Here is a 72,089-nt window from a genome sequence, read left to right on the forward strand (position 1 = left end):
CAAATCCTGATTGTTTGTTAATACCAGGTCTAAGATTGCATTGTACCTAGTTGGTTCCTCAATTAGTTGGACTAGGTAGTTATCATTTAGTGTGTTTAAAAACATACTGCCCCTAGCAGTATCACATGAATCGTTTTTCCAGTTTATCTCTGGATAGTTAAAATCTCCCATCACTACTATGTCTCCTACTCCTGCTGCTTTTTCAATTTGCTTTAGTAACAATTCATCATCAGATGCGTTGATACCAGGCGGCCTATAGCATACACCCAATACTAACTTTTTTGTTCCTTTTTCCCCGCATGCAATTTCTACCCATAGTGTCTCAACAGTGTCTACAGTACCCTCCTGAGTATCTTCCCATATATTAGGTTTTAAAAACGGCTTTACGTACAGACACACCCCTCCACCCTTTTTATTTAGTCTGTCTCTCCTAAACAGTGTATAGCCCTCTAGATTGACTGTCCAGTCATGAGATTCATCCCACCAAGTTTCAGTAATGCCTATAATATCATACTGTTTGCTTGCTGCAAGTATTTCTAGTTCACCCTTTTTACCAGTAATGCTTCTGGCGTTTACATACATACAACTAAGATAAGTATTTTCCCTTGCATTAGGGACATCTTTCACCTTATGTGGCAAGGATGACCTGTAATCGTCATTGGTTAGTGCTTTGGTAAAATCCCTTTTAGTACCCATGTTAATAACCTTACTGCCTGCTCTTACCCTCCCCCCAACTTCTCCCCCATTTTGTTTACTACCGCCATCCCCACTATTCTCACTGCATGACCCGTAGTTTTTAGCTAAACCCTCCCCCCAGGCTCCTAGTTTAAAATCTCCTCCAACCTTCTAACCATCCTTCCCCCCAGCACCGCTGCCCCCTCCTCAGTCAGGTGCAATCCGTCACGACAAAAGAGATGGCGTCTGACTGAGAAGTCCGCCCAGTGTTCCAGGAACACAAACCCCTCTTTCCTGCACCAATCCCTAAGCCACGCATTTACCTCCCTAATCTCCCTCTGCCTCCCTGGACTAGCGCGTGGCACGGGTAATAATTCCGAGAATATTACCTTAGATGTCCTTGCCTTCAGTTTCTTTCCTAAGTCCCTATAATCTTTCTTAAGGACATCCCACCTTCCGCTAACTTTGTCATTGGTGCCAACGTGCACCAAGACCGCCGGGTCTTTGCCAGCCCCTCCCAACAATCTATCTACCCGGTCCGCGATGTGCCGTACCCGAGCACCCGGGAGACAACAGACTGTACGGCGATCACGGTCCCGGTAGCAGATTGCCCTATCTGCCTTCCTGATGATAGAATCCCCTACCACCACCATTTGGCTAGGTACCTCTCTATCTTTTATCCCAACCGCGCCAGAGGGACCGCACCTCTGGATGCTAGAGGGAGCAGTCTCCTCCGGCACCGTCATTTCTTCGCTATCATCCTCCGATTCCTCGTCCAATCGGGCAAATTTGTTCGGGTTTGATAGTTCGGAGATGTCGTGCCTCCCCCTCTTATTCTTCCTTCTAACTGTGACCCAACTGGCTACCTGATCATCATCCTCTTCTACCAGTGACCCCTCCCGCAACTCCTCCACCGTTCTGTCTAAACTACGCTCGAGATTGTAAATCTCCCTCAGTCGCGTAACCGTTTGCTCTAGATCAGTTACCTGGGCTTCCAGGGCAACAGTTCGCACACACCTCGTGCAGATGTATTCACACTGGGCCGGTAGCTCCAGGTGTGCATACATCTTGCACGACATGCACTGAGTGAGGTCCTCAATCACAGCCCCTCCCATATTGTTTGCAAGGTCTAACTCCCTGTTACACTCAAAGAAAAAGCAGCAAAAATAAAAAATAGAAGACAAGCAATATCACTTATACAATAATTAAGCTGGTTTATACTTGTCTATCTTTGTGCGGTTCTTGGTCCTTCACTTTTATGCAGCCGTAGTGCTCTCACCTGCAGCACCTATACTCCACTTAGCAGTTGCAGTTGTACCAGCTCACTGCTCCTCCTTTTCACTCGGCTTCCAGCTCCTGCTAAGAAAAAAAATAAAAAATGCCCCTCACACCCGCACAATCACAGCCCCTCTGCTACTCCAAGTAAGAGACCCTCTCACTCACTCACAAGGTCAGCCCCTTGCAGTCTCACCAGAAGTTTAATGGTACTGTAAATGTGTGTTCCTGATTGTGTATTAAAAAACTCACCTTTATCTGTATTCTAACTCACCTTTATACTGTTTCCAACTCACTTAGAAATCCCAGCAGCACTTTGAAGAGACCAGCCCCACAGAGCAGGCTCAAAGAGTCTGGTCACTGCTTATATAGGCTCACCCAGCTGTTTCAATCAGCCCCTCACCCTCCTAATTACTCACACCTGAGTTAACCCCTCAGGCTATCACCTCACACTTTTTTTTTTTTTCCTCCAAAAGAAAAACAACACAAAAAAAAAACCCAGTACAGATGTATTAAAACAAAAAGAAACAGTATAGATACAATCAATCAATCAATCAATCAATCAGAATCAGATTACTTTCTCTCACAAAATTAATATCTCTGTATGGATAGACAGAGATTAATCAGAGTTCACCTTTATACTGTTTCCAACTCACTTAGAAATCCCAGCAGCACTTTGAAGAGACCAGCCCCACAGAGCAGGCTCAAAGAGTCTGGTCACTGCTTATATAGGCTCATCCAGCTGTTTCAATCAGCCCCTCACCCTCCTGATTACTCCTGATTACTCACACCTGAGTTAACCCCTCAGGCTATCACCTCACACTTTTTTTTTTTTTTTCCCTCCAAAAGAAAAACAACACAAAAAAAAACCCAGTACAGATGTATTAAAACAAAAAGAAACAGTATAGATACAATCAATCAATCAATCAATCAGAATCAGATTACTTTCTCTCACAAAATTAATATCTCTGTATGGATAGACAGAGATTAATCAGAGTTCACCTTTATACTGTTTCCAACTCACTTAGAAATCCCAGCAGCACTTTGAAGAGACCAGCCCCACAGAGCAGGCTCAAAGAGTCTGGTCACTGCTTATATAGGCTCACCCAGCTGTTTCAATCAGCCCCTCACCCTCCTGATTACTCCTGATTACTCACACCTGAGTTAACCCCTCAGGCTATCACCTCACACTTTTTTTTTTTTTCCCCTCCAAAAGAAAAACAACACAAAAAAAAACCCAGTACAGATGTATTAAAACAAAAAGAAACAGTATAGATACAATCAATCAATCAATCAGAATCAGATTACTTTCTCTCACAAAATTAATATCTCTGTATGGATAGACAGAGATTAATCAGAGTTCACCTTTATACTGTTTCCAACTCACTTAGAAATCCCAGCAGCACTTTGAAGAGACCAGCCCCACAGTGCTGCAAATATCTGTGCTCAGTGTGCTGCAAATATCTGTGCTCAGTGTGCTGCAAGTGCAAATATCTACGTTGCCTGAAAAACGCTCCATATCTGACTGTGCTCAGTGTGCTGCAAATATCTGTGCTCAGTGTGCTAATTGCTTTATTGTGGGGACTGGGGACCATCAGTATTATATAGTAGGAGGACAGTGCAGAGTTTTGCTGACCAGTGACCAGTGACCACCAGTATTATACGTTCTCTGCCTGAAAAACGCTCCATATCTGGCTGTGCTCAGTGTGCTGCAAATATCTGTGCTCAGTGTGCTAATTGCTTTATTGTGGGGACTGGGGACCAGCAGTATTATATAGTAGGAGGACAGTGCAGAGTTTTGCTGACCAGTGACCAGTGACCACCAGTATTATACGTTCTCTGCCTGAAAAACGCTCCATATCTGTGCTGCATTGTAGTATATAGTAGGAGGACAGTGCAGAATTTTGCTGACCACCAGTATAACTATATATATAGCAGTACGGTACAGTAGGCCACTGCTCTACCAACCTCTGCGTCGTCAAGTATACTATCCATCCATACCTGTGGTGCATTTCTGTTTTGCACAGTTTGCTGACCACCAGAATATACTATATAGCAGTACGGTACAGTAGGCCACTGCTCTACATACCTCTGTGTCGTCAAGTATACTATCCATCCATACCTGTGGTGCATTTCAGTTTTGCACAGTTTGCTGACCACCAGTATATACTATATAGCAATACGGTACAGTAGGCCACTGCTCTACCTACCTCTGTGTCGTCAAGTATACTATCCATCCATACCTGTGGTGCATTTCAGTTTTGCACAGTTTGCTGACCACCAGTATATACTATATAGCAGTACGGTACAGTAGGCCACTGCTCTACCAACCTCTGTGTCGTCAAGTATACTATCCATCCATACCTGTGGTGCATTTCAGTTTTGCACAGTTTGCTGACCACCAGTATATACTATATAGCAGTACGGTACAGTAGGCCACTGCTCTACCTACCTCTGTCTCGTCAAGTATACTATCCATCCATACCTGTGGTGCATTTCAGTTTTGCACAGTTTGCTGACCACCAGTATATACTATATAGCAGTACGGTATAGTAGGCCACTGCTCTACCTACCTCTGTGTCGTCAAGTATACTATCCATCCATACCTGTGGTGCATTTCAGTTTTGCACAGTTTGCTGACCACCAGTATATAATATATAGCAGTACAGTACAGTAGGCCACTGCTCTACCTACCTCTGTGTCGTCAAGTATACTATTCATCCATACCTGTGGTGCATTTCAGTTTTGCACAGTTTGCTGACCACCAGTATATACTATATAGCAGTACGGTACAGTAGGCCACTGCTCTTCCTACCTCTGTGTCATCAAGTATACTATCCATCCATACCTATGGTGCATTTCAGTTTTGCACAGTTTGCTGACCACCAGTATATAATATAAAGCAGTACGGTACAGTAGGCCACTGCTCTACCTACCTCTGTGTCGTCAAGTATACTATCCATCCATACCTGTGGTGCATTTCAGTTTTGCACAGTTTGCTGACCACCAGTATATACTATATAGCAGTATGGTACAGTAGGCCACTGCTCTACCTACCTCTGTGTCCTCAAGTATACTATCCATCCATACCTGTGGTGCATTTCAGTTGTGCGCAGTATATATAGTAGTAGGCCATTGCTATTGATATATTACTGGCATATAATTCCATACATTAAAAAATGGAGAACAAAAATGTGGAGGGTAAAATAGGGAAAGATCAAGATCCACTTCCACCTCGTGCTGAAGTTGCTGCCACTAGTCATGGCCGAGACGGTGAAATGCCATCAACGTCGTCTGCCAAGGCCGATGCCCAATGTCATAGTAGAGAGCATGTAAAATCCAAAAAAATAAAGCTCAGTAAAATGACCCAAAAATCTAAATCAAAATCGTCTGAGGAGAAGTGTTAACTTGCCAATGTGCCATTTACGACACGGAGTGGCAAGGAACGGCTGAGGGCCAGGCCTATGTTCAAGGCTAGTGGTTCAGCTTCACATGAGGATGAAAGCACTCATCCTCCTGCTAGAAAACTTAAAAGAGTTAAGATGGCAAAAGCACAGCAAAGAACTGTGCGTTCTTCTAAATCACAAATCCCCAAGGAGAGTCCAATTGTGTCGGTTGCGATGCCTGCGCCTCTTTTTTCTTTCATTTTTCTCTGCATCATGTGCTGTTTGGGGACTATTTTTGGAAGTGCCATCCTGTCTGACACTGCAGTGCCACTCCTAGATGGGCCAGGTGTTTGTGTCGGCCACTTGGGTCGCTTAGCTTAGTCACACAGCTACCTCATTGCGCCTCTTTTTTTCTTTGCATCATGTGCTGTTTGGGGACTACTTTTTTGAAGTGCCATCCTGTCTGACACTGCAGTGCCACTCCTAGATGGGCCAGGTGTTTGTGTCGGCCACTTGGGTCGCTTAGCTTAGTCACACAGCTACCTCATTGCGCCTCTTTTTTTCTTTGCATCATGTGCTGTTTGGGGACTATTTTTTTGAAGTGCCATCTGTCTGACACTGCAGTGCCACTCCTAGATGGGCCAGGTGTTTGTGTCGGCCACTTGGGTCGCTTAGCTTAGTCACACAGCTTCCATCTTGCACCTCTTTTTTTCTTTGCATCATGTGCTGTTTGGGGACTATTTTTTTAATCTGCCATCCTGTCTGACACTGCAGTGCAACTTCTAGATGGGCCAGGTGTTTGTGTCGGCCACTTGGGTCGCTTAGCTTAGCCATCCAGCGACCTTGGTGCGCCTCTTTTTTTCTTTGCATCATGTGCTGTTTGGTGACTATTTTTTAAATCTGCCATCCTGTCTGACACTGCAGTGCCACTCCTAGATGGGCCAGGTGTTTGTGTCGGCCACTTGGGTCGCTTAGCTTAGTCACACAGCTACCTCATTGCGCCTCTTTTTTTCTTTGCATCATGTGCTGTTTGGGGACTATTTTTTTGAAGTGCCATCTGTCTGACACTGCAGTGCCACTCCTAGATGGGCCAGGTGTTTGTGTCGGCCACTTGGGTCGCTTAGCTTAGTCACACAGCTTCCAGCTTGCACCTCTTTTTTTCTTTGCATCATGTGCTGTTTGGGGACTATTTTTTTAATCTGCCATCCTGTCTGACACTGCAGTGCAACTCCTAGATGGGCCAGGTGTTTGTGTTGGCCACTTGGGTCGCTTAGCTTAGCCATCCAGCGACCTTGGTGCGCCTCTTTTTTTCTTTGCATCATGTGCTGTTTGGTGACTATTTTTTAAATCTGCCATCCTGTCTGACACTGCAGTGCCACTCCTAGATGGGCCAGGTGTTTGTGTCGGCCACTTGGGTCGCTTAGCTTAGTCACACAGCTACCTCATTGCGCCTCTTTTTTTCTTTGCATCATGTGCTGTTTGGGGACTACTTTTTTGAAGTGCCATCCTGTCTGACACTGCAGTGCCACTCCTAGATGGGCCAGGTGTTTGTGTCGGCCACTTGGGTCGCTTAGCTTAGTCACACAGCTACCTCATTGCGCCTCTTTTTTTCTTTGCATCATGTGCTGTTTGGGGACTATTTTTTTGAAGTGCCATCTGTCTGACACTGCAGTGCCACTCCTAGATGGGCCAGGTGTTTGTGTCGGCCACTTGGGTCGCTTAGCTTAGTCACACAGCTTCCATCTTGCACCTCTTTTTTTCTTTGCATCATGTGCTGTTTGGGGACTATTTTTTTAATCTGCCATCCTGTCTGACACTGCAGTGCAACTTCTAGATGGGCCAGGTGTTTGTGTCGGCCACTTGGGTCGCTTAGCTTAGCCATCCAGCGACCTTGGTGCGCCTCTTTTTTTCTTTGCATCATGTGCTGTTTGGTGACTATTTTTTAAATCTGCCATCCTGTCTGACACTGCAGTGCCACTCCTAGATGGGCCAGGTGTTTGTGTCGGCCACTTGGGTCGCTTAGCTTAGTCACACAGCTACCTCATTGCGCCTCTTTTTTTCTTTGCATCATGTGCTGTTTGGGGACTATTTTTTTGAAGTGCCATCTGTCTGACACTGCAGTGCCACTCCTAGATGGGCCAGGTGTTTGTGTCGGCCACTTGGGTCGCTTAGCTTAGTCACACAGCTTCCAGCTTGCACCTCTTTTTTTCTTTGCATCATGTGCTGTTTGGGGACTATTTTTTTAATCTGCCATCCTGTCTGACACTGCAGTGCAACTCCTAGATGGGCCAGGTGTTTGTGTCGGCCACTTGGGTCGCTTAGCTTATCCATCCAGCGACCTTGGTGCACCTCTTTTTTTCTTTGCATCATGTGCTGTTTGGGGACTATTTTTTAAATCTGCCATCCTGTCTGACACTGCAGTGCCACTCCTAGATGGGCCAGGTGTTTGTGTCGGCCACTTGGGTTGCTTAGCTTAGCCATCCAGCGACCTTGGTGCACCTCTTTTTTTCTTTGCATCATGTGCTGTTTGGGGACTATTTTTTAAATCTGCCATCCTGTCTGACACTGCAGTGCCACTCCTAGATGGGCCAGGTGTTTGTGTTGGCCACTTGGGTCGCTTAGCTTAGTCACCCAGCGACCTCGGTACAAATTTTAGGACTAAAAATAATATTGTGAGGTGTTCAGAATACTGAAAATGAGTGGAAATTATGGTTATTGAGGTTAATAATACTATGGGATCAAAATGACCCCCAAATTCTATGATTTAAGCTGTTTTTGAGGGTTTTTTGTAAAAAAACACCTGAATCCAAAACACACCCGAATCCGACAAAAAATTTCAGGGAGGTTTTGCCAAAACGCGTCCGAATCCAAAACACGGCCGCGGAAACGAATCCAAAACCCAAAAAATTTCCGGTGCACATCACTAGTTGCTGGGCAAGTAGTTTATCTTGAACCATCCTGAATAGGAGTCAACTAGTACCAGGTACTCCTTCCCCCTCCATTCGAATAGATCAGCCGCAAGAATGGACCACGGAAGATCAGGAATGTCATGGAGCAGCATGCGCTCCTGTGACAGGTGTGGATGCAAGGCATTGCAGGGTTCACAAAAGGAGACAGCACGGTCAATGTCACTGTACATGGAGGGCCAGAACGTAGTTTCATGAGCCCTACGCTTGGTAGCCTCCAGGCCGGGATAGCCCTGTTGCATCTGCTTGGTGTAGAACATCTGAAGGGCAGCCGGAATCACGAAGCGATGACCCCGCAGGATGACACTATCAGACACGGTGAGCTCATCTCTCATACAGGAGAAGGAGCGAAGGCAGTGCGGCAGTTCCTTGGAAGAGGATGGCCAGCCATTGAGAATTACAGCAGAAAGACGCTGGCAAAGATCATGCGCAAGTGTAGCAGCACGCAGCTCTTCCAGCCGCTTGGTAGGGAGCACCTCCACTGCCATGACCTCATAGTCATCCTCAGCAGCGTTCATATCAGTAGTCAAAAGGAAGGCTCGAGACAGAGCATCAACAAAGTACATTTCTTTGCCTCTCTTATATATGACATCCAGGTTGTATCACTGCAGCTTGAGCATCATGCCCTGAATACGGGAAGAAGCAGAGTGGATGGGCTTCTTCAGTATGGTGATGAGAGGCTGATGGTCGGTTTCCACCGAGACAGGATGGCCATAGATGAAATCATGGAAACGGTTGCAGGCGAACACCAGTGCCAACAGTTCTTTCTCAATTTCTGGATACCTGTTTTCAGTCTCAATGAGAGCCCTGGAAGCAAAAGCCATCGGTCTGCGGTGTTGGAGGCACATGGCCCCTAGACCACTCTGTGAAGCATCAACAGAGAGGACTACCGGATCATGCACGTTGAAATATTGCAGGACCGGTGGATTTGTCAGCATGGTCTTCAATCGATCAACAGCAGCCGTCTGTGCATCCAGCCAGCACCATTCCGAATCCTGATGGAGTAGTTGCTGCAAAGTTGCTGTGGTTTCACTGTATTGTGGAACTAATTTAGACAGGTAGTTGGTCATCCCCAGGAAGCACTGCAGTGCCTGTTGGTCAGCCGGAAGTGGCATTTGCTGGATGGCAGTGATTTTATTCAGATCCAGTTTGACGCATTGACTAGTGAGCATGTGGCCCACGTACGACACTTCTGTAACTCTAAACTTGCATTTGTCTGGGTTAAGCTTGAGGTCCAAAGCACGGGCTCATTCAAGTACCTTGTGCAGTCACTGGTCATGTTCTTCCTTGGTGCAGCCCCTCACCAGGATGTCATCGACGATAATTTCACAGGGAGTCATTCTGCGGATCTCTTTATTGATTTTGTCTTTCATTGTGATAGGGACCCTCCGGGGGGAACAGACAGTAGGTACAATGGAGTCATCCAGCCTCATATGGTGCACAACAGGAAGCTTTAAAGTCTTTTATCTCTGGGACGGTCATCTGTATTGCGTGTACCTCAGGCCCCAATTTGAGAAGGCCTAGCTTCATACTGTCAGGGAGGCCTAGCAGTGGTTTAACCTAGCAGTGGTATTTGATCCACAATGTGAAATAGCAAATCAGCACAGGTAAACTTTAGCTTTGTGGTACCCAGTGTGGTGATAATCAGGCCACCATAAGCTATCAAGTTGATCTTGTCTCGTGGGTTTATCTGTGCAGTTGGATCTATTTCACGTAGTTATTTGTAGGATATGACATTGCACTTCACTCCCGAGTCTGTTTGCCACCTTGTTCGTATGCTTTGTTCTCAGTTTGATAAATATTTCGCCCTTTTCATCCAAGTGGTCTACACTATCACAAACTGTCATGCGAACCAATTCACACCCTGGCTCCATTTCAACCTGGTTAATCCGCCGGGGTGAGCGGCTATAGAGCGACTCAGACTGTTGCTTTATTAAAGTTTGATCTTTGGAGCGGCAGCACCTTGGAAAATGATTCCATTTGCCACATGCATTACATCGTTTATCATATGTGGGGCAGCTATGTTTGTCAGGAGGGTGTTGTGCCACGCAGTTTCACACGTGGAGGATCGGCGCAGAACATCTGCCATGACACACACCTCAGCATCCTTTCTTAGTTCCCTTGTGCCCTTTTCAGACTGCTCATTTAACATACAGATATTTATGGCAGTTTCTAATGTGAGGCCCTTCTCCTGCAGCAGCTGTGCACGTACCTTGTCACTGCGTATGCCACATACGATTCTGTCATGGATGAGTTCCCCTGTGAGGATACCAAAATTGCACTTCTTTGCCAGCAGCTTTAGCGTGGAGACGTAGGACTGTATAGTGTCATCACCCTTTTAGTTTGTGCTGTTGAAAACATGCCTGTCCATAATAACATTCTTTACTGGCATGCAGATCTCTTCAAACTTTGCAAATAGGATGTCTGGATCCTCTCTGTCTTCTCTGTCAGCGTATACAAAAGCATCTGATTTGTCCACAGTATTGGTGCCTGCGAGGTTCAGCAGCGTGTATGCCTGGACTTTTTTTGACTTGTCTGAATGGCCTGCTATGGAGTATATGTGACATTCTCTTTTTAACCTCAGCCAGTTATCAGTAGTGATGTGCACCGGACATTTTTCGGGTTTTGTGTTTTGGTTTTGGATTCGGTTCCGCGGCCGTGTTTTGGATTCGGACGCGTTTTGGCAAAACCTCACCGAAAAATTTTTGTCGGATTCGGGTGTGTTTTGGATTCGGGTGTTTTTTACAAAAAACCCTAAAAAACAGCTTAAATTATAGAATTTGGGGATCATTTTGATCCCATAGTTTTATTAACCTCAATAACCATAATTTCCACTCATTTCCAGTCTATTCTGAACACCTCACACCTCACAATATTATTTTTAGTCCTAAAATTTGCACCGAGGTCGCTGGATGGCTAAGCTAAGCGACACAAGTGGCCGACACAAACACCTGGCCCATCTAGGAGTGGCACTGCAGTGTCAGGCAGGATGGCACTTCAAAAAAATTGTCCCCAAACAGCACATGATGCAAAGAAAAAAAGAGGCGCACCAAGGTCGCTGTGTGACTAAGCTAAGCGACACAAGTGGCCGACACAAACACCTGGCCCATCTAGGAGTGGCACTGCAGTGTCAGGCAGGATGGCACTTCAAAAAAATTGTCCCCAAACAGCACATAATGCAAAGAAAAAAAGAGGCGCACCAAGGTCGCTGTGTGACTAAGCTAAGCGACACAAGTGGCCGACACAAACACCTGGCCCATCTAGGAGTGGCACTGCAGTGTCAGGCAGGATGGCACTTCAAAAAAATTGTCCCCAAACAGCACATGATGCAAAGAAAAATGAAAGAAAAAAGAGGTGCAAGATGGAATTGTCCTTGGGCCCTCCCACCCACCCTTATGTTGTATAAACAGGACATGCACACTTTAACGAACCCATCATTTCAGCGACATGGTCTGCCACACGACTGTGACTGAAATGACTGGTTGGTTTGGGCCCCCACCAAAATAAGAAGCAATCAATCTCTCCTTGCACAAACTGGCTCTACAGAGGCAAGATGTCCACCTCATCATCATCCTCCGATTCCTCACCCCTTTCACTGTGTACATCCCCCTCCTCACAGATTATTAATTCGTCCCCACTGGAATCCACCATCTCAGGTCCCTGTGTACTTTGTGGAGGCAATTGCTGCTGGTGAATGTCTCCACGGAGGAATTGATTATAATTCATTTTGATGAACATCATCTTCTCCACATTTTCTGGAAGTAACCTCGTACGACGATTGCTGACAAGGTGAGCGGCTGCACTAAACACTCTTTCGGAGTACACACTGGAGGGAGGGCAATTTAGGTAGAATAAAGCCAGTTTGTGCAAGGGCCTCCAAATTGCCTCTTTTTCCTGCCAGTATACGTACGGACTGTCTGACGTGCCTACTTGGATGCGGTCACTCATATAATCCTCCACCATTCTTTCAATGGTGAGAGAATCATATGAAGTGACAGTAGACGACATGTCAGTAATCGTTGGCAGTTCCTTCAGTCCGGACCAGATGTCAGCACTCGCTCCAGACTGCCCTGCATCACCGCCAGCGGGTGGGCTCGGAATTCTTAGCCTTTTGCTCGCACCCCCAGTTGCGGGAGAATGTGAAGGAGGAGATGTTGACGGGTCACGTTCCGCTTGACTTGACAATTTTCTCACCAGCAGGTCTTTAAACCTCTGCAGACTTGTGTCTGCTGGAAAGAGAGATACAACGTAGGTTTTAAATCTAGGATCGAGCACGGTGGCCAAAATGTAGTGCTCTGATTTCAACAGATTGACCACCCGTGAATCCTGGTTAAGCGAATTAAGGGCTCCATCCACAAGTCCCACATGCCTAGCGGAATCGCTCTGTTTTAGCTCCTCCTTCAATGTCTCCAGCTTCTTCTGCAAAAGCCTGATGAGGGGAATGACCTGACTCAGGCTGGCAGTGTCTGAACTGACTTCACGTGTGGCAAGTTCAAAGGGTTGCAGAACCTTGCACAACGTTGAAATCATTCTCCACTGCGCTTGAGTCAGGTGCATTCCCCCTCCTTTGCCTATATCATGGGCAGATGTATAGGCTTGAATGGCCTTTTGCTGCTCCTCCATCCTCTATAGCATAAAGAGGGTTGAATTCCACCTCGTTACCACCTCTTGCTTCAGATGATGGCAGGGCAGGTTCAGAAATGTTTGGTGGTGCTCCAGTCTTCTGTACGCGGTTGCTGAATGCCGAAAGTGGCCCGCAATTCTTCGGGCCACCAACAGCATCTCTTGCACGCCCCTGTCGTTTTTGAAATAATTTTGCACCACCAAATTCAATGTATGTGCAAAACATGGGATGTGCTGGAATTTTCCCAGATGTAATGCACGCACAATATTGCTGGCGTTGTCCGATGTCACAAATCCCCAGGAGAGTCCAATTGGGGTAAGCCATTCTGCGATGATCTTCCTCAGTTGCCGTAAGAGGTTGTCAGCTGCGTGCCTATTCTGATAAGCGGTGATACAAAGCGTAGCCTGCCTAGGAACGAGTTGGCGTTTGCGAGATGCTGCTACTGGTGCCGCCGCTGCTGTTCTTGCTGCGGGAGGCAATACATCTACCCAGTGGGCTGTCACAGTCATATAGTCCTGAGTCTGCCCTGCTCCACTTGTCCACATGTCCGTGGTTAAGTGGACATTGGGTACAACTGCATTTTTTAGGACACTGGTGAGTCTTTTTCTGAGGTCTGTGTACATTTTCGGTATCGCCTGCCTAGAGAAATGGAACCTAGATGGTATTTGGTACCGGGGACACAGTACCTCAATCAAGTCTCTAGTTGGCTCTGAATTAACGGTGGATACCGGAACCACGTTTCTCACCACCCAGGCTGCTAAGGCCTGAGTTATCTGCTTTGCAGCAGGATGACTGCTGTGATATTTCATCTTCCTCGCAAAGGACTGTTGGACAGTCAATTGCTTACTGGAAGTAGTACAAGTGGTCTTCCGACTTCCCCTCTGGGATGACGATCGACTCCCAGCAGCTACAACAGCAGCACCAGCAGCAGTAGGTGTTACACTCAAGGATGCATCGGAGGAATCCCAGGCAGGAGAGGACTCGTCAGACTTGCCAGTGACATGGCCTGCAGGACTATTGGCTTTCCTGGGTAAGGAGGAAATTGACACTGAGGGAGTTGGTGGTGTGGTTTGCAGGAGCTTGGTTACAAGAGGAAGGGATTTAGTGGTCAGTGGACTGCTTCCGCTGTCACCCAAAGTTTTTGAACTTGTCACTGACTTATGATGAATGCGCTGCAGGTGACGTATAAGGGAGGATGTTCCGAGGTGGTTAACGTCCTTACCCCTACTTATTACAGCTTGACAAAGGCAACACACGGCTTGACACCTGTTGTCCGCATTTGTGTTTAAATAATTCCACACCGAAGAGCTGATTTTTTTTGTATTTTGACCAGGCATGTCAATGGCCATATTCATCCCACGGACAACAGGTGTCTCCCTGACTTAAACAAACCACCTCACCATCAGAATCCTCCTTGTCAATTTCCTCCCCAGCGCCAGCAACACCCATATCCTCATCCTGGTGTACTTCAACAGTGACATCTTCAATTTGACTATCAGGAACTGGACTGCAGGTGCTCCTTCCAGCACTTGCAGGGGGCGTGCAAATGGTGGAAGGCGCAAGCTCTTCCCGTCCAGTGTTGGGAAGGTCAGGCATCGCAACCGACACAATTGGACTCTCCTTGGGTATTTGTGATTTAGAAGAACGCACAGTTCTTTGCTGTGCTTTTGCCAGCTTAAGTCTTTTCATTTTTCTAGCGAGAGGATGAGTGCTTCCATCCTCATGTGAAGCTGAACCACTAGCCATGAACATAGGCCAGGGCCTCAGCCGTTCCTTGCCACTCCGTGTCGTAAATGGCATATTGGCAAGTTTACGCTTCTCCTCAGACGCTTTTAATTTAGATTTTTGGGTCATTTTACTGAACTTTTGTTTTTTGGATTTGACATGCTCTCTACTATGACATTGGGCATCGGCCTTGGCAAACGACGTTGATGGCATTTCATCGTCTCGGCCATGACTAGTGGCAGCAGCTTCAGCACGAGGTGGAAGTGGATCTTGATCTTTCCCTATTTTAACCTCCACATTTTTGTTCTCCATTTTTTAATGTGTGGAATTATATGCCAGTATCAAGAGCAATGGCCTACTACTATATATACTGCGCACAACTGAAATGCACCACAGGTATGGATGGATAGTATACTTAATGACGACACAGAGGTAGGTACAGCAGTGGCCTTCCGTACTGCTATATATAGTATACTGGTGGTCACTGTGTCAGCAAACTGCAAAACTAAAATGCACCACAGGTATAGAATGTAGATGGATAGTATACTTAATGACGACACAGAGGTAGGTAGAGCAGTGGCCTTCCGTACCGTACTGCTATATATACTGGTGGTCACTGTGTCAGCAAACTGCAAAACTAAAATGCACCACAGGTATAGAATGTAGATGGATAGTATACTTAATGACGACACAGAGGTAGGTACAGCAGTGGCCTTCCGTACCGTACTGCTATATATAGTATACTGGTGGTCACTGTGTCAGCAAACTGCAAAACTAAAATGCACCACAGGTATAGAATGTAGATGGATAGTATACTTAATGATGACACAGAGGTAGGTACAGCAGTGGCCTTCCGTACTGCTATATATAGTATACTGGTGGTCACTGTGTCAGCAAACTGCAAAACTAAAATGCACCACAGGTATAGAATGTAGATAAATAGTATACTTAATGACGACACAGAGGTAGGTACAGCAGTGGCCTTCCGTACTGCTATATATAGTATACTGGTGGTCACTGTGTCAGCAAACTGCAAAACTAAAATGCACCACAGGTATAGAATGTAGATGGATAGTATACTTAATGACGACACAGAGGCAGGTACAGCAGTGGCCTTCCGTACTGCTATATATAGTATACTGGTGGTCACTGTGTCAGCAAACTGCAAAACTAAAATGCACCACAGGTATAGAATGTAGATGGATAGTATACTTAATGATGACACAGAGGTAGGTACAGCAGTGGCCTTCCGTACTGCTATATATAGTATACTGGTGGTCACTGTGTCAGCAAACTGCAAAACTAAAATGCACCACAGGTATAGAATGTAGATGGATATTATACTTAATGACGACACAGAGGTAGGTACAGCAGTGGCCTACTGTACCGTAATGCTATATGTTATATACTGGTGGTCACTGGTCAGCAAAACTCTGCACTGTACTCCTCCTATATGATATTATACTGGTGGTCCCCAGTCCCCACAATAAAGCAGCACACTGAGCACAGATATGGAGTGTTTTTCAGGCAGACAACGTATACTGGTGGTCACTGTCAGCAAAACTCTGCACTGTACTCCTGCTATATAATACAGCTGTTCCCCAGTCCCCACAATTAAGCAGTGTGAGCACAGATATGTGCAGCACACTGAGCACAGATATGGAGCGTTTTTTTCAGGCAGAGAACGGATAACTGGTGGTCACTGATCAGCAAAACTCTGCACTGTACTCCTCCTATATTATACAGCTGCTCCCCAGCCCTCCCCACAATTAAGCAATAGTGCACAGCACAATCAAGTTCAACAATAACGGAGAGGACGCCAGCCACGTCCTCTCCCTAACATTTCCAATGCACGAGTGAAAATGGCGGCGACGCGCGGCTGCTTATATAGAATCCGAATCTCGCGAGAATCCAGCAGCGGCATGATGACGTTCGGGCGCGCTCGGGTTGCCCGAGCCATACGGGAGAATCCGAGTATGCCTCGGACCCGTGTAAAATGGGTGAAGTTCGGGGGGGTTCGGTTTCCGAGAAACCGAACCCGCTCATCACTAGTTATCAGCCACGTTTTCATCAAATATCAGCAGATCTATTCTCCTGAGACCTTGTGCCATGGCATCCCAGTTATGACACCATGTAGATGTGTAACAACAAAATCAGGATGACACTTGCAGCATCAGTGTAATACAGGTCTTTACTCAGCATGAGCCAGACACCAAGTGGAAGTAACAGGAGACAAACAGGAAGTGAGTCACCTCTGCATAACATCATCTCCCATGATGCACAGCATGCATTTACACCCCTTCTCTCCTGCCTGTGTTTTTTGTTACAGTGCCCCCCTCCTCCATCTTTCCCTCCCCTTTCTTAACCTGTTTTTACCCACAGCAAAACCAGTGCTTACAGCCTGCATTCTTCTCCCAACTCCTCTGTCAGGCAACATTGCATTCTCAATACAGCAGATGTGTGATGCTATAGGGAGCTGGTGGTAGTGGCATCAGAAGCCGGGTGTGGGGGTGCGGCCCGCACCCATGTGTCACTCACGGAAGGGGTGACACCAAAGTACTCTTCTGGAGTGACAGGAGCTGGGTGCTGCAATGTGATATTTCTCTGCAGCACTCGGCTCCTGTCACACATGATGAGCCGACACCCACATAGCCCAGTCTCCCGAAACAGCCAGCATCTCCAGTGATGCTGGACATGCCCCTGGAGTGAAGAAACAGAGATCTCCCCGTGGCCACAAACCCCTTTTGTTAGGCCACACCACCATACTTGCCTACTTTTGAAAAAGCATTTCAGGGAGATTGGGAAAGTAACAACTAAAAGTGCGGGCACGTACTGCTACAGCGGAGAGGCATGCTATGTAAATTACTTACATCCAAATGTAAATGAGTCCCAAACTTAGAAATATCTATTTGTTGGAGAAAAGACACTGATATTTTGCAGGATTTGTTTGTGTATTGTGTTTTACAAGAGGTTCCATATACTGTAAGTGGCCACAAGAAACCTTATTTAAAATGCATGAATGCATGTAGCCATATGGATCATTGTGCCTTATAACCAATGCAGGGAAATGGCCCTGATGATCCCATTTGAATGTATTTATCTCTGATTTCTTTTTTCCCCCCAAGAATGTAATAGCTACATAATGGGGGTAAGGTGTAATCAGGGAGATTGCTGGACTATTCAGGGAGTGAGGGAGATTGCTGCTATTTCAGGGAGTCTCCTGCAGAATGAGGGAGGGTAGGCAACTATGCACGCCACTTGTCGGGCAGCCTTGCCTCCGGTGCAGGGGGAGCAGTGCAGAGTTTTGTGTCATGATAGTATCATATGCCTGGAAGGCGGATCCACCACAGGGCACATTCATCCCTAGATTCTATCAAGTATGAAAACAAGATGGTGATTATAAACCTGAAAATCAACTGTCATCTGTTTTTAATCTATAATAAAGAAAAAGCTTTGGGGGAGATGAGTTATAAAGCAACGATTTAGTAAAATCGTTCTTATTTTGGATGATTTTCAACACATCAATCAATTTCCTGATGCAAAGCCATTATCCAATCTTATTCATGCAGAATACTATAAAACCATGAGAAATCAAATAAAAAATGCCCAAAATACAGACAGTTGAAATTCTACCTATCTTTCCTGACATATTTAAAAAAATAAAATATATATATACAGGGCAGCAACTGGGGGGGCTAGGGAGGCATATGACCCAGGCACTAGATTTATAGAAGCACTGGGAACTCTACCGGCTCATTCCACATGACCAGCTCTCCCCCATTCCCACCTGCCTGCAGGCCGTCCGCACTCTGCTGCTGGACTCAGGGTCAGTGGCAGATCCAGAGGGTAGCACTATGTCCTCTTACATTGAACTCCATTCATCCAAACTGTTGCAGGCTTTACCATTAATCTAAAATCTTCACTAAAAAGCACTGCTTGACAATTATTACTTTGTTGTGAGTATTGTAGATTGATTGTAAAGTCAGCCACAGTCTGGATGAATTGAGTGCTGAGAAAAGCGCATGAGCCTTCATCCCTGGAGGGGGAATGAGTTGCTGTGTCCGGGTAACCCAGATCTTGCCCGCAACCATTAGCACCAGTGAGGTGCTGTGACTGGTGGCAGCCTGCATATTCACCAGTGACACAGTCTGTGGTAAGTATATTTTCAGCTTAACTGCCATTACAAATATGGGCTCTTTCTCTCTCTTCTATCCCCCCTCTCGCTTTCCTCCTTACTCTCTCTTCTCTACCCCCTCACTCTCTCTCTATCTTTCCATCCCCTCTCTCCCCCTCTATCTCTCACTCCCCTGTCTCTCTCCGCCACTTTATCTTTCCATCCTCTCTCCTCTCTTCCCTTCCCTCTCTTTCTGATTCCGCTCTCTCTCCCCCCTCTATTTTTCCATCTTCTCTTTTCTCCTCTCCCCCTCAATCTCTCTCCCCTCTCTATTTCTCCACCCCCTCTATCTTTCCCTCGCCCACTCTCTCCATTTCCCCCTCTTTCTTTCTCTCTCTCTCTCTCTCTCACCCTCTCAATCTTTCCATCCTCTCTCCTTCCCCACTCCCTTTATATCTCTCTCCTCTCTGTCTTTTTCTCTCTCTCTATCTCCCTTCCCCCGTCTCTATCTCCCTGATTTTTTTTATTTATTTTTAAATTACTGCCTTGCCACATGTGATAGGAGTCTTAGTTTTGGCCCTGATATAGAATCCCTCCTCCCCATACTTGCCTACTCTTCCAAGCTCCCAAGTATTTTGGTAGTCCCATTGACTCCTGGGAGAGGTGAACCATTCCACATTTCACACACTGCCTAATACAATGGGTAGGATGGCAGCATGATGATGTGATTTTCAGTGAATTACATTATCATAGCTCACTTTATGATGCCATAATTCAACCCAACTCCACAGTGGACATCTGCATCTCTCCTTCAGGAACTCTTCCTAACCATTCCTGAAGAGGATGTATTGGCTAAGGATGCCCAGGTTAATTCTAAGTAGCACATTGGCCCTTTCCTAGTACCCATGGATGGCTGGTACCATGGTGAAAAACATGTATCCTCCTATAGTTTATTTGCGTGCCCCTTACTAATACATCTGTGCATTCGTATATTGCCTGATAAAGATTTGCATTGTGTTACCGGTGGCCGGGATCACGGCGGTCAGCATCCTGATGCTGGGATCCTGGCCACAGAATGCCGACGGGGGAGGGGGGGTTGTGCTACAAAGCCCTTTGCAGGCTCGCCACAGATTCCATTCCCACTCTATGGGTATCGTGGACACCCATGAGTCGTAATAGTCCCTTTTAGTCGGCATGCCGACTGTCGGGATTATCAGTGTCCGGGATGCAAGGGGAGGTATTATGACGGGCGGTCTCTTGACCACCGGTCACATAACTACATCCCCTTGATAATACAGTATATGTGCACCATTATATTTTTATAATATCTGTACTACTTCATTTTTTAAATAAAATATGATTACTATATTTTTCAGTTTTTGCTATTCTAAACTTTTTTTAATCTCTAGCAAACTCTGTTTATCTTTGTACCATTTAATGTTATTCAATGAACTTGCAGTGCTTAAATTTCAACAAGAAGTGGCAAAAAAAACAAAACATTTTTGACTGGTATATATACTGGCATACATATCGGATCAACAGTGATATTATACTATGATAACACTGATTTATGTGATCTATATTAATGTTGCTAAGCATAGGATTTTTATAGGCAACAAAAATGCAGTTTTAAATAAAAATTCTGTTTTATTTGACTGTAAATCTTTAGCTGTAGCAGAGTTTTGCTGATCAGTGACCACCAGTTATCCGTTCTCTGCCTGAAAAAAACGCTCCATATCTGTGCTCAGTGTGCTGCACATATCTGTGCTCACACTGCTTAATTGTGGGGACTGGGGAACAGCTGTATTATATAGCAGGAGTACAGTTACAGCTAGAATCCCTCCTCCCCATACTTGCCTACTCTTCCAAGCTCCCAAGTATTTTGGTAGTCCCATTGACTCCTGGGAGAGGTGAACCATTCCACATTTCACACACTGCCTAATACAATGGGTAGGATGGCAGCATGATGATGTGATTTTCAGTGAATTACATTATCATAGCTCACTTTATGATGCCATAATTCAACCCAACTCCACAGTGGACATCTGCATCTCTCCTTCAGGAACTCTTCCTAACCATTCCTGAAGAGGATGTATTGGCTAAGGATGCCCAGGTTAATTCTAAGTAGCACATTGGCCCTTTCCTAGTACCCATGGATGGCTGGTACCATGGTGAAAAACATGTATCCTCCTATAGTTTATTTGCGTGCCCCTTACTAATACATCTGTGCATTCGTATATTGCCTGATAAAGATTTGCATTGTGTTACCGGTGGCCGGGATCACGGCGGTCAGCATCCTGATGCTGGGATCCTGGCCACAGAATGCCGACGGGGGAGGGGGGGTTGTGCTACAAAGCCCTTTGCAGGCTCGCCACAGATTCCATTCCCACTCTATGGGTATCGTGGACACCCATGAGTCGTAATAGTCCCTTTTAGTCGGCATGCCGACTGTCGGGATTATCAGTGTCCGGGATGCAAGGGGAGGTATTATGACGGGCGGTCTCTTGACCACCGGTCACATAACTACATCCCCTTGATAATACAGTATATGTGCACCATTATATTTTTATAATATCTGTACTACTTCATTTTTTAAATAAAATATGATTACTATATTTTTCAGTTTTTGCTATTCTAAACTTTTTTTAATCTCTAGCAAACTCTGTTTATCTTTGTACCATTTAATGTTATTCAATGAACTTGCAGTGCTTAAATTTCAACAAGAAGTGGCAAAAAAAAAAAAACATTTTTGACTGGTATATATACTGGCATACATATCGGATCAACAGTGATATTATACTATGATAACACTGATTTATGTGATCTATATTAATGTTGCTAAGCATAGGATTTTTATAGGCAACAAAAATGCAGTTTTAAATAAAAATTCTGTTTTATTTGACTGTAAATCTTTAGCTGTAGCCATCTATGGCTTTAAACACCATTAGTAATACAACAATACAATATTTCAAACAATATAGCAAAATTTCAGGATTAAATACCATTACAAATAATAAGCAGCAATGATGCTAAATCTTCCAACCACATCTGAATCAGGCCCCTGGTGCCAGGTGTCTGGTTACAGATAACGGGCAAGTCCAATCTCTAACCCCTAACATTTGGCAGTGGTAAATAAACTTTACCAACTGGGATAAAATAGTGACAGCTGTTAGACTATTACATCCTTAGAATAGCTATCCATGTGGGAAAATGTAATGTGGCGAATAGATAGACAAATGGTCATATATAGTCTTTTAGTGGGTTACCACAAATGCACTGACTCCCCTGGCAAGCTAACACTTACACTACACAGTAGTTGCATGCAAGTTGGCCACAGACATGGCGCCTGTGATGGGCCAATAAATTAATTGAACAGCTACTAATCTGTTTATCATTGATCTGAGAGCTATATATGGGATCAGTAGCTGGAGGGTATGTTGATTCTTGCAGGGCCATATTGGAGGATCCTGGGGTGCCTCCAGTTATGTTTTCTATCAAATAATACTACATAAATGTATGAAACAGAATCATGTATTTTAGGACCCCGACAGTAAAGATGCCTTGTCATGGCTGGTGGCTTACCATACGTTTGCAAATGTACGTAACTGAGATCTCTGCATTTTACTATTACTGTATGTACTACTATAGGGTGCAAATCTATTTTGCTGGTCCACTGCAGTGTTCTTGGGAAATATGTTTTTTCTCTTCTTGCACAGTAAGCCATGTGCAAGCTCATAAAATTGGGTTCAAAAATTAAAGCTAGACATAAAAAATTAATGTTTCACAGAGATGTGTAGTTTGGTTCTCCAGAAATCCAAATGCACCTGAATATTGTGGATCCAAACCGAACCAAAACCCAGTCTGGATCCCCCGAGTAGATCCGACCCGAGCCAAGCCCCAGTTTGAGACTTTTTTTGGTTCGGAATTTAGATTTTAACTCCGTATTTCGGGTTTTGGATTACATGATTTCAGCTGTTTTTATCAATTTTTGTTGATTTTTATAAATAATTAACTAATTTTTTTTATCGGTTTTGAAACCAAGCCGAAATCAGAATCCATACCAAAACACTTAAGCGTAGTTTTGCCAAAATCAAAACGTGATGATGAATTAGAACCAAAACATGGAGGTCAATGCACATCTCTAGTTTCACAGCAAGGCTGTATTTTTATAGCTTCATAAATGACTTAATATTTCACAAACAAATGCTAAATGACACAAAATTCAGTTTAGAATCTTGCATATAAAATTTCAAAACAATAGTTACTGACATCTGGCTAGGATTATGCTTAGCTCATACAGTATAGCAATGATAGAGCATACAATCATTCCATCAGTTATTTAACCAGGCAATATGTATGTGCCTACTGAGCTTTAAAGTCAGGCAGATAAAGTTTTATGGACAAACAAGTAAAATGTCTTTAAATTACCAACTTCAATTACACTACATACAAAAATGGGTTTACCTGCTCTATTTGTCAAAAAAAAATAACTGGTTTTCTGATTTACAGCATATGAAAAACTTATATTGCCCTTACCCTGAATTAAATGGTTATAAAAGTTCATAAGAACCTTCATGCATATTTTATAGGTCTGTGTGCATTTGGAAGATGATCAACTGAAATTTAATTGGTTTAGACATTATCATTTTAAATTTTAAATACTTGTACAAAAATGAAAATTTAAATCTCACCATGTCTAATAAATTAGTACTGTAATACTGATATTAGGCTCTCAGGAATAAAACCAAGTTTAGCATGACTAAAGAGGCCTTGTCACATTTACATTTTTCAACTATCTTTCCAATCTGTAATATCTCAATTTCCCTCTATATATAAATAAAAAGAAAAGGACCAACATCAGAAATCTTTGATAGCCCTACAATCTCAAACTGATGGCCCCTGCCTGCACCACTTCTCATTCTATTGATCTTTATACAGTCCTTTGGTGCAAAATAAGTCAAACTGATTCAATTCTGGTTGCAATCATACAAACTTATAGAGCTATGGGATGGTTGCAGTGCTAAGCACTGGAACCAGCTCATGAAGGTAATGTATCAGAAAGCAATGCATGAATGTTGTGCAATGGTTCAAATAATGATGATTCTATGACTTGCAGAGTAGCATGTCTTGCATGAAGAATCATTCGATCATTTGCTTCTTAGTGAGTGCATGGTACTAAACACTCTAGATCATATTTTGCAATCCTTGAACACTTTCACCATTAGAGAAAAAAAGCTGCTTATCATGATTTGCGAAAGATCTTAGTGATGCATCTGACCATTTTAATTTTATTTTGATAATTTCATAAGAAGCTCTGCCAGATACAGACTGATGCTGCCACACAGAAACATACTCCAGTGCCATGCTTTTGTTGTGTGGCATATTTTAAGGAATCTTGCTTTTATATTGAAGGAATCTCACATGCTGAAACTGTTTAGAAAGATATGGAATGAATATGTCAGCAACATAATCTTGAAAATTCTTTACGGTTGTTGGTTACAGCATCTAAATAATCACAACACCATCAAGAATACAGCAGATTGCAGATGGTGGGTCAATGTGATCACTAGAAATGTTTTACAAACACTTAAGGATATCACTTATGAAGCCCATATGTATAATTTCTCCTTCAGAAAGTGTGTGTGTGGGGGGGGTTTTCTTGGTTTTCAGGATAGAAAAATTCTTCCAGTTTACCACCTTGTGTTTGACATCCAATAAACAGCCTTAAATACAATCCAACATAATTTTTCAGAGTAGGTATTTGAAGCCTTTTTTTGTCTGTTTTTTTCAGAGTGTACTGCTGGAAAACTAGACATTTGATGCGGTGAATAGTATCATCAATGGATCTGGTTCCTTGTATGAAGTACTCTAGTAAACATTTTTTTAACCAGAAACTTTCACTTTTCCTCATGCACATCAACAGCCTGAGGACCAGCAATCTCTGTTGAGGCAATGGATATGAGGTTCAAACTCTCCACCTCAAATGGATATTCTAGATCTTCTAACACAGTAACAAGCAAACCAATATCTTTGGCAAATGCTTGTTACACACTGCTTTTCTGGTCATGGTGGCTTGTGTCTCTTCAAATTATTTTTTGATGTTTTCCATCTTCAAATTCGGTATTAAATATTTTTTTTTATAATTTTTTGTCAAGTAGATGTATTATAGTGTGAATATAAGATGATCTTGAATAAATTAATATGTGTGTATCTGTCAGTTTTAGATTTTATTTGACTTCAAGGACCTAGAAAACAAATTACTTAATACCAATGTTGACCATATTGGTAATTGAGAACATTTTAATAGTCTATATGAAAGCCATTTTAGAAAAAAAAAAAAACATTTGTGTGCTAGGTATAATCAGCCATGCCCTAATATCTAAATCTTGTAATCTTTTATGTATACACTAAGCTAAGGAAGCTCTGTTCCAAATTCCCTGCTTTGATCAAAAAATTCACAATACTGTCATTATTTAAATCTTCACTGCCCCAATATTAGTAAAGAGATTGGCAGAGATATACTTTGTCACATGACTAGACATCACCAGATTATATTTGGAAAGGGCTGTTTTAATATGGATACTATACCTGTACCTATGTAGAAACAGTCTTACAGTTTTCTGTTCTTTTTCACTATCCCGGCTTAACTCCACAAGCTGCCTCCAGCCTCACTGCATGTTCTTTATTAATTTACTTGTTATTGCTGAGTGCTGTAATCGCTTACTGCCAGTGACTGGCTTTATAATCTATTGGTTTACTTCAAGTTGCCAAAGGCAGGTCATTACAGCACCATATGTGATTCAGGCGATTACTTGGTGTACCTGCAGTGAGCCTGGGGGTGGACTGAAGAGGTAAGCTGGATCACATGTTAATTAAATTAAAAAGATGTGTAGATAGTTTGGCATTCCTATGCATTCATAATACAAGACACAATAAATACAAATCGGTTATTCTAAGTGGTTCAGAGATAAAAGTAAAATAACAGGACATAACAGTCATAGGCAGAGCACACATATGCAGTAAAAGTATGTAAAATACAATGGCTAAGTTACAAGAAAGCACATGTGACATTTGTAAACTAAGATACTCATCCTGATTTTCTTCATGTAAGAAATACATATCCTTGGTTACATTAACCTGATGTTCCATAAACCACATACTACACGCTGGAACATATGCCAGAAAAAGAGGTGGTTGTGGCTGGGAAATAGTTAAAGTATCAGGCAGGTTGTTCTGCATGAAACGGAGAAAAGATGGGTATTCCGGGTACCTTCAGATCATCTGGTATTGTGTATGTTTCATGAAACTACACTTTTATTATGTTTATTAAAATCATGTAAAATGTACAAGCAGCAAAAATATTAAATAATTTGTTATAGGATAGAAGTGATTTAGAAAATATATAGTGGTTAAAAAGGAAACTATGGGGCTGTTTCTGAGGTGGATGCTAATTGCATCTTTGTACACAGTGGCAGTGCAAAATGTCTGTAGTTAACAAATGCCTACTGCAGGCTTCTCTAGTCCACTGCTTAGATGGACACGAACAGCCGCACACATGCGTATACATGCGAACGGCCATAAGGAATACATTAGTTAGGTGCAGGGTGCAACTAGTCACACCCTGGTGCAGCAAATTGTACCTGCAACGCATGCACATGTGTGGCCGCATCACGGGGACGAGGCTGGCTACATATGTACATCTTTGAAATAGGTTCTACTGTATGTGTCATATACCACATAACATTAATCTAGCCTCAATATGCCATGCACGATAAAATGCCTGGCAAGGGTGAGCTGCCAGGTCCAGTGCAACTCTGCTAGCATCGAGCATCTTTTTTTCCAAAAGTGCATCTTAGTTGTATTGCAATACAACTGGGACAAACCAGGATACTGTGCTGATTAACGTTATATGCGACACTTGTAGTTGTGTGGGACTGAGTCTGTATATGAAGCAAAATGGAACTTGGCATGGAATAAAGCAATGGACGCTGCATTGTAACACTTCTTATACAGATTCAGAGACTCAGTTGTACACATATATACAAGTATAACATATCAAAATAATCAGCACAAAAGACACCCAGTGCTAGCAGGGTGTCACATGACCTGGCGTGCCTAGAGGGTCTGTTTGGCGTGACCGCAGCAGAGATGTATGAGGACACATCTGTACATATCTGCGCATAAAGATAGTGGGGAATTAATATATCCCCAATTCTAGAAAGTTAATTCAATAGGGTATAGATAGTTGTATTAACTGTTATTTTCCCTATAATGGGAAGGATATATTGGGGAATTGTAATAAAAAGTAGTGATATTAGGAGTACTAACATTAAGGCGCCCATAATTTTATTGTGATAAACTTAAACACTTATTTTAAGGTAGCTTAACACTAAAATAACGACACAGACACCGATAGCTGTAGTTAAAGGTCAGACAGTATTTATTGATAGCTGACCTGTTTGTAAAACTAGAATTTTAAGATGAATGATTTTATGTTGGAGGATGGCAAAGGAAAAGTCGCTACCAGACACCAGCTCCAGTCACTTAAATTGTAGCACAAAAAACTGAGGAGGGGACTAAACAACAACACTGCCTCCTAAATGCATACCCCGCATTGTGCAGGACTCACCACTCTTCTCTGGCAAATACTGATGTTCCCGCAGGGGACCGTCTAATTTTCCACCCGCAAGGTAAGGACACACTCGCCATCTTTCTAAAAGAGGGTGCCCCACAATGACCACTTATGCCTAGCTGACTGTTGGCTGGTAGCGACTTCCCGCCACAAAAAGGTTTAACTAAACCGCCACCGCCATCCAAAACAACAGAAACAAATGGAAAAAACAACCACGCTAAAGGAAAGGACCAAAAATGCTATCCAAGAAAACAACAACACCTGCAGGGGAAAGATGGACACCATCAGCCTTGTAGAACTGCCTATTGTGCAAAACCAGCAAAGGATGCCTAACCACCACCCCACCTAAAGCCATGACAAACAAAGAAACAGCCGAGCTAACCTTCTTGCGCGCCTTCTCAATGGCAGAGAAATGCACAGCTCCTCTCCAATGAAAACGGGGCACAATCTCGGAACAAACAAAACGGACCCCAGGCCAATGACAACGCAAAGCCACCAAATCCACCTTAACAGACAATATGAGGTCGATGCCTTTAAAGCGACCCATATCATTGCCGCCCAAGTGGAGGACAATACAGTCAGGGCGACCCCACCTACGATCATGGTTAAAAAGGAGCTGCAACAAATCTCCCCACCTCAAACCTCGGAAACCCAACCAACGGACTACCCTGCTTCCAAAAACCTCATCCGACCTACGTGCCATGGGATGCCCTGCCGCCCAAAAAATATAAGAATGGCCAACCAGCCACACTTCCAAAGGATCATCGACGGCTGCCAAAGAAAAACCCTAACATCAGCACACTGGAACAACATAACATCGCAAGACAGAAATAACAGAAATAACCCAAGTGAAGGAGAAAACTCAAAAAACCTCCCGTGAACCTGAGATATTCCAATTGTTATTAGGCCCCATCGGAGGAAAATTTAAAAATTTGCTTCACACCCTCGATTCCTGAACGCTACTCGTTCAAAAACCGATTGGTAAACAGAGTTTTGGGTTAGCGCAACAGGCGCAACTAAACTTTATCCAAACGTATGTAGGACTTATAAGAAGCAGACTTCCAATGGCCCAGCTCCAGAATAGCTGCCGTGGAGGAGCCTGCGGCTGTGCATGGGTAGTAGCCCCAATCCGAAAGGAATGTGTACCGAAATCTGCACACCGCAAACTCAAAGCCACTAAACAGCGCTTAAACACTGCAGCAAACTGGAACTTGGTGAGAGGACCATAGAGTGTGTGCAGCAGGAACTGATCGCCCCCCGGAGGCCGCAACTGGACATACTCCTGCGCCAGGCGCAAAGGGCAAACACCCACATCCACCTGAGCCTCAAGGGACACCCAGCGACCCCGGCCAGCCTGATCTGTCTTAGAATGTGCAATCTTGCAGAGCAACAGGTCATCCTGCAACCGCACATTACAAAAAAGGAGGCCGGAGGCCTGTGACTACTTACTACTTGCCACCAGCTCACTGATCCTAAAAGCCCCCAAAAAAGCCAGCGCAAAGGCTAATCAAAAGAGAGCCACCTCAAAACTGGACTCAGCTACGTGAGGTAGCACACCCAGCAATTCAGTCAACAACTGCACAGTAATAGGCCTACGAGAATCCGCAGACGCAGGGCGCTCCTTAGCCCAACCCATAAGCACCTTGGAAAGAACAAAAAACCTGGTGGGGTCTGCCTGCCCGTGCACTCTAGAATGGAAGGAAATGCCAACAAGGGCAGAAGATATGGCCGCCTTAGACCTACCCCCTTGATAACGTTCCCACACAAAGGCCATCAAACAGTCTACGGAGGACTTACCATACCTACTGGAAAATGCCATCCAATCACGCCAGGCTGCATCATACGCCCTAAGCATGGAAGGAGCTAAAGCATTCCTGGCCAAAGCAGCTAACCCGTCTCGATAATCTGCCAAACATAAGGCAGGCACGGTAAACCCTCAGCCTCCGCCACCAGCACCAACTCACGGAACATATCAAATTGAAAACGAGACTAAGCATCCGCTATCTGGTTGTTAATGCCGGGGACGTGGTGAGCCCTGAAATTGATATTGTGCTGCAAGCATACAAGGACAAGATGCCGCAAAAGGTGCAAGGCTTGTGGGGATGAAGAATGCTGATTGTTAATAGCGTGAACCACTCCCATGTTGTCGCAGCAGAACAAAATGTCCCGATCCGAAAACTTGGAAGCCCACAACTCTAAGGCCACAATGATAGGAAACAATTCCAACAACAGGAGGTTCCTAGTGAAACCACAAGAGATCCAAGAGGGAGGCCAAGGAGCAGCACACCATTCTCCGGCAAAAAAGGCATAAAAACCGAAATTGCTTGAGGCATCAGTGAGCAGCTGGGGGCAGCGGTTGGAACAATGCGGAGGAGGCCACAAAACCTCCCGGTTGAAAGAAACCAAGGATGAAGACCAAACACGCAAATCATCTCTGATCTCGCGGTAGAGGTAAATGGTGTGATGTTGCTTGACCGTCCCCGCCGTGGCCTGTTCAAGCTTCCAGCATAAAACCTTCCCCATGGGGATGATTCTGCACGCAAAATTGAAGGAGCCCAGCAAAGACTGAACCTGTTTAAGCCATACCTTGCACTTGCTCATGCATTTATCAATCAACCCCAGAAGCCTCTGCACCTTGTCAGCGGGGGGGCGACAGCAACCAGCCACCGTATCTATTTCAATCCCCAAATAACTTAGGCAACTGGTCGGGCCCTCACTTTTGTCGGGGGCAATGGGGACCCCCAGGACCGCAAACAACGACCTGGCGGAAAACAATATATCGCTACAAACTGAACTTTCCCTCAGGCCCACAAAGAGAAAATCATCCAGGTAGTGGACAACACCGGGGTTGCCGGAGGCGGACTGGATGCACCAATGCAAGAAAGTGCTGAATCTCTCAAAATAGGCACAAGAGACAGAACAGCCCATGGGCAGGTACCTGCCGACGTAGAAATCCGAACCCAATTTGAAACCCAGGAACCGGAGGGAATCCGGGTGTAAGGGGAGAAGACGAAACGCTGTCCAGCATAGCCAACAGGGCACCCAGACCGCAGTCATGAACCAAACGCAGAGCCTCATCAAAAGATTGATAACGCATTCTGAAAATGGAATCGGGAATGGAATCATTCACGGAACCCCCATGTGGATGAGACAAATGCTGCATAAGGCGAAACTTGCCCAGTGTCTTCTTGGGCAATACCCCGACAGGAGAGATGCACAAGGCGGTAAGAGGGGGGGTGGCATAGGGGCCACACATGCGTCCCAAGCCGATCTCCGCCTCCACCTTCAGTCTAACCACATGTGGAAAATCGCAGGCCGATTTCAAATTCCGCCGTGCTACGGAATCTGAACTGGGCAGACGGAAGCCGTTACTGAAACCGTCTAACAAAAATTGTGCGGCCGACCTGTCAGGGTACAAACTAAGCCACCGTCGCAGCTCGGGCACCCGAATCGGGGAAAGGGACTTGTTGCTTCCGCTGGCCTTGGCTGGAGCAGAGGGCCTGCCGCTCGCTGCCGAGGTGCAGTCCGTGGATGGGTGACTGGCTCCACACACTTTGCAGAGTGGCGAAAACGGCTGTTTAGGCCCCTGGTGCACTTGCCCTCATTATACACAAAACACTTGCCTTTTGCCAATGAGCGCAAACCGGAAGTGCCGGACGCAAGAGGCTTCTTGTTCAGCGCATCCCCGGGGGGGCCTGACCTGTTGGGTAACCTCAAACCACACTTCTACATCTTTGAAACCCAAGGGCAAAACAGAGTTGCCATCTTGATTACGACTACATTTTTCATCATAATCCCTCCAAGTGTAACCCTTGGATTTCAAATACATCTCATGAACTAAAAACAGATACTTCACCATGTTGGGATACTCGGCAGGCCACGACGCCGTATAACATGCCGCAAAACCCCCCCAAAAAGTATCCACTGATGGAAATTACGGAAAGCATTTTCCTCAATGCCACCCGCTTTCTTAGCTGCATCAAAACTTTGACACAGGTCATCCGTAAGGATGAACATGTCAACGTACTTGACATTCCTAATGTTCTCCCTCATCCTTTTTCGAATGCCCTGGGTAACAGCTGTATTGGCGCAATGCACCATCTCCATGAAAAGCAGAGGATCGGAGGGAACCAAAACCGCCGGCATCCTGTCTTTTCTAGATTCCTTTGCCACGCAACGCGCAATAAGCCTATCCAACTGACGTGGGCGCCTAGGAGAACCAGAGGAAACACTACTAGAAGAGCTAGAAGAAGTGCTAGAAGAACAAAGAGAAATAACAGCATGCTCACCCGTGCCTGAAGGACCCGGTACACCATCAGCCGCCTCAACTGCCACCGAACCTGGCGGCGCGTCTTCAGCCGGCACCGCAGCCACCTCCCTCCTTGACCTCCGATTCCTCCGTGGGGGAGACACCGACTCCGCTGGACTCGCCGACACCTGGACAGACAACACAGAGGGGACAACAAGTGCAGGCAGCACCCGCATATCAGAAACAGAGACAGGAGACACAGACAGCACGGGGGGCAACTCAGCACTGGAACCCGGAGGGGGGCCAGCGGGCAGAGGTGGAGTGGGGAACACGGACGGGAGGGGGGACACCGTAGTAGAAGGGGCAGCCCTGACCAACGGGTCATCCCCAATGCTGTAGGCCGGCGGCCACGTGGGGGAAGGACGTAACCCGAGGCCCAGGGAAACATCAGAGGAACAGTAGGGACCTGCATGGGAGTGAAGGCGGCTGCCAAAATGGGGGATGAGGGGCCATGGTCGCGGGGGAACCCCCAAGATACGAACCCGAAAAGGCCAGGGGGGGAGGGAAACCCGAGGACCGCTGAAGGACCACGTGGGCTGGACCCCCAACGTCGAAACTGCAAAATAGGGTGAAAATTGGGGGGTGGAGGCAATGGACAGACTATGTTGCTGCGCAACGGATGAGACAGGGAATGATCGAGCAACACCGAGAGGCTGCGCCCCGGGGAAACCAGACAGAAAATGACCCCCGGCCTACCTAACCAGTGACAATAGCAGGGAAGGAGGGCCCAGCAAGTGGAAAGAGGCAGCCAGGGAAGGCTGTGCAGATACCACCTGCAACACCCCAGACTGGCCAGCCGGGGGCGCATGTGAACCACTAAAAAGGGGGGCTATGGAATGCATCAGCCCAAAGGGAGCAGTGGATGCATTCAGGAGCGCCCCTGGTGGGTGCAGTTGTGCAGGCAACCCCACCAGCAAGGCAGCCTGCACCACAGGGGTCCCAGGGTGAACCAGTGAACCCATGCCCCCAGATACAGCTATGGCAGGCAACTACCCCCACCCCACAGCCTGAGGGGGGGCAGGTAGACTTGGAGCAGGGACGGCAGGGCCACCTCCCCCCATACACACACTGGGAGGCTCAGAACCGGCGCCCTGCACGGTGTACCCCATAAGACGTTGCACCCCCCCACACACACAACCATCCCCAGGCCGCCAGGCACCACGTGGGCGCCGGAGCCGTGAACGGGGAGGAGGAGTGGGATGCGATGGGAGATGCCGGGCAGGAGGAGACCGCAGTCGGGCAGGAGGAGACCGCATTTCCAATGCCCGCAGCAGCCATAGCAGGGGAACCGCGCCCACCTCCAAACCGGAGAGACAGAGGAGGGGAGCGGATCACAGCAGAGGGTCCATGCCGCAACCCAAATGTAGCGGTGGGAGCGGGGGGCAGGGGAGGCCACCATGCGGGAACGAGGATGCTGAAAGCCCGCGGCATCAGCTAGACGCCGGGGAAGGGGGGAGCGGACCTGCAGGGTTGCGGCATGGCTGCAGTTAAAAAGGCAGGGAGGAGATAATAAAGCAGGGGACACCCGGACGCAAAAACACTAAATGAAACAGAGCAAGGGGCAGTGAAAACAGTCAGGAATGCAGGAGAAAGGGGGGAACAATATCAAAAGCCAAACGAAACACAGAGGAGACAATATAAGTATACAGTATGTGTACTCAACCTTCCAGCATTCCAAAATGGAAAGAGGAATTCTGAGGCACATGACTGAGATTATATACTAGCCTAAACCCAAACCTACAAACCTTGACTGCCAGGCAACCAGAACTATGGGAAAATTACCAGGACCCTTGCAAACTACCTAGCAACTGCTTATTTATGAACAAAGCAATCACAAAAAATGGGGCTCTTATAAGGCCTCATGCTTAGTCTGCCCTCAGGTAATCTAGTTTGTCTTTTTTATTTATATAATTATTCCATTGGGATAGCAGCTATGATGTTTCTGTACGTTCATCTACTGTATATACTTGGTTAAGTTTATTTAATTTGCTGTTATCTGTTTGATACACAATATAAAATAGGTTGTTTCAAAATATTGTGACAAATTTGTTTTTAGAAACATATAGGGGGTCATTCAGACCCAAACGCAGTCACGCGTCTGTATGTAGTGGCTGCATTCGAGTGGTCTGTGCACGCGCATTGGACACAGGTGGTCATTCCGAGTTGATCGCTCGCTAGCAGTTTTTAGCAGCTGTGCAAACGCTATGCCGCCTCCCACTGGGAGTGTATTTTAGCTTAGCAGAAGTGCGAACGAAAGGATCACAGAGCGGCTACATGTAACCCCTCCCCTAATATTCTAATAGGAGATCTTTAATTATCTCGATAAGGGGTGGTTACTTATATCTGTGCCTCCACCCAAGCTGATTGTTTTGGGCTTGCCTGGGTAAGCCTTTCTCTAGTGATGAATAGTAATTGCAAATCAGTCTGTCTCATAAATGTATATATGTGCACATTCTTTACAATATTATACCTGTTCTTCTCTTTGCTTTCCAGGATCTCCGGATGGAAATTTCAAATCACATTACATATGGTAAGTATAAGTAAATGTATTTATTCATCAAAAAGGTATTTAAAAAGTTAAAAGCAAATATATTTTACTAGCATAGTAAGACATATTACATTTACTATCCTATCCCACTAATTCCCCTTAAGAACCTATACAAGATACTTTGCATGCAATACAAAAATTACCTTTGTTAAGCAACACCGTTAGGTGTTAGAGTGACCCGGGTACTCTTGATATGATAATGCACTTTAAGGGCCCATATAACTCATAAACGAAACAATAATTGATACTAAACATTTAACATCACACTTTAGTAATAATATTCTCCTTTCCTTTCGCAGTCTGTGGTAGAAGGGCTTGTCTCAATACAGAAATGCTACTGTAGCAATTGCTGTCAAATATATTGCAATATATTGCCACTTATGTTTCTCTTTTGTCTGTTAGGTAAAAAATATCTTTTCCTCTGGTGTAGTGAACATCAGTAATAGATTAGTTCCTCCATTTCTATATAAGCAATAAAAGTGTGGATGTAGCTGAACAATTCTATAATGAACTTCTTAGAAATATGGAAATTCTTATCTCTGGCAGCGATGTTCCTTTATCAACTGCATGCCTTAGTATTCCCGGTCATTAGTGTCCGCTCTATCCTGATGAAGCTTAAATGTAAACTGTCTCTTAGGTAAGGCAATATCTTGGTTAAAGACACTAAATGGAATATACTGTGGATCTCAGTTAATTTGCATACTCCAGCCCTTAACTACCAGTCTCTTTGCAATTACATACAATATGGCGGGTTCTTTTGGACAATAAACTCCTCCGTACGAGTAATGTAGAGCTATCTCTTTACTATATATTAACTGACTGTGCCTTTATCCACTTTGTATGCACTGAAACTGTGACTTCGGTTTCTGTCCCTAATATTCCCCTGGACAATTTATGTGCCATAGTTATTTGTGCAGGCTAATATGATCTGTTCCTTTCCTGTGACAAATAAAGTTATATTGCTGCTGGTATATGGTGTAGGTAGCAGATTAGATGCACTAACACCTCCGCTCCCCAGTGCAGCAGTAACGACTCTCCAACTCTCCTTCTCTCAGCAGCTAACAGCTCTTTCCTATGGCTTCACGAATAAATATATATATATATATATATATGGCACAATTAGATCAATGCACTGTGAGTTAGTGCGTAAGCTTAAGTGGCATGCCATCAATTGGTGCTAGCATTTGTTCAATGTCCCAGCAATAAAACATATAATATCCTTAGTTCAGATCCTGCTAACACTCTTTGAACTCTATTATGGTCAATGGTTACAGGAGACTACTTTCTGACATATTGGAATAAAACGCCTTTTACGCTCCTCTCCCTGAAATAATGCAGGATGTATATTAATGTAAGTCACTCCGGTTAATATATATATATATATATATATATGTCCCCTGCTCAATTAATGCTGCCTAGCACTGTTGTTCATAGCCTTTGTATAAGAGTTACTGGATATATGTTAGTTACTTATACTTCGTGATGCTAGGCTAAGGTGTGAGTGAGGTGCATGATAATTTTCACTCACGCTTCAGTTGTACTGCTGCTGAAATGACCGCTCCCCAGACTCCTGCCAGATAAGTGTCGCTCTCTCTCTCTGCCTGTGCATGCATCAGCTTCAGGCCACTCTGCTTTTTGTGAGGAGAGACCCAGCCAGCGTCAGCGTTGCTATGGCGCTCTGCCGGAGCTTCTCTCTGCCTCTTCCGCTGCTGGCGTCGGCTGTTTCTATGGTGCTGGCCGGAGCTTCACTGCCTCTTCCGGCCTCAGCATCACCGTTGCTATGGCGCTGACCGGAGCTTCCCTCAGCCTTCTTCCGCCGCTGCTCCCGGCACCAGCAGGCCACCGCAAGCACCCCGCCAGACCACGCCGTCCTCTCCTGCTGCCTGGACGACCCGGCAAGGCACCACAGCAGCACAGCACCTCTGCGATCTCTGCTGCCGCTTCCGGAGGGCAGCTGGCAGGTACCCCCGATTCCGCTCTCCGCTTCTCCGGCCGCCCTGTTCTAGCTGCACTCTCCGTTGGCCTTTGCCGGCTGTGCTCCCTAGGCTCTCTGGCAGCCGCCCAGCTCTCAGCAGCGCCAGAGGCTTAGGTGCCAGCTCTCCAAAGGGGGATCAGCAGACTACTGTGCCGCCGATGGGGAGCGCTTTTTATATTCTCCCCGTTAGTGGCACGCGGCCCTTCAGCCTCCCGTGGCCCCCCTTGTTTTCCCGCTCTGCCCTCGTGAACCCTGGCTCTATGAGTGCGGGGACACTCTGGAAGCTTCCCCAGCTTCTTCCATAGTGCCCCATGTAATGCATTTTAATCCCTTCTGCGCTGCTAAAAGGAGTCTGTTCCCTTATATTATTGTACCACAGTTCCTACCTCCCTATATTTACACTATTTTATACATCTTTTACCACACAAATTAATAAATCCATATACATACACATACATGAACAATACACCATTATATATTTTTTAATACATATCAATATATATATATATATATATATATATACTTTATACATGGCTACATACAAAATTATTTTGTGCAGTTTCAGAGTAGCTTCAGACCTACTCAGCGCTTGCGATCACTTCCGACTATTCAGTTCCTGTTTTGACATCACAAACACGCCCTGCGTTCGGCCAGCCACGCCTGCGTTTTTCCTGGCACGCCTGCATTTTTCCGAACACTCCCTGAAAACAGCCATTTGTACCCAGAAACGCCCTCTTCCTATTAATCACTCTGCGGCCAGCAGTGTGACTGAAAAGCTTCTAGATCTTGTGTGAAACTACATCATTCATTGTAATAGTACGACGCGCATGCGCATTGCGCCCCATACGCATGCGCAGTAGTGCTGATTTTTTTGCCTGATCGCTACGCAGCGAACGAAAGCAGCTAGCGATCAACTCGGAATGACCCCCACAGTGCGCAACCTTACACATTGCGGCCGCATCCCGGCAGTATGATTGACATTGGGGGGTGTTTGCAGGGTGGCGATGCGGCATTGGGTGGGGCATGGCATGGGTGTGGGCCAGGAGCGTTTTTGGGGCGGCTGCGTGATGTCAGATGCAGCCGCACCGATTAAAAAAATGTCAGCGAACCGCAGCCAGGGGTCAACCTTAATTTGATATGTCCGCAATGTAATTACGGACGCATCGAGAGGCGGCCAATCACACATGCTGGGCGGCCTTTCCCTGTGCTGGGCGGCCCCAGCATGTGAGGAGATGGACATAGCCTGGCTGCAGAGCTATTCAATTTTAGATCTGCTCATGCACCCCAGGGATGGCGAGCTGAAATGCATGAAAATGGATCAGTTTCATCACCTAAGCAGCACTTTTTGTGGTCTCGCCCAGCACTTTGGTTGGGTTTAACTAAACCCGACCTCTATGGGCATGATCAGCATGATAAATAGATACAATTGAATATCGCCCTGTTAGGGTCTCCTGCCCTGTGCTGCCACGTCGTCATGGCAACCGGGAGACAAGTGCTAGTGGAGTAACCTGAGCGCAGCTGATACTCCGGTTCGGGTCTTTTGCTGTGCAGTGGTTATAGGCTCTGTGCACGGCAGGGGATCCGGTGCTGGTTTTTGTGCTCACAGTCTGTGAGGTCTGAGTGGGGCGTGGACAGCACCTGCTTTATAAGGCCTCTTTTCAGGGTAAGCAGATGCTGCTGAATCTTTGTTGGTTAGTCAGTTCATGAACGTTAGCCAGTACTGTGTAGCTTTGTATTTGTTTGTTGCTTACTGCAAATAGGCCTGGGAATTTGGTATTACACTCTGCCAATCCAGACCTAGCAGTAAGACTGGAGTCAGTCGTTTAGCTTGCTGGGGTTCTGTTACTACTCTGTGAACTTAGCAAGTTTGCGGCTGTATTCTAAGACTTGCCTGTCTAATCCTGTCTCACTGTGCTAGGTGTCAGGGGTCAGTTTAGTGGCAGTAAGCTAAAACCTGTGCACTGCAAGTGAGAATTAGGATTGTGGAGATTCTCCTTGTGTCTATCATTCCATCTCTGACCAAGGAGTTTACTGCCACACCCGTTGGTAACCCTTTAGGGTTTTGCTGTTGCCCTTAGCAACAGCATTTCGGGTACTCTACGTATTAAAACACAACATCTTGCTTTTTCCATCTTAGCAGTTCTAATACAAGGGAGATACCCAGTTCCTTAGCCTCTGGGCTTCTCTGTTCACTTTGTGTGTATTTTGTTACCCTATCACCTTCTGTGTACGTTATGTCATATCCCCCAGTTTGTCTGTGAGTCCATCTGTTTTGCATAACAGTTCAAACACCAGTACATTCCTGCAGACACTGGAGTGCATAACAGTTCTGACACCAGTACTTTCCTGCTGGCACTGGTGTGCATAACACGCCCCCGCGATCTCCGTCACTCTAGACAGGAGATAAGGCACAATAATCAATTGAATACCACCCATTGATTGAGCACATCAGGTTTTTACTTTCCGTAAACACAAAATTGCTATCACAATTGACAAATACATCTATTATTTTTATGTATTATGATCTACTGTATATGGCAAAGAATTAACAGTATGGGTGAACTGAGTCTCTGCCAATTATGCTGATAGCTTATTGCCCATAGATCTGCAAGTGCTGTTTATTGTTAATTAGAAATGAACTGCCAATATATCTTGCTTGTAGTTTGCTGTTAACACCAGGGAAAACAGTTTAATGGTGATTGTAAAGAAACAGTAGCAAAGAGCATACAGTATGTACCTTAAATCATTTACACAGATCATTGCACTGTTAAGGTGCATACACACAGATAAGATTTGACAAACAATGTGGGCGTTCCCGATCAATCGAAACAAAACATTGTATACATTGCTCCGTGAGTATGAACGATACAGATGGGGATGCGCGCACCAGCGGGTCTCTAATGACAGTCCCAGATCTTTTGAACATGCAAGAAGATCTGGGGCTGCCGTTAGCGATGCCATGCTGCCAGATGCCCCCTCACCCGCCAGGCACAATGTGTCGTTCAGTGACACATTGTGCCGTGTGTACCCACCTTTAGACAATAGTCGGTTAAAGCAGATTTAAAATATGGCCAGACATATTGTTCCTGTGAAAAGTAAAACAGATGTAAACCGATAAAATAGCTGCTTACGTCAGCAGTCTGTTCACCATTCCATCACCCATGTGTGTGGTTTGTTTGGAGATCACAGATCTCAGTCAGGTATAGTGCAATTGCAAGCAAAGTACTTTATGTATAATGGGGGTAATTCTGAGTTGATCGCAGCAGCAAGTTTGTTAGCAATTGGGCAAAACCATGTGCACTGCAGGGGGGGGGGGGGGGGGCAGATATAACATGTGCAGAGAGAGTTAGATTTGGGTGTGGTGAGTTCAATCTGCAATCTAAATTGCAGTGTAAAAATAAAGCAGCCAGTATTTACCCTGCACAGAAACTTACCCACCCAAATCTAGCTCTCTCTGCACATGTTATATCTGCCCCCCTTGCAGTGCACATGGTTTTGCCCAACTGCTAAAAAAAATTCCTGCTGCAATCAACTTGGAATTACCCCCAATGATCACTAACTACTCCCCTAACTCCTGTAACAATTGGAACAGAGCGACAGGGCCATTAACCACACGTGAAAAGTGCAGATGTACATTTTGCTGTGGATTTGTCAAATACTGGTTTCTTTTGTATATATTGCCTTTATAGCAAGTATCTTGCGCGACCTACATCTCTTTTCAGCACTACAGGTAGATATATCATGCCTGCCAGCCTGTGTTCATGTGGTCCATGAAGTAATCCAAAAGTGTTCTTAAAACAAAAATATGCATGACCTAACATCCTGTGGACAGTACGGTTCCCTCTGCATAATACTTGCGCAAAATGAGATAATTTCCAGGCATCGGCATTAGAATGAATAGAGAAAGTGCTGACTGGCTGAAAAAAATAAGATTTTCATTACCTACTGGTAAATCCCTTTCTCGTAGTCCGTAGAGGATACTGGGAATCCATTTGGTACCATTTAAGAAAAAAAAATCCATGCTCACCAAAGCTATGGATCAGGTCCTCTTTGGTCCATGAAGTAGTACAAAAGTAAAAAAATGCATGATCCTATCCCACATAGACAGTAATGTATCCTGTGTACAGTTCTTGAGCAAAGTGTAGTTAATTTCTGGTCATGGCATTAGTATGAATGGGAAAAGCTCTGATTGGCTGAGGGCTCTGGTTCTCACTTTTCTCGTATGTCCTAGAGGATTTCTCAGGGATCTCTTTAATACATGTACTATTACATATGATTATACATTGCAGATGTATATTTTAACTCATTGATTGAGAATTTTTGTTTTTAATAATTTTTATTGTTGTTTGTTCCTAATAAAATTGTAAATTGATTAAGGTCGCCTTTGTGCTGTCAAGCGCCTACCTGGTATAATTGATTATATTGCCTTTTTGGCATTTTGAGGAGGTTGGCTGCCTCTTCTCCAGGTGGCTGCTGACCCGCAGCTGCGAACCTACACAGAAGTACACAGCGCCAGCATACCTTATTTTTGGGTGACTGCTCCCCAACCTCTGAGGCTTGCATATGTGGTTAGCAGAATCCAATTCTGAATCCCGAACCTCCGACACCTTGATGAGGTGAGAAGTCTGTAGCCACCACAGAAGGGAAATCCTCTTCTGGTGCAATAGATCTAGCTGGAAGGGCTTTGCATTTAACCTTCCGTACTGAAGCGCCTCGTAAGAGACCACCATTTTCCCCAGAAGGCGAATGCACAGATGCACCGAGATCTGGGTTGGCTTCAGGACAGCCCGCACCATCGACTGGATTTCCATAGCCTTCTCCACGGGAAGGAACACTCTCTGAGATTCCGTGTCCAGTATCATTCCCAGAAAAGAAAGCCTCTGCGTCGGTTCCAGGTGAGATTTTGGTAAGTTCAGAATCCACTTGTGATCCTGGAGTAGTCTGGCTGAGAGGCAAATACTGTCCATCCACCACTCCCTGGGCGGTGCCTTTATCAGAAGATCGTCCAGGTATGGAATTATGTTCACTCCCTGTTTGCGGAGTAGAAACATCATCCCTGCCATCACCTTGGTGAACACTTTCGGTACCGTGGAGAGAACAAATGGCAGAGCCTGGAACTGGTAGTGGCAGTCCTGCAGTGCAAACTGTAGATAAGCCTGATGAGGCAGCCAGATCAGATTGAGAAGGTACGCATTCTTGATATCCAGAGACACTAGGAAATCCCCTTCCTCCAGACCTGAGATCACAGCTCTCAGAGACTCCATCTTGAATTTGAACACTTGTAAGTACGGGTTCAATGACTTGAGGTTCAAAATTGGCCTTACCAAACCGTCCAGTTTCAGTACTACAAACAGGTTGGAATAATGGGGGTAATTCCAAGTTGATCGCAGCAGGAAATTTTTTAGCAGTTGGGCAAAACCATGTGCACTGCAGGGGAGGCAGATATAGCATGTGCAGAGAGAGTTAGATTTGGGTGGGTTATTTTGTTTCTGCGCAGGGTAAATACTGGCTGCTTTATTTTTACACTGCAATTTAGATTGCAGATTGAACACACCACACCCAAATCTAACTCTCTCTGCACATGTTATATCTGCCTCCCCTGCAGTGCACATGGTTTTGCCCAACTGCTAACCAAATTCCTGCTGCGATCAACTTGGAATTACCCCCAATATCCCTTGTTTTGCAGATGAGGTGGAACTGGAACAATGACCTGAGAAACTGGTAAGCCTGATTTGAAGAATCTATTAGGTGGGAGCTCCTGAAACTCAAGTCAGTAGCCCTGGGAAATTAGATCTATGACAGGGCCGGATCTAAGGGGGGGCGAAGGGGGCGGCCGCCCCCCCTAACACAGTCATAACCACGCCCACTTTTGAGCAGAAGAGAGCTCTCCTGGGAGAGCCTGAGGCAGAACGATGTGTTGCAGCTTATACCACAGCAGCACAGAGGAGCCAGGAGAGCAAGGGTTACAGAGCATTTGCCCCTCACCTGCTGGTGTGTGGGTACTAGGGCTAATAAATACAATTACCCCATAGCACAGTCACATGTACATACAACAATCACAAAGCTCTATCTCAGTCTCACTCAAAAAGTTCAGTCAGAATTGAGAGGAGTTAGGATTGCAGATGGGAGGAGTTGGGACTGTAGAGGGAGGAGTCAAGATTAAACAGTAAACCGCCCCCCCCTAAAGAAAAGTCTAGATCCGTCCCTGATCTATGACCTAGGTATCCTGGCGTGATGTTGTCCAGTTGAGACTGAAAATTTGTAGTCGGGCTCCCACCTGCTGGTCTTCCAGGCATCGCGGTCCACTGTCATGCTGAAGGCTTTGAGGAAGAAGAACTTGAGCTCTGTTCCTGTGAACCTGCAGTTGCTGGTTTTCGTGGTTTACCTCTAGCGCCTCTGGTGGCTGTAGAAGAACCTCTGGTTTTGCCCTTAAACTTGGCAGTCCGAAAGGACTGTAGATTAGGTCCTGAGTAAGCCTTCCTGGCTGGGGGAGCTGCAGAAGGAAGATACGTGGACTTACCTGCAGTAGCTTTGGAGATACGTTTGTCCAGTTCATCTCCAAATAAGGCCTCTCCTGTGAAGGGTAGGCCTTCCATGCCTTTCCTAGAGTCCGCGTCAGCAGTCCACTGGTGTAGCCATAATCCTCTGCATACTGACACTGCCACATCAGTGGAGCGTGCATTAAGCAAGCCTATTTCTTTTATGGCTTCCACCATAAAATTTGCAGAGTACTGTATATGTTGTAGGAGTAAAATAATCTCCCCCTTAGGCAAGGTACCTAACCCCTCACTTAGGTTACACGACCATTTTGCAATGGCCTTAGTAATCCACCCACATGCTATAGTGGGTCTCTGTGTCACCCCAGCAGCTGTATACAAAGATTTGAGTGTATTCTCAATTCTATGATCAGCCGTGTCTTTTAGGGAGGCTGCACCAGAGACAGGCAATACAATTTTCCGTGACAGCCTGGATACTGATGCATCTACTATTGGTGGATTTTCCCATTTTTTTCTATCCTCAGGAGGAAAAGGGAACTATGATATCAACCTTTTAGGGATTTTAAATTTCCTATCAGGATTAACCCACGGTTCTTCAAATACAGTATGGTATTTAGTTCCTTTGACACAGGAAAAGTGGCTGAGGATTTCTTGTTTATATTAAAATAAGATTCCTCAGTCTCCTCTGTTACCTTATCATGGATATGCAGAACCTCTCTAATAGCTTCTATGAGAGCCTCTATTCCCTGTGACATAGTAGCTTCCCTCACCTCTGTATCCACTTCTCCCTCCTCCATGTCTGACCCCTCATCATCAGAGTCAGATTGCAGGATATAAGCCAAAGGACGTTTTTGCAGACAAATGGTAGGGGCTGAGATGCTGGTTTGGGTACTGAGTCTCTGTTCATAAACTCAGTCATCGATTGTCTTAAGTATTGCGTCTCTTTCTCATTGCGGGACAATTTAGTAGAAATATTGGAGATCATTCCCCTAATGGAATCCAGCCAAGCTGGTTCTGCCCCGCTAGCCTGGGAGGGTGCACTGCACTACGTACACTGTAGTGAAGCCCCTGGAGAAGAGGAACACTGTGTCTTACTTGAAACACACTCTTTGTCTGACATGCTGTGACAGTGACAGCACACATACACAGGAACAGGTTAAATGCACAATTAACCCACAAAGAGCCCTTCAAGAAAGACACAGAGATAGCCTGGAGCCAGCACACAGCACCCTTACTGCTAATGCCAAGCTTAGCCGGGTCACAGACAAAGTACCCAGATTGGGGACTCAGTATACTAGTAAGCGCTCCCCCCCTTCCCCCCCCCCCTCCTGCTATGATCCCCTGGTACCACTGAGGTAATTTGGAGCCTCCCCGGAGTAGCTGCGCGTCCCTGTCAGTCAGTGTCTGTGTCCACTACAGAGGGAAAATGGCACTGGTGAGCTGCTGGATCCGCTCATAGTGAAGCCCCGCCTCCTCAATGGCGCGCCCATAGTGAAGCGCGTCTATAAAAAGATATAAAAATATGCATCTGGATGAAAATGGCTAAGGAGGCAAAGGCTGTGCAAGAGATGGGGTCTGACTTGCCATACATGGAGGATTATGTAGAATACGAGGAGCCAATAAAGGTTCTGATTCCACCAGAAGTCATCAGCCACAGATGCCTCATGGAGGCCTGGGGAGTGTAAAAGTTATCTTAATAAGTGCTTGTATTGTGTATTTTGTGTGAGATATAGTTAACTAATATATGTAAAAAGTTAAGATTTGTATTGTTAGCACTGCTGTTTGAAGCCTATTGCTTGTGTCATGCATACTTGTAATTTATTAGCCCCATCTTTAATGCAATGTCACGTAGGCTGTAATGTAACTTTACCATCACTAAAATTGTCATTTATTGTACTGGTAAGGCTGTAGTTGTATAGTAGGGTACTGGCTTTACCCTTTTTTTTGTTTAGTGTTTTTTTCGCATATGTTGGTTTTGAAGTATTATGTTTCTGTTGTGGTAGGGAAAGACGTATCTACGTATTAGCAGGTTTCACATTTTATGAAGTGGTTGTGTTTTGTTCTCCCGTGAGTCAAACTCTATTTTCACTTCTTTCATGGTTGTGGTATACAGTTGTATAGTATATTGATTTTCTAAATATATTGAGTGGTGTAGTATTGCAGGCCCTCAAAGAAAAAAACCCCAAAAAACAAAAGCAAGAAACAACTAAATGTTTTCCCTTGAATACGAAAAAAACAATAACCGCGGATTTTAGTACTTGTCAGATTTTTATCTGCTATTTCTATCATACAATTTTATCAAAGTATTTGCAGGAGAAATGGACGCGTGTATTTAAAATATACACAGGTCAGTGCCGTAACTAGACCATTTAGCGCTGTGTGCAAGAAACAGCATTGGCGCCCCCCTCCCCATCATATTCAAAATAGGCCCAGTGTGCACCGTAGGTGCGCGCCAAAAATATAGGGGTGTGGCTTGATGGGGAAAAAGTGTGGCCACAAAATAATACCAATTCATATTATGCTGCACAGTTGTCTCCATTATTCAAATTACGCCACACAGTAGCGCCACTTACACACATTACGGCAGGCAGATCCCCATTTTACACATTACGGCTTGTAGAGTACCCTATTACACAGTACGGCTGGTAGAGTCCCATTTTACACAGTACGGCTGGTAGAGTCCCCTTTTACACATTACAGCAGGTAGAGTCCCCTTTTACACATTATGGCAGACAGAGTCCCCTTTTACACAGTATGGCAGGTAGAGTCCTCTTTTACACAGTATGACAATCAGAGCCCCCTTTTACACATTACGGCAGGTAGATCCCCCTTTTACACATTACGATAGGTATAGTCCTCTTTCACACAATATGCAGGCATTACGGCAGGCAGAGCCGCATTTTACACATTACAGCTGGTAGAGTCCCCTTTTACAAAGTACATCTGGTAGAGTCCCCTTTTACGCATTACGGCAGCTAGAATCCCATTTTACACATTATGGCAGGCAGAGTCCCCTTTTACATAGTACGACAGGTACACAGAACGGCAGTCAGAGCCCCCTTTTACACATTACGGCAGGTAGATCCCCCTTTTACACATTACGGCCAGTAGAGTCCCCTTTTACACAATACGGCAGGCATTATGGCAGGTAGAGTCCCCTTTTACACAGTACGGCAAGTACAATCACCTTTTACACATTACTGCAGGTAGATTCCCCCTTTTACACTTTACAGCAGGCCGAGCATCTTACATTCTCCCCTAATCTTATGGATTAGTGTAGTGTAGTGTACTGTAGTGGAGTGGAGTATACTGTAGTGTTATATAGTGTAGTGTAGTGGAGTGTAGTATAATAAAGTGTAGTATAGTATAGTGTACTGTAGTGAAGTGTAGTGTAATATATAGTGTAGTGTAGTGTCTGTGTAGACACTTACGTGATGTTTGCGTTCTTAATACGCTTTTGCCGGCTCCTGTACAGAACACTGTACACTTCCCAGACAGAGAGGGGACGGGCTGCAGGACTCTGGAGCGCAGCAACACAGGGGTGATAAACTGTCCATCGCTATACACAGCAATCAGCGGCAGTGGCTCCAGCTGGCGGAGCTTGGGGCTGTAGGCAACAGGTACAGGGGAGCAGGAGGGCGGCCGTCAGCGGGAGGGATATGTGGCTACTCAGGGTGTATGTAGAAGGTGCGCCCACAATGCACCTTCTGCACACACCTAGTTACAGCACTGACACAGGTTACATAATCATGATACAAATTTATTATCTTCAAGATACATTATCATCTTTGAAGGGATGAGAGGACAGTCAGACTGGGTTTAAATTAGAGATGTGCGTCTGGTCATTTTTTGGGTTTTTGTTTTTTGTGTTTTGGTTGTGTATTAGTTTTTCCAAAACCGCCCTTGTGTGTTTTGCTTATAATTCTAATTTAAAAAAATTATTAAAAATCATCTGACATCACAGAAATCACAGAATTTAGGCCTGTTTTTATTCCTACAGTATTATTAACCTCAATAACATTCCTTACCACTCATTTCCAGTCTATTTTGAAGGCCTTACAGCTCACAATATTATTTTATCCAGTTTAGGCCAAAAGGTTGCACCAAGGAAGCTGGATGACTAGCTAAGTGACAGAAGTGGGTGGCACAAACACCTGGCACATCTAGGAGTGGACAGGATGGCAGTTTTAGAAACTATGCCCAAAATATGCTCCAAAGAAATAAAGTGCAAGATGGAATTGTCCTTGGGCCCCCCTCCCACCCACCCTTATGTTGTATATATTAAACAGGACATGCACAGTTTAACAAACCAATCATTTCAGCGACAGGGACCGTCACTTGTGGCTGAAATTATTGGTTTATTTCAGCCCCCACAAAACTATTTTTTAGAAGGACTTTGTTAGTTAAAAATTACTATGATGATGTTGATGATGAGGTGTTAATTGCATTATAATCTTGTACAATAACTTTCATGTCTTCATCGCAAATGACGTAACATGGAGGAGGTGCCTAGATGGCTAACGTTCCTATCTCTACTAAATTTGGCCTCACAAATGGAGCAGATGCTTTCAAAAACATTGTCAGGTCTGGAGTAAAAAGAATCCCACACCCAAGAGGTGGCTTTTTTGGTCTTATGCCAAGGCATCGCAATGACTTTCTTTTTATCACGGTCAACAACTGCGGCCACTGGTGGCTATATACGCCAGGGCCGTAACTGGGCTTGGCACACAGCGCAGTTGCCCTGAGGGCGCACGGCCAGCGGCATGTAATGAGTCAAATTGACTCATTACATGCCTCTGAAGTCTGCGCCGTGCGCCGCTGCCGCGCTGTGGAGGAGAGCTACAGCACCGGGCAGGTGAGGAGGAGGAGGAGGGAGGGAGACTGGAGCAGCAGCAGCGCTATTTCATTGGTAGTAAGCGCCGCTGCAGCATCCCCCTCTCCTTCCGTATTGGCTGCCCGGCGCTGCTGTGGATGCTGGGATGCGGTTCCTCCATCCCAGCATCCACAGCAGCGCCGGGCAGCCAATACGGAAGGAGAGGGGGATGCTGCAGCGGCACTTACTACCAATGAAATAGCGCTGCTGCTGCTCCAGTCCCCCTCCCTCCTCCTCCTTCTCACCTGCCTGCACCGAGGGAGCTGCACGAGGAGCCTGTCAGCGGGGAGATGGTAAGTATGTATCTCTCTTTCTCTCTCTCTCTCTCTCTCTCTCAGGGGGACACTGCCTGCCATAATGTGTAAAAAGGGGGCCTGGCTGCCGCAATGTGTAAAAAGGGGGACTGGCTGCCGCAATGTGTAAAAAGGGGGACTGGCTGCCGCAATGTGTAAAAAGGGGGCCTGGCTGCCACAATGTGTAAAAAGGGGGACTGGCTGCCGCAATGTGTAAAAAGGGGGACTGGCTGCCGCAATGTGTAAAAATGGGGACTGGCTGCCGCAATGTGTAAAAAGGGGGATGGCTGCCGCAATGTGTAAAAAGGGGGACTGGCTGCCGTAATGTGTAAAAAGGGGGACTGGCTGCCACAATGTGTATAAAGGGGGACACCGTCTGCCGTAATGTGTAAAAACGGGGACGCTGTCTGCTGTAATGTGTAAAAAGGGACGCTGTCTGCCGTAATGTTAAAAAAGGGGACGCTGTCTGCTGTAATGTGTAAAAAAGGGGACGCTGTCTGCCGCAATGTGTAAAAAGGGGGACTGGCAGACGCAATATGTTAAAAGGGAGACTGTCTGCTGTAATGTGAAAAAAGGGGGACGCTGTCTGCTGTAATGTATAAAAGGGGCTCTACCTGGTGTAGTGGCGCTACTGTGCAGCGTAATTTGAATAATGTAGACTACTGTGCACCGAAGTATGAATTGCTATTATTTTGTGGCCACGCCCCTTCCCCATGAAGCCACGCCCATATATATTTTCACGCGCCTGCGGCGCGCACTGCCCCTTTCTTACATGGGGGGCGCCAATGTAGTTTCTTGCACACTGCGCTAAAATGCCTAGTTACGGCACTGATATACGCTAAGGAATGGTTCAGCGCACCCCTAGCAAGTATTGTATTGGATATATGATTCAATGAGAAATAATATATATAAATATATACACTTATGGCACTGCAACTGTATATGAATAAATACGAATAAATATGAATACACTGTATCTCTGCAAAATATTTTTAGTTTTATTTAATAAATAAATAGTATTTAAAAAGAATATATTGGATATTTAGTGCTGTATACCGGTATATGACTAACAAACATATAACAGGACAAACAAAACATCTAAGACAATTCATAGTAGGTACACTATTGAGCATTTTACCCCACTTGGATGGTTTGAACTGCCCCTGGGCTGGAGTGAGAATAGTATCTCTGGGTTAAAAAGTCCTTATTTCCACGTGCTGCTTGCATTCAGTTGGATTTGTGCAGAGGTTGAAGTGCAGTTAATGAATGAATGAAAAAGTCCTCCTACCGTAACCAAAACACTCCCTGGTAGAGATTCCTTTTCTGGGGAGTGTGGTCTCTTCCTTGCTGTGGCTTTAGCGGTGTAGCGGTGGTGCTGCCTGCCGGCAGACGTCCCGTCCGTGTGGCTCCGTTTGTCTTCGCTCCCGGGCGATGTACGGAGCGGGATCGATGACTCCACGATTGACGCGTTTCACCTGATAGGCTTCGTCCCCTTGTTGCACCCCTTGTTAAGATACAGCTGACAGAGAGAGCACCCCTTTTTTTTAGATACAGCTGACCGAGAGAGCACCCTTTGTTAAGATATAGTTGACAGAGAGAGTACCCCTTTTTCAGATACAGCTGACAGACACAGCACACCTTTTTCAGATACAGCTGACAGGCACAGCACACCTTTTTCAGATACAAGAGAGAGCACCCCATTAAAATACAGCTGACAGAGAGAGCACCCCTTTTTCAGATAAAGCTGAGAGCACCCCTTTTTCAGATACAGCTGACAGAGAGCACCACACTTTCAGATACAGCTGACAGAGAGAGCACCCCTTTCAAATAGAGCTGACAGGGAGAGCACCCCTTTTTCAGATACATTTGGCAGAGAGAGCACCGCTTTTTCAGATACAGCTGACAGAGAGCACCCCTTTTTTTTAGATACAGCTGACAGAGAGAGCACCCCTTTTTTTTAGATACAGCTGACAGAGAGCACCCCTATCAAATACAGCAGACAAAGAGCACCCCTTTTTCAGATACCACAGAGAGCACCCCTTTCAGATACCGCAGACAGAGAGCACCCCTTTCAGATACCGCTGACAGAGAGCTCCCCCTTTTTCAGATACAGCTCACAGAGAAAGTGCACCCCTTTAAGATACAGCTGACAGAGAGCACCCCTTTCAGATACAGCTGACAGAGAGCACCCCTTTCAGATACAGCAGACAGAGCGCACCCCTTTCAGATACGGCAGACAGAGATCACCCCTTTCAGATATAGCTGACAGAGAGAGCACACAATTTTCTGATACAGCAGACAGAGAGCACCCCTTTTTCAGATACAGCTGACAGAGAGAGCACACAATTTTCTGATACAGCAGACAGAGAGCACCCCTTCTTCAGATACAGCATACAGGGCACCTCCATCCACCACACACCACGCCACCCGGTACTTAGACGGAAAAGTAATCTCCCCCCTTCCTTTACCTGTCAGCAGCACTTGCAGCTCTTCTCCTCAGCCCAGCACACTCTACTGTTTTTTTTTTTACCCGATTTTCGGGAGCCTCACCAGGGGCGGAAGTCCCGGAGGCAACGGAGTCAGTTGCCGCCGGGCTCCAGCCTTGAAGGGGGCACTTGGCTCCTTCATTGTCCCCTCGTCCATGTAGTGCAGGAAAGGCACCCGCTGATACGGAAGCTATTTCCGTCGGAGTGCCGTAATACCTGCAGTCAGACTCCGCATCAGTCTAAATTACAGTGCTGCCGAGTGAAGAGCTGAGCATCATTAACGCGGCACTCCTCACCAGTGACCTGGACACAGTGCTCTGGGGGTCGCAGTCGTCATGTAACATCCGACTGCGACCCCCAGATCACTGTGTCCAGGTCACCGGTGAGGAGTGCCACGTTGATGATGCTCAGCTCTTCACTCGGCAGCTCCTCTAACAGGAAGCACCCATCAGGCTTTCAGCACACTGAGCAGTTGGATGTGCTGAGGAGCCGGGAGAAAATAAAAGTGTTCGGCCGTGCGCGGCTGTCAGTCTGTGTGTGGACGGGAGCCGGGAGTCGTGATAGCAGCAGCTGCATCACAAAGGTCTGGTGGCACACAATAACTCTTTAGTAATTGCAAGCCCTGTGGTGAGGTGTGTGTGTGAGTTGAGCGGGTGTCTATATGCTGTGGAGGGGGTAAGGGAGGCGGGTGTCTGTATGTGCTGCAGGGGTGAGGTGAGTGGATGTCTATGTGATGTGGGGGGGGGTGTCTGTATGTGCTGCAGGGGTGAGGTGGGTGGATGTCTATGTGCTGGGGGGGGGTCAGGTGTCTGGATGTGCAGCAGGGGTGAGGTGAGTGGGTGTCTATGTGCTGTGGGGGGGGGGCAGGTGTCTGTATGTGCAGCAGGGGTGAGGTGGGTGGGTGTCTATGTGCTGGGTGGTGTGGTGAGCGGGTGACTATGTGCTTGGGGGGGAAGGGGGGCAGGTGTCTATATGCTGTGGGGGGATATGAGCAGGTGTCTGTATGTACTGTGGGGGAGGGGAGCGGGTGTCTATGTGCTGTGGGGGGATGTGAGCAGGTGACTGTATGTGTTGGGGAGGGGAGCGGGTGTCTGTATGTGCTGTGTGGGGGAGGTGAGTGAGTGTCTATGTGCTCTGTGGGGGAGGTGAGCGAGTGTCTATGTGCGGTGGGGGGAGGGGCAGGTGTCTGTATGTGCTGCAGGGGTGAGGTGAGTGGGTGGCTATGTGCTGGGTGGTGAGGTGAGCGGGTGTCTATGTGCTGTGGGGGGATGTGAGCAGGTGACTGTATGTGTTGGGGAGGGGAGCGGGTGTCTGTATGTGCTGTGTGGGGGAGGTGAGCGAGTGTCTATGTGCTCTGTGGGGGAGGTGAGGGAGTGTCTATGTGCAGTGGGGGGGGCAGGTGTCTGTGCTGCAGGGGTGAGGTGAGTGGGTGTCTATGTTCTGTGGGGGGGGGCAGGTGTCTGTATGTGCTGCAGGGGTGAGGTGAGTGGGTGTCTATGTGCTGGGTGGTGAGGCGAGCGGGTGACTATGTGCTTGAGGGGGAAGGGGGGCCGGTGTCTATATGCTGTGGGGGGATGTGAGCAGGTGTCTGTATGTACTGTGGGGGAGGGGAGCAGGTGTCTATGTGCTGTGGGGGGATGTGAGCAGGTGTCTGTATGTACTGTGGGGGAGGGGAACAGGTGTCTATGTGCTGTGGGGGGATGTGAGCAGGTGTCTGTATGTACTGTGGGGGAGGGGTGCAGGTGTCTATGTGCTGTGGGGGGATGTGAGCAGGTGTCTGTATGTACTGTGGGGGAGGGGAACAGGTGTCTATGTGCTGTGGGGGGATTTGAGCAGGTGACTGTATGTGTTGGAGAGGGGAGCAGGTGTCTGTATGTGCTGTGTGGGGAATGTGAGCGAGTGTCTATGTGCTGTGTGGGGGAGGTGAGTGAGTGTCTATGTGCTGTGGGGTAGAAGGTGAGCGGGTGTCTGTATGTGCTGCTGGGGGAGGCAGGGTGAGCAGGTGACTGTGTGTGCTGCGTGGGGGAGGGGAGCGGGTGACTGTATGTGCTGCTGGGGGGATGAGCGGGTGACTGTGTATGTGCTGCAGGGGGGCAGGTGAGCACCGGTGACTGTATGTGCTGAGGGGGGTGAGTACCGGTGACTATATGCTGAGGGGGGTGAGCACCGGTGACTGTATGTGCTGCAGGGTGCGGTGAGCGGGTGATGGTATATGACCGATGGGACCCAGAAAAAGACAGGTAAAACCCCCATTTTTAAAAGTTACCCACTTTTTGGGGGGCTCAGTGTGATCACTGTTACGGTGTGGTTTAATTTGTAAGTGGCACTACTGTGACATTACAGAATAAGGGGCACTACTATGTGACAGGATGTGAATAAGGGGCACTACCGTGTTGCGTAATGTGAATAAGTTGTATTATAGTGCAGTGTAATGAAAACAAGGTTACGCTACTGTGTGGCGTACTTTGAATTGGGGGTACTGTTGTGTGGACACACCCATTCACAGTGAGACCACACCTTTTATTGGTGCTGTCTCTATTTAGCATGTGGTGAGTGAAGGGGGGGCACCAACATCTATCTTGCCTCCGGGCAACTGGGAGGAAGTTACGCCACTGAGCCTCCCGGCCATTCCAAGAGAGTAGGCAAGTATGGTACTGTACTCCTGATGGAGGAATCGAATAATCAGTTTCATTACATTTCCTTATGGTTATTGGATTCACAAACCAATGCTGTATGTAACCATCAGGTTACAATACTGAGTTTAGGCACTCAAGTTTTGGCACACATACCTGATGGTAATGCAAGCACATCAGCAGGCAGCAGCTCACAAACCGCTACCCCTGTAATAACACTAGAGATGTGCACCAGACATTTTTCGACGTTTCGGCTCCATCCGAGCCTTTGTCAAGACAGACAAAATCACATCAGGCTGCTGGGTGTTAACCTGATGTGATTTTTTCTGTCTTGACAAAGGCTCGGATGGAGCCGAAACGTTGACATTTTTGCTGACATGCTGTCGTTCAACTCTATGTGAGATACACCTGTGAGGTATAATAAATTCATTATCATCAAGGAAGTGGTGAGTGCCTGTACTCTTCTTGGATATATTTTGGACTATTTGAGAGCCCTTTATGGAGCACCGCCCATGATGTAATTTGCAGCAGTGAGTGTGGATTCATTGGATATATATATATATATATATATATATATACACACACAGTACACGTATATATACACATGTATCATGTGTGTGTGTGTGTGTGTGTGTGTGTGTGTTTATATGTATGTATGCATATACATGTGTATATATATGCATGCACATGGATATACAGTATACTGTATGTACTATAATTAAAATAAAGTAAACCTTTATTAAACACTTACAAGTGCCACCAGGAAGACAGCAGGCTGCAGAGGACGCTAGACAGCCATTAATAATACTCATGCACCCCCTTTGGTGGAGGGGGGTTTCTGGGTGTTCGGAACCCCCCCTGGGTGCGCCACTGGATATGGAGCGTTTTCAAGCAGAGAACGTAGATATTTTCAGCACACTGAGCACAGATTATTTGCAGCACACTGAGCACAGATATTTGTAGCACACTGAGCACAGATATGGAGCATTTTCAGGCAGAGAACGTAGATATTTTCAGCACACTGAGCACAGATTATTTGCAGCACACTGAGCACAAATATTTGCTGCACACTGAGCACAGATACGGAGCTTTTCAGGGAGAGAACGCTGCCACGTCCTCTCCGTTCAATCTCCAATGCACGAGTGAAAATGGCAGCGACGCGCGGCTCCTTATATAGAATACGAATCTTGCGAGAATCCGACAGTGGGATGATGACGTTCGGGTGCGTTCTGGTTAACCGAGCAAGGCGGGAAGATCCGAGGCTGCCTCGGAACCGTGTAAAATGGGTGAAGTTCGGGGACTTCGGATCCCGAGGAACCGAACCCGCTCATCTCTAAATAACACCATACCAACAAACACCATGCACTAGAGGTGGGCCTCAACTAGAGATGAGCGGGTCCGGTTCTCTGAGTGTGGGGCGTATGCGTGGGGATAGTGGCTGCTTTGATGGCTGGTATATTAATCCAGGGGTGCTCTGTCTGTCGTATGTGGTGATCTGTCCATACATCCAGGGGCTCTGTCCCAGTATTAATTAAAAACCCGGTATACTGTGTGTACATCCAAAGGCTGGTGTGTCCTATTAGCATCAGTCCAGAGGTGCTCTGTCTGTTATCTGCTGCATATGACAAGGGGTGCTCTGCCAACATAGGAGTCCTCTGTCCATGCATCCAGGGGCTCTGCCCCAGTGTAAAATTAAAAACCCAGTATACTGTGTGTAAGTCCAGGGGCTGATGTGTCTTATCAGTATCAGTCCAGGGGTGTTCTGTCTGTAGTCTGCTGTATCTCACAAAGGGTGCTCAGTCTACCTAGGGGCGATCTGTCCATCAATCCAGGGGCTCTGCCCAATGTAAAATGAAAATGATAAAAGCTAAAAACCCTAAAACATAATTATAAAAAATATATTTTTTTTGTTTGTGCTGTACCCCAGTGTACTATACAATTTCAATTTTATTTTCATAAGTGACACTGTCGATCAGACCATAGTATATTACTATTTCGTACTCATACACATATTGTGCGAATGTGACACTGTCGATCAGACCATAGTATATTACTATTTCGTACTCATACACATATTGTGCAACACTGTGGGTGAAGGTGGTACCTGTACCACAGTAATGTATTTTCGTACTCACACACATATTGTGCAACAATGTTGGTGAAATTAAACCGCAGCATTAGATTACTTTTTCTGACTCATACACGTATTGTGTGACACTGTGGATGAAGGTGGTACCACAGTAATATATTTTCCTACTCATACACGTATTCTGCGCCACTGTTGGTGAAAATGAAACTGCAGCATTTGATTACTATTTCTGACTCATGCACTTATTGTATGACACTGTGGGTAAAGGTGGTACCACAGCAATATATTTTCGTACTCATACATGTATTGTGCGACACTTATTGAAATTAAACCGCAGTGTTCAATTACTATTTCTGACTCATACACATATTGTGTGACACTGTGGATGAAGGTGGTATCTCAGTCATATATATTTTCCTACTCATACACGTATTCTGCGCCACTGTTGGTGAAAATTAAACCACAGTGTTCGATTACTATTTCTGACTCATGCACTTATTGTATGACACTGTGGATAAAGGTGGTACCACAGCAATATATTTTCGTACACTCATACCCTTTTTCCACTAAAGCACGGGTCACTGCCGTGTCGCCTGACACGGCTGCGACCCGTGCTACAGCCCCTTTTGAACAGCGCTCACCAACCCGGCATTTTGCCGGGTTGGTGACGCTACTACTGACGCGCCAGGGGCGGCGCTGGGAGATCACATGATCTCCCAGTGCCGCCCTCCCTATACACTGTGAATGGAAGCCATGCCGCCTCGACACGGCACCCCTTCACGCTAGACAGCTAGCCGGGTTGAACACGTGTTCAACCCGGCTAGCTACCCGGGTAGGATTCCCGGATCTCTTGATCCGGAAATTTGCCGGGGAACCCTTTTCCACTAGGGCAAAACACGGGTAAATGCGTGCCCCTGCTCATTTACCCGTGTTTCTAAGAGCTAGTGGAAAAAGGGTATTAGTGAAATTAAACCGCAGTGTTCAATTACTATTTCTGACTCATACACGTATTGTGTGACACTGTGGGTCAAGGTAGTACCACAGTAATATATTTTCATACTCGTACATGTATTGTGTGATATTGTTGGTGAAATTAAACCACAGTGTTCGATTACTATTTCTGACTCATACACCTATTGTGAAACTGTAGGTGGTACATTTTTTGTACAAATTGTGGTGTGTGCTGTACCCCACTTCATTTGTGTTTGTGGATAGATATGGAGGACGCACAATTGAGAGGGGCGCTTAAGACTCACAGGACCTGGCACGTCAAGAGGGTATGTTTTGCGCAACTACAGAAATAGATAGTTCACTGTCACACAGTGTTCGCTGAAGTTGTTTTTTTTCCCATGAGTCGTAAAAATGCTTTGCTGAAAAGTAGAGGAACATGTTAACTTAAAATTTTTAGCTAAATTGAACAAAACCCCCACCGAATCTTTCTGTATGCTAGCCAATTCTTATGGGGTCGATTGTACTTCATGTGCATGTGTGTTTGAGTGACACAAAAGATTTAGAGGTCTATTTATTAACATTATTTTTACTAAAATAATGTGAAAAAGGGTGTTTTCACACCATTTTCACATTATTTTAATATTACCTGAATGTATTAAAGGGCATTTGGAGCAATTTTCATGAAAAACTGCTCCATACCTTTTAATTCACTTTTTAGTAAGCCACATCAAAAACAAATGAAAATGTGGAAGACAAAAAAATGAAATTGGTTGAATTGACCATTGACTCAGCATCTGAATGATAGCAGACATGGTAAACATTGACAAATAAACTGTTAGACAAGTTTTGCATCAAGATCTTAACATGACAAAAGTTTGTGCTAAGACGGTTCCAAGTCTTCTCACTGCCAAGCAGAAAGAAAATCTGTGAATTTGTACAGACATTGAAGAAAGCATGTCAAAGCAAATCCAAATTCAAAGCCATGTTAATTGTTTTCTTTGATATCAAGGGTGTTATTTTGGCAGACTGGGTACAAGAAGGAGGAACAGTGAATCAACATTGCTACAAAAATGTTCTATTAACTTTGTAGGAAAGAAAGAGGCCAGAGTTGTGGAAAAATGGTTTATCCTCCATCAAGACAACACACCAGCCCACATAGCTCTATGTGAAGCAGTTATTGGTCGATAAACACATTGCAATGCTAGATCACCCTTCATACTGCCAGACCTAGTACCATATGACTTATTTATTTTCCCTAAAGTCAAATCTGTACTCAAGGGAACCAGGGCCGGCGCTTCCATTAGGCAGCTTTAGGCAGCTGCCTATGAGCGCCAGGACCTGAGGGGGCGGCACACTGAGGCTGTCAGGGGCCCTGATAATTTTGTCTGTTAGCCCCCTGCCCTGTAGCCCCCATGTAACTGCTATAATAGCAGCACTGCAGCAGCAGGGCACCCGGCAGCATGGACACATTAGTAGCAGCGCTGCAAGCGGTCCTGCAGCTCTGCTGAACTTACTGACAGCAGCTGAAGCTTTTTGGCTATTCCAGGCCACTGTACACTACCTAGTGTCCCAGGATCCACCGTTGACTCTCCGGATTCACCACCTCTGGAGAAGTAATACAGTGGGAGCGGCGAGGTAGTCTCCCCCTCGGCTGGTCCTGTATACCCTCTGCCGGGCTGGTTCCGGAGCCTAGTGCACGATGGTGGGTTTTGTGTTTGTTAGTTTTTGTTTTTATAAAGGGGGCGTGGTCACAGCTCCATGATTAGGCCACGCCCCGACTTTGCCAGGTCCCCGGCGGTCTGTCTGCTGCTCTGCCCATTCTATCTGACACTGGCTCCTGCAGTCTGAGCTGGAGGAGGTAACTGCTGTGGTACCGTAGTGTGTGTGCCTCACTATGAGTGTCAGTGTGTGTGTGTGCCTCAGTATGAGTGTTTCTCAGTACGAGTGTGTGTGTGCGCCTCACTATGAGTGTCAGTGTGTGTGTGCCTCAGTATGAGTGTGTGTGTCAATGTGTGTGTGTGTGCCTCAGTGTGAGTGTGTGGGCCTCAGTGTGAGTGACAGTGTGTGTCTCAGTATGAGAGTGTGTGTGCCTCAGTGTAAGTGTCAGTGTGTGTGTGCCGCAGTGTAAAGGGGGGTACTCACGGAGCGATATTCTAAGCAATCTGACTAGATTTTTTAGAATATAAGGCTGATCGCTCCGTGTGTACCCCTTACAGCGATAGCGATGCGCAGCCCCGCGCATCGCTATCGCTGCTGCTAGATTGGACTGCCAGGCCAATCTAATGGGTCGCTCACTTCACCTGCTGGGTGAAGTGAGCGCCCCACGTCACCCCCCGCACGCTCAGCACAGATCGCGCTGTGCTGAGCGGCGGGAGAGATGTGTGCTGAGCGGTTCGCTCAGCACACATCTCTCCCCACATCGGCCCGTCTATATGGGCCTTAAGTGTCAGTGTGTTTGTGTGTGTGGGTGTGCCTCAGTGTGTGTGTGTGTGTGTGTGTGTGTGTGTGTGTGTGTGTGAGTGTGTGTGCGCCTCAGTACAGTGTGTGTGCTTGTCAGTGTGAGTGGATGTGTACCATAGGGCTTATTGGGAAACAACTAGTACCTGTATTGCTATATGTACCTCACACTCTGTTAGTTACAGAAGTTCCCTGCATGAATACTATATCGCTAGTGGCCTGCAGTTGGTGAGGGCATAGGCAGATTCAGTAGAAGGTAGAAGCACCGAACACCACATTCCTTCCCCACCCCTGCCGTTTAGGAGGATAATTATTATTTTTTGTAATTTCTAATACAGCGACAGGTGGTGCCTGGCCGCTCCGTCTCTAACACGCCAGCATGAGGGTTGGGGGTAGGCTGCAGGAGGGGAGGGTTAGGTTGCAGTGGTGGGGGGGGGGGGGGGGTAGGATTAGACTGCAAGAAGGGAGGGTTAGCATAATTTCCCACAAGATGTTGGGATACTGAGCGTCAGGATGCAGCTATCATTCTTCTGACCCCCGGCATCATAGGCGCCGGGATTCCTTTCCCAACCCGCTATAGGGTGTGGGGGGGTGAAGTTTTGCCTAGGGTGCCGAAAAACCTTGCACCGGCCCTAAAGGGAACCCGTTTTGCATCAGTTACTGAGGCAAAAAGCAAAACAACAGAGCTATTGAGACAGATGACAGATAATGAGCTACAGCACAGCTTTGACCAATGGAAAATAAAAATGCAATGGTGTGTGGCAGGGACGTGCAGTCAGGGGAGGCAGGGGAGGCAGTGCCTCCCCTGTCATTAATCAGTAAAATAATGTAAAGAAGATATTTATGACACATATTCTGTGTCATAACTATCTGCTTTAGCCTTTACATTATTTTAATCTTTTTAATTTACAAGAAAACTGCCTGTAGTGTGATTCGGAGGCACTGCTGCCAGTGCCTCCCGCTAGCAATGTGAAATGTCCAGAAGCGGGGGGCGGGGCTAAGCTTTTGCCAGCGAAAGCCCATTAAAAATATCAGCAGAAGCGGCACTTACTATAAGTGCCTCTGTGACAGGGGGCGTGCTTTCAGCCTAAATGAAAGCACACCCCTGTCACTACCACCCATGTCATTGGCCAGTCGCGGGAATAGAGGGAAGGGGGGGCGAGGGGACGAGACACAGCATGGATTTTATCTTTCTTTATCTACATGTGCGGGTGCCTATTAGCTCCCCGCTCTCCCATCCCCCGGTAATGCAATACGGCCCAAGGCAGAGAGATAGGAGCCGCCACTTCAAAACCCTGTCCACTCGGCTAACAAACCCCTCCGCACGGCGCACTGACTCCTCGTCTGCCTGGTGTGTGGCAGCCAGAGCCTCACACCAGGCAGACGAGGAGTCCGTGCGCCATGCGGGGGTCGGGGGGGGTCGCAGTGGCGGCTCTTATCTCTCCTCTGGCCGGACTGTGTTACCGGGGGTTGGGAGGGCGGGGAGCTAACAGGCACCCGCACATGTAGATGTAGGTACACATTTCTAAATAGCAGGGAGACATCGCGGCCGGACCGGGAGCTGCAGGTGAGGTGACAGTGATGCTTAACTGTGCGCTTATTCACAGTACTGCTCCCATCCTGCCCAACCCCCCCCCCCCCAGCTCAGCACCGTTACTCCCATCCTGCCCCACACCACTACTCTCATCCGATCCTACCCCCTGCCCCACACCACTACTCTCATCCTGCCCCACACCACTACTCTCATCCTGCCCCCTGCCCCACACCACTACTCTCATCCTGCCCCACACCACAACTCTCATCCTACCCCCTGCCCCACACCACTACTCTCATCCTACCCCCTGCTATGCACCACTACCCCCATCCTGCCCCCCTGCTCCGCACCACTACTCCCATCCTGCCCTCCCTGCTCCGCACCACTACTCCCATCCTGCCCCCCCTGCTATGCACCACTTCTCCCATCCTGCCCCCCCTGCTCCGCACCACTACACCCATCCTGCCCTCCCTGCTCCGCACCACTACTCCCATCCTGCCCCCCCTGCTATGCACCACTACTCCCATCCTGCCCCCCCTGCTCCGCACCACTACTCCCATCCTACCCCCTGCTATGCACCACTACTCCCATCCTGCCCCCCTGATATGCACCACTACCCCCATCCTGTCCCCCCTGCTATGCACCACTACCCCCATCCTGCCCCCCCTGCTCCGCACCACTACTCCCATCCTGACCTCCCTGCTCCGCACCACTACTCCCATCCTGCCCCCCCTGCTATGCACCACTACTCCCATCCTTCCCCCCCTGCTCCGCACCACTACTCCCATCCTACCCCCTGCTATGCAACACTACTCCCATCCTACCCCCCCTGCTCCTCACCACTACTCCCATCCTACCCCCTGCTATGCAACACTACTCCCATCCTACCCTCCTGCTCCGCACCACTACTCCCATCCTACCCCCTGCTATGCTGCACTACTCCCATCCTATCCCCCCTGCTCCGCAACACTACTCCCATCCTACCCCCTGCTATGCAACACTACTCCCATCCTGCCCCCCCTGCTCCGCACCACTACTCCCATCCTACCCCCTGCTATGCACCACTACTCCCATCCTGTCCCCCCTGCTATGCAACACTACTCCCATCCTGCCCCCCCTGCTCCGCACCACTACTCCCATCCTACCCCCTGATATGCACCACTACCCCCATCCTGTCCCCCCTGCTATGCACCACTACCCCCATCCTGCCCCCCCTGCTCCGCACCACTACTCCCATCCTGACCTCCCTGCTCCGCACCACTACTCCCATCCTGCCCCCCCTGCTATGCACCACTACTCCCATCCTTCCCCCCCTGCTCCGCACCACTACTCCCATCCTACCCCCTGCTATGCAACACTACTCCCATCCTACCCCCCCTGCTCCTCACCACTACTCCCATCCTACCCCCTACTATGCAACACTACTCCCATCCTACCCTCCTGCTCCGCACCACTACTCCCATCCTACCCCCTGCTATGCTGCACTACTCCCATCCTACCCCCCCTGCTCCGCAACACTACTCCCATCCTACCCCCTGCTATGCAACACTACTCCCATCCTACCCCCCTGCTCCGCACCACTACTCCCATCCTAACCCCTGCTATGCAACACTACTCCCATCCTACCCCCCCTGCTATGCAACACTACTCCCATCCTACCCCCCCTGCTCCGCACCACTACTCCCATCCTACCCCCTGCTATGCACCACTACTCCCATCCTGCCCCCCCTGCTCCGCACCACTACTCCCATCCTACCCCCTGCTATGCAACACTACTCCCATCCTGCCCCCCCCTGCTCCGCACCATTACTCCCATCCTACCCTCCCTGCTATGCACCTCTACTCCCATCCTGCCCGCTGCTCCACACTACTCCTCCGCCTCAATGACATCACACCACGCGAACGGCCGCCCACCTGCCCGTGTTCTCCTGCTGGGCCCACCAACTCCACTGATGAGGCTGAGAGACAGTGAAGGTCGGGCAACTGAGAGGCACAGACAGAAGGGGTGTCGTACGGTATGCCGGCGCTCGGGCTCCCGGCGTCCAGCATACCGGCGCCGGGAGCCCGACCGCCGGCATACCGACAGCGTGGCGAGCGCAAAGGAGCCCCTTGCGGGCTCGCCACGCTGCGGGCACGGTGGCGCGCTATGCGCGCCACACTATTTTATTCTCCCTCCAGGGGGGTCGTGGACCCCCACGAGGGAAAATAGTTGTCGGTATGCCGGGTGTCGGGATTCCGGCGCCGGTATACTGTGTGCCGGGATCCCGACATTCGGCATACAGAAGACCACCCGACAGAAGGGTGGGAGGCTCAGAGGCACAGAGTGAAGTGGGGAGAATGAGAGACAAAGTGAGGGGTATTGCGAGAGATTCAGATGGGAGATGATGGTGTGGCTGAGAGACGACGCAGGGAGGAGATGATGGTGTGGCTGAGAGACGACGCAGGGCGGAGATGATGGTGTGGCTGAGAGATGCAGGGAAGGGGTAATGGCGTGGCTGATAGATGCAGCGGGAAGGAGGTGACACGAGTCTGGGTGAACCTCTGTTGTATGATGATGACATTGGTTATATTCCTACACAAACAGGCATCTTCCGGATCATGTGATCTCCTACAGGAATAGTGATCACCGACTGAAGACACTGTCTGCCCAGGAAGGATACATTTCTTCAGAGGTTCCCCGTTATGAGAAACCACCATATAGGTAAGGTGCATATTGAATAGAAAAGAATGCCAGTAGGTGGTGCTAGACACGCCCGATAGGTGTTGCTAGACATGCCCAGTAGGTAGGTGGTACTAGACACGCCTCTACGATGGTGCACCCCCTAATAAAATGTGCTGCGCACACCTGTGTGCGGCGGGGGCTGCGGCGGGGGAGAGTGGTGGGTAATTTAGTTTATAATGGGCTGAGTTCACCCATGCTTTATCAGTGACCCAAGGCTCAGGGCTGTACTCCTTCTGTTGTATTCTATACTGCTGGTAGAGTGGGACAGTAATGTGCTCTCCCTGGCGTCACCCTCTTCCTGTCACCCTCTCACTGTCACCGACTGCTCTAACCCACAGCTGGCACCGACTGCTGGTACCCTCTCACTGTCACCCTCTCCCTGGCGTCGCCCTCTCGACATCACTCACAGCTGGCACCGACTGCTGGTACCCTCTCTCTGGCGTCTCCCTCTCGACATCACCCACAGCTGGCACTGACTGCTGTCACCCTCTCCCCGTCAGCCACAGCTGGCCCCGACTGCTGTCACTCTCTCCCTGCCACCCTATTGGCATCACCCTCTTCCCGTCACCCACAGCTGGCACCGACTTCTGTCACCCTCTCCCTGTCGTCACCCTCTCTTTATTACCCACAGCTGGCACAGACTTCTCTACCCTCTCACTGTCACTCACTACCTGGCGTCAACTTCTCCCTGTCAACCTCTCCTTGTTGCCCACAGCTGGCACCGACTGCTGTCACCATCTACCTGGCGTCACCCTCTCTCCATTACCCACAGCTGGTGCCAATTGCAGTCACCCTCTCCCCCTCTTCTGTCACCAACTCCCTGGCATCAACCTCTTCTTGTCACCCTCTCCCTGTGACCCACAGCTGGCACAGACTGCTGTCACCCTCTCCCTGTGACCCTCTTGCTGTCACCAGCTCCCTGGCATCCTCCTTTCCCTGGCGTCACCCACTGCTGTCCCCCTCTCCCTGTTACAAACTGCTGTCATCCTTGCCCTGGCATCACCCACTGTTATCACCCTCTCACTGGCAACACCTTCTCCCTATCACCCTCTCCCTAGCATCACCCACTGCTGTCACCCACTCCTTCTCCCTGGAATCGCCCACTGCCTTTCTTTGTCTCCCACTGACCCAGGGACAGCGGTGGTAGCAGGCATTGGCTTGGGTGCGGTGGCGCGCATCGGCGGGACACAGCAGACATTATGGCTGCAGTGCCTCACCAGCCACTGAGCTCACCGCACGCCACTGGTGTGTGGATGCAGAAGGGGAGTACATAGAAGGGGAATGGAGCTAAAATGTACTTAATATAATTAAATATCAATTGTAGTACTAGTCTCATTATTTAATGGCCACACCTCTTATTGGAAAAATAAGTAAAAAGGAGAATATGGTAAAAAAAAACACGCTGCTGGTAAACAAATGAACAGAACAATTGGACCAGAGGGAACAATAGCAATAATTAACAGAAACATTCAGAGGACCAGTGGCACATGTTGTGCGGGGTTCTTAGCACACATTTATTTATTTATTTATTGAGATAGCGACATCTATATTTCTGTCTTTCTACATTGCCACAATCTGAATGATTATAGCTCTGAACGGGCCACCTTTGGAGCAGCTGCAGCTCCTCTACAGTCTTTGTGCAGAATCAGTTATGGCTCTGACAACGGGAAGTAGTAAATGGTTCTTGCTGGCTGGGTCCATTTTTTTGAAGAAGGACCTGCCTTGAACCATTTTACCTTAGGGAGCAATGCACACTCTGGCTTTAGGCAAATAACAACTGAGGATTTAATGGTACTATGCACATGAGGTACCTGTCTGGGTAGAGGCAGGCTTGGCAACATGTGGGTACAAGGGGGTCACTTGAACCGGGCCTTGAGATTCCAAAAGGCCCTGCCCACTTGCTTCCTCCCTGTACCCCAGGCCAGTCAAGTGCCTCCAAAGGTGCTCCCCACTGTGCTACTGGAGTAATCAGCAGGGCTTAGGCATGAGAGTTGGTGAGCCCGTTCACTGGCATCACAAAGGCACATTTTATCACGACATCTGCACTGCTGCAGGTGAAGAGCAGAGTAGAAGCCATGGCGGATTCAAAGCAATGGAGAGACCTTGGGGATCTGTCGCTTCTGGAGAGACATAGGGAAGCTGTAGCTATGGAGAGATACAGAAGGGTGAATCTGAGGCCATGTGGAGATATGGGTGGGGAATCTGAAGCCATAAGGAGACACATGCTGTGTTAAGGCCAATGAAGACACATAGAAGGGGGAATCTGAGACCATGGAGAGACAGGGATGGGATCTAAGGCCATAAAGGGGCAGGCCTGAAAATGCTGGAGAGAAACAGTGGGGATGTAGCATGGACAGAGCTAAGGTCATGGAGATACAGGGTTTGGGGATCTGACAAAGAAGGGTGATCTTCTGACATGGAACGACATATGTGAGAGTCTAAGACCATGGAAGACACAGGTGGAATGTGAAGTCGTGGAGAGACATGGTGGGAGGCAGAGGCCATGCAAAGACATGGGGGTGGGGAGCTGAGGCAATGGAGAAAAACAGAAGACAGGAGCTGAGGCTGCTAGAAAGACACAGGAAAGGTAGGGGTTGGAGATTTATTACAACTTTGAATATTAGAAGGAAAAGGCAAGAAAGCACAATAACCTGCATTAAAACACCAATAAAAAATACCTCTGTCGAATAATGATGACATTGGTTATATTCCTATGCAAACAAATGTCTTCCGTACCGTGTGATCGCCTACATCAGTGATTTTCAACCTTTTTTACTCGCGGCACACCAAAAAATATTTTAGAATTTGCCAAGGCACACCATCAGTTCCCAACAGAAAAATACAAAAATCACACATTGGCACTCACAGTAAAAAAAATCCACACATACCTGTACATTCGCCTACACAGAAAAAACAATCACAGTGCTACCCACATAAAACATGTTGCTCAATACATAAATCAATCACGTTTCTCCCCACATAAATCCTATTGCTTCCCACATGAATTATTCACATTGTTCCCCCCCCCCCCCCCCCATAAATCCTTATTCTCCCCACATAAATCCTATTGTTCCCCACAGGAGAAATAAAATAAATATTAGCCCCTACCAGTCAGCTGTCCTCCTTCCTGTCCCTCAGTGGCGGGGGTTGTTCATAGTGGAGTGCTGTGAATACTGAGCAGCGGGCGGTTGGGCAGGTGTGGATGTGGGTGGGCAAGGAAAGCTGTATATGCAGGCAGGAACTGGAAGATGTGTATGCAGGCGGAAGGGCTGGCTGGGTGGTGAGACGCGGCGGTCGTGACCTATGATATCACACCGCCGCATCTTCAAGGCATAGGTCACAGCCGAAGCATGACTGAGCCTGGGCCAAAAGTTCACTCTGAAGGTGCAGGAAGCTGCTCTGGCTCCGCGGCACACCTTGCAACTTGTTGCGGCACACTAGTGTGCCACGGCACACTGGTTGAAAAAGCCTGGCCTACATGAATAGTGAATATTGACTGAAGTTATCATCTGCGCAGGGAGAATCCAGTTCTTGAGGTTCCCTGTGCAGAGAATATTGCATACAGGTAAAAAAAAGTCTCAAGCCGACCAGCTTGAACATAGCAGGGGGAAGGGGGCGGAAAACATACTGTATACCAAGCCACAAGATTTGTTTTGCCGACCCTGAGCACAGGGTCTTGCGGGCGTGTTAACTGACATATTACATTGTGTTTGTTACTTTATATGTATGCATATTGCTTGATATATTAGATGTTGTAGGGATTAATACTGGTTATTATATAATGTTGTGTATACAGCTTAATACACTACCTATTTTTGCAATTATTGCTAGTGTAATGGGCCTGTGTATTATGGGCATGAAGCTGTTTGGGCATAGAATTGTAGATTGTGAGTTTTAACATTCTATGTACAGCAAATTTTTCTTTTATCCGCATTACATTGGGTGTCATTCCGAGTTGATCATAGCTGTGCTAAATTTAGCACAGCTACGATCATCTTCCCCACCACAGGGCTAGTCCGCCCCGCATGTCAGTGCCGCCGCTTTTGTATTTCAGGAGTAACTCCCGGCCAGCGCAGCTCCTGCGGCTGGCCGGGAGTTGTTTGTCGCTGCCGCTGGCCGCAGCGGCTGGGTGAGACGTCACGCAGTCGCCGCGGCCCGCCCCCCAATGGCCCGGCCACGCCTGCATTTGCCGGACCGCGCCTCCTAAACAACCCCCTCCTGCCCAGCGACCGCCTCTGTCTCAGAGGCTATCGCTAGGCAACAACGACTGCCATGCACTGTGACAAACTGCAGCGAGCGATCGGGTTGGAATGACCCCTATAGTACACTAATATGTGTAGTAACACGCTATCTGTTCCCTCACAAGAGCACCAGGTTATCAATGACAGCATTTCAGTTCTTTTGGCTGAGTAGTGTGACTACCTGTGTTCTCTGTTATCAACTTCAGCTTTGTGCTGAATGATTGTCTTCAAGCATTTTCTTCTCTTAAATATTCCACAGAACAGCAAGCGAGGTTATTAATCCCTAATATACCCCACATTGTCTGCCTCTGGATCACTCAGTGAGTTGTTGACTAATAATTTAATGTCGGGGTAGCAGTGGGGCTTGGGGGGTCATTCCGAGTTGTTCGCTCGTTGCCGATTTTCGCTATACTGCGATTAGTCGCTCACTGCGCATGCGCAAGGTTCGCAGAGGGCATGCGCTTAGTTATTTTACACAAAAGTTAGGTATTTTACTCACGACATAACAAAGCTTTTTCATCGCTGTGCTGATCGTAGTGTGATCGACAGGAAGTGGGTGTTTCTGGGCGGAAACTGGACGTTTTATAGGACTGTGTGGAAAAACGCAGGCGTTCGAGTTGCAAAACGCAGGAGTGGCTGGAGAAACGGGGGAGTGGTTGGGCAAACGCTGGGTGTGTTTGTGACGTCAAACCAGGAACGAAAAGGACTGAGCTGGTCGCAATGGCTGAGTAAGTCTGGAGCTACTCAGAAACTGCTAAGAAATTTCTATTCGTTATTCTGCTAATCTTTCGTTTGCACTTCTGCTAAGCTAAGATACACTCCCAGAGGGTGGCGGCCTAGCGTGTGCAATGCTGCTAAAAGCAGCTAGCGAGCGAACAACTCGGAATCACCCCCTTAATCAGTTAATGGTGTACAGGAATTTATGATTTATTATAGGGGGCAGTTTAATTGAAGGTATGGGAATGGGTTGAGGAGTGGCCAAGTTTCAGCATACATGTGTAAAGTACATGCATACACAAACAGTGCTTCCATACACAACTACTCAAGTTAATGGTCATTGGGCCTTATTCAGGTTGGATCGCTTATGTGATCCAACCTGCAGTTTCCCGATGGTCAGAAAACTGCACACGCTCAGGACTCATTCTGTGAAACTGCAGAACAGGTCCGGCGATTGTATTGTAGAACTGCGAACACCTCTGCCTGATTGACAGACAGAGGTGTTTGGGGGGAGGGTGGCCGGAGTTGTTGGAAACAGTGGCATGTCGCTCTCATTTTCCAGGAGTGGCAACACCCAAGACTGTGTCGCGAGACAGAGTTCTTTGCCCTTGCAAGTCATTACCAAATGCAAGCCCGAGTGAGATCTGGCTTACTCAGCCTGCCGTCACAGATGAACGGTCACGATGTTCATCCCGGACTGTGATCACATTGATCCCAGCATTGCTATAGCAAATGCAGGAAGGAGGTGCTGTGACCCTCCTCCTGCATTTGCATTGCTGAGTATTGCATGTGCAAATCTGCTGCAAGCCTTTTAAGATTGCCATCTTTAAGCTTATTACAGCATTTTGCATGTTTTAGCAAACTATTACTTTAAAGCTGAGAAAAGTGTGCCAATTTAGCCTTCAGTTATCACATTCTGATTAGTCTCCAACTCAGAAATGAATTATTTGGATCAGCAGGAGTTTGAAAGGGGTAATTAAGCAGTTAGATGAATCATATAATAGTTCAAGAGGTAAAGTGCTGTTTATTCTGTTTCTTAAGTGTTTAGGTGTTGTAAGTGGTATAGAGTCTATAACAGACACAGGTAAAACAAAGAAATGTTATTTTAGAAATGATTTTTATGGTTGTCAATTACATTGTGAAATCATAGCATGGTTACACACATTGAAAATAGTATCAGCAAAGATCTTAAAGGGTTTCTGAAGTATATCTGATAATATGCAATGAATGACTGTCATAGTCAATACCTGCAAAAACGAATATTTCACAAGTGACCTGCTGCTAGGGCACATTTGAATTCTTTTGGTCACCTGAGTTAAGAAGTCTCTGGATAAAAGAATAGAGCATTATGGATAAGCCATTAAGTCACTTCAACAAAGGGTCCATGAGGAATATATTGCTAAAGTGAACTACATTTAAGCAATGCTCTACCTGCTGTTATGAATGATACATGAAACACTTTACTTGGTACCATGGGGTTTGTATTGATGAGCTGCCAGTATGACTTTCATTGGCTGTGTGTGCACACTATCAAGGCAAATTGCGCAGCCATTCCTTACTTTAAGAAACATACAATTACAGAATATTGCAAAGCTTATGCCAAAAATGATGCTCAATGTAACAAGCACTGTAGAAAATAAGAATGACTAAGTTGTACAATTTACAAGGTAGTCAAAGTAATTTTTCTGTCAGAGCTTCTCTATGTAGAACATTATCAAGGTAACATTATTATTTCATACTGTATATTGTAAACTCATAGACAGAATCAGTAGTTAATACATATTGTGATTACTGAATGTTTATTATGTAGAATACAATTTTCATTGTTAGATTTACTGGTGTAATATGTTGGTATATTATAAATACAAGATAAGAAAAAGTATTTGTTTAATTTTTTTATTGCTTACTATCTATTGTGTGCATGTGTGAGGAAAAGTAACAATTATATTTTAGATTGTGAACTGATTTGGACAGGGCCATCTTTACCTTCTGTTTTGTTTAATCGTACATACTTTGCTTGTATCACGGTCACCTGAAAAAACAATGGGCCCAATTCAGACCTGATCGCAGCAGCAAATTTGTTGCTAATGGGCAAAACCATGGGGGTAATTTCAAGTTGATCACAGCAGGAATTTTGTTAGCAGTTGGGCAAAACCATGTGCACTGCAGGGGGGGTCAGATATAACATGTGCAGAGAGAGTTAGATTTGGGTGGGGTGTGGGCCTAATTCAGACCTGATTGTAGCAGCTAATTTGTTAGCAGATGGGCAAAACCATGGGGGTCATTCCGAGTTGTTCGCTCTGTATTTTTTTCTCGCAACGGAGCGATTAGTCGCTAATGCGCATGCGCAATGCCCGCAGTGCGACTGCACCAAGTAAATTTGCTATGCAGTTAGGTATTTTACTCATGGCATTACGAGGTTTTTTCTTCGTTCTGGTGATCGTAATGTGATGGACAGGAAGTGGGTGTTTCTGGGCGGAAACAGGCCGTTTTATGGGTGTGTGCGAAAAAACGCTACCGTTTCTGGGAAAAACGCGGGAGTGGCTGGAGAAACGGAGGAGTGTCTGGGCGAACGCTGGGTGTGTTTGTGACGTCAAACCAGGAACGACAAGCACTGAACTGATCGCAGATGCCGAGTAAGTGTGGAGCTACTCAGAAACTGCTAAGTAGTGTCTATTCGCTATTTTGCTAATCTTTCTTTCGCAATTTTGATAAGCTATGATTCACTCCCAGTAGGCGGCGGCTTAGAGTGTGCAAAGCTGCTAAAAGCAGCTTGTGAGCGAACAACTCGGAATGAGAGCCCATGTGCACTGCAGGGGGGTAGATATAACATGTGCAGAGATTTGAGTGTGGTGTGTTCAAACTGAAATCTAAATTGCAGTGTAAAAATAAGGCAGCCAGTATTTACCCTGCACAGAAACAATATAACCCACCCAAATCTAATTCTCTCTGCACATGTTATATCTGCCTCCTCTACAGTGCACATGGGCCATCATTCCAAGTTGATCGCTCGCTGACGTTTTCAGGTGAAAAAACGGCATTTATTTATTTATTTTTATTTATTACCAGTTTCTTATATAGCGCAGCAAATTCCGTTGCGCTTTACAATTTGAAATAACAATAACAAAATGGGTGATAACAAACAGTCATAGAGGTAGGAAAGCCCTGCTCGCAAGCTTACAATCTATAGGGAAATAGGCATGTGTACATAAGGAAAGGTGCCATCTATTGCATAGAATGAGAAGACATGTGAGGATATGTGTGGACTGTACAGAGTGGATGCAATTTGATAGGAAGGTTTCTGAAAGTTATGTGGGCGGTTCTGGAATTTGGTATGCTTGCCTGAAGAGGTGAGTTTTCAGGGAACGCTTGAAGGTTTGGAGACTAGAGGAGAGTCTTATTGTGCGTGGTAGGGCATTCCACAGAGTGGGTGCAGCCCGATGAAAGTCCTGCAGTCGTGAGTGGGAGCGAGTAATGAGTGTGGATGAGAGACGCAGGTCTTGTGAAGAGCGAAGAGGTCGGGTTGGGAGATATTTTGAGATAAGCGAAGTGATGTACGTTGGTGTAGTTTGGTTAATGGCCTTGTGTGTGAGTAAAAATATTTTATATTGAATGCGGTAGAGTACAGGTAACCAATGGAGGGACTGACAGAGTGGATCTGCAGACGATGAACGTCTAGCGAGGAAGATAAGCCTCGCCGCTGCATTCAGAATGGATTGTAGTGGTGAGAGTCTCGTTTTGGGAAAACCAGTTAGGAGACTATTGCAATAATCAGATAATGAGAGCGTGGATTAGAGTTTTAGCAGTGTCTTGTGTAAGGTATGGTCGTATTTTGGATATGTTTTTTAGATGCATGTAACATGATCTTGAGACAGATTGAATGTGGGGAACAAAGGACAGATCAGAGTCAAGGATGACACCTAGGCAGAGAGCTTGTGGGGTAGGGTAGATAGTCGAGTTTTCAACAGTGATAGAGATATCAGGTTGGTACCTACTATTGGCCGGTGGAAATATAATTAACTCTGTCTTTGAAATATTCAGTTTGAGGTGGTGAGATGTCATCCAGGATGAAATGGCAGAAAGGCATTCAGTGACACGGTCCAGTACAGATAGGGACAAGTCAGGTGAGGATAGGTAGATTTGAGTATCATCTGCGTACAGATGATACTGAAAACCAAAAGAGCTGATTAGTTTACCAAGAGATGAGGTATAGATAGAGAAAAGCAGAGGACCCAAGACTGAGCCTTGCGGTACTCCAACTGAAAGAGGTAGTGAAGAGGAGGTAGATTCAGAGAAGCGAACACTGAAGGAGCGATTAGATAGGTAGGATAGGAACCAAGAAAGGGCTGTGTCTTTAAGACCTAGGG

This window comes from Pseudophryne corroboree, chromosome 5 (assembly GCF_028390025.1).
Source record: "Pseudophryne corroboree isolate aPseCor3 chromosome 5, aPseCor3.hap2, whole genome shotgun sequence".
NCBI classification, from domain to species: Eukaryota; Metazoa; Chordata; class Amphibia; order Anura; family Myobatrachidae; genus Pseudophryne; species Pseudophryne corroboree.